At 38.0% G+C, this 71157-nt stretch overlaps 6 protein-coding genes and 1 long non-coding RNA gene across 11 annotated transcripts; 3 read left to right on the top strand and 4 right to left on the bottom strand.

The window, feature by feature from the left end:
* The first annotated feature begins 13 nt into the window (after positions 1–13).
* Positions 14–1389, top strand: LOC108681767 (pre-mRNA-splicing factor ATP-dependent RNA helicase DHX16-like). Of its 4 annotated transcripts, none has more exons than XM_018170840.2 (2): positions 14–43; positions 882–1389. In XM_018170840.2, exon 2 carries the CDS (start codon positions 928–930, stop codon positions 1315–1317), a length of 390 nt encoding a protein of 129 aa, XP_018026329.1. In that variant the 5' UTR covers positions 14–43; positions 882–927; the 3' UTR covers positions 1318–1389. The 4 variants fall into 4 exon arrangements, with proteins under 4 accessions (XP_018026329.1, XP_047740602.1, XP_018026328.1 ...); XM_047884646.1 differs by lacking the exon at positions 14–43 and adding an exon at positions 74–99; XM_018170839.2 differs by lacking the exon at positions 14–43 and adding an exon at positions 110–211.
* Positions 1390–8340: 6951 nt separating this feature from the next.
* On the bottom strand, positions 8341–18253 carry LOC108681760 (DNA replication ATP-dependent helicase/nuclease JHS1). The gene is made up of 11 exons (XM_018170832.2): positions 18028–18253; positions 13702–14936; positions 13260–13436; positions 12580–12667; positions 11828–11989; positions 11431–11635; positions 11063–11229; positions 10380–10513; positions 9300–9405; positions 8833–9000; positions 8341–8361 (listed from the first exon to the last, which is right to left on the bottom strand). The coding sequence occupies exons 1-11, from the start codon at positions 18070–18072 to the stop codon at positions 8341–8343; spliced, it is 2508 nt and encodes an 835-aa protein (XP_018026321.1). The 5' UTR covers positions 18073–18253.
* A 1579-nt stretch (positions 18254–19832) lies between these two features.
* LOC108681759 lies at positions 19833–24143 on the top strand. The gene is made up of 4 exons (XM_018170831.2): positions 19833–20131; positions 20461–20538; positions 20999–21217; positions 21974–24143. Exons 1-4 carry the CDS (start codon positions 19995–19997, stop codon positions 23745–23747), a joined length of 2208 nt encoding a protein of 735 aa, XP_018026320.1. The 5' UTR covers positions 19833–19994; the 3' UTR covers positions 23748–24143.
* A 2819-nt stretch (positions 24144–26962) lies between these two features.
* LOC108681775 (sporulation-specific protein 15) lies at positions 26963–42823 on the top strand. Of its 2 annotated transcripts, XM_018170852.2 has the most exons (11): positions 26963–26978; positions 33666–34001; positions 34210–34287; positions 34606–34725; positions 35418–35521; positions 36012–36487; positions 36948–39049; positions 39253–39552; positions 39935–40078; positions 40437–40946; positions 41377–42823. In XM_018170852.2, exons 2-11 carry the CDS (start codon positions 33837–33839, stop codon positions 41818–41820), a joined length of 4443 nt encoding a protein of 1480 aa, XP_018026341.1. In that variant the 5' UTR covers positions 26963–26978; positions 33666–33836; the 3' UTR covers positions 41821–42823. The 2 variants fall into 2 exon arrangements, with proteins under 2 accessions (XP_018026341.1, XP_018026340.1); XM_018170851.2 differs by lacking the exon at positions 26963–26978 and having other exon boundaries at positions 34210–34725.
* A 1235-nt stretch (positions 42824–44058) lies between these two features.
* On the bottom strand, positions 44059–53271 carry LOC125179218. Its single transcript, XM_047884643.1, has 3 exons — positions 53188–53271; positions 52955–52985; positions 44059–45119 (listed from the first exon to the last, which is right to left on the bottom strand). Exons 1-3 carry the CDS (start codon positions 53247–53249, stop codon positions 44811–44813), a joined length of 402 nt encoding a protein of 133 aa, XP_047740599.1. The 5' UTR covers positions 53250–53271; the 3' UTR covers positions 44059–44810.
* A 219-nt stretch (positions 53272–53490) lies between these two features.
* Positions 53491–54204, bottom strand: LOC125179219. The gene is made up of 3 exons (XR_007157186.1): positions 54144–54204; positions 53874–53952; positions 53491–53514 (listed from the first exon to the last, which is right to left on the bottom strand). It is a non-coding gene; the product is annotated as an uncharacterized LOC125179219 (long non-coding RNA).
* An 11768-nt stretch (positions 54205–65972) lies between these two features.
* LOC108681769 (G-protein coupled receptor Mth2-like) lies at positions 65973–70930 on the bottom strand. The gene is made up of 7 exons (XM_018170843.2): positions 69727–70930; positions 68873–69154; positions 68622–68700; positions 68254–68450; positions 67897–68077; positions 67550–67639; positions 65973–67340 (listed from the first exon to the last, which is right to left on the bottom strand). Exons 1-7 carry the CDS (start codon positions 70244–70246, stop codon positions 66953–66955), a joined length of 1737 nt encoding a protein of 578 aa, XP_018026332.1. The 5' UTR covers positions 70247–70930; the 3' UTR covers positions 65973–66952.
* Positions 70931–71157: the final 227 nt, after the last annotated feature.

Consider the following 71157-nt stretch of genomic DNA (forward strand, 5'->3'; position numbering starts at 1 on the left):
GTGGGTACAGTCAGTGGTGCTACGAGGTCTTCATACAGTACAGGTGCTGTGGTACAGTGGGTACAGTCAGTGGTGCTACGAGGTCTTCATCCAGTACAGGTGCTGTGGTACTGTGGGTACAGTCAGTGGTGCTACGAGGTCTTCATCCAGTACAGGTGCTGTGGCTCAGTGGGTACAGTCAGTGGTGCTACGAGGTCTTCATCCAGTACAGGTGTTGTTTCACAGTGGGTACAGTCAGTGGTGCTACGAGATCTTCATCCAGTACAGGTGCAGTGGTACAGTGGGTACAGTCAGTGGTGCTACGAAGTCTTCATCCATTACAGGTGCTGTGGTACAGTGGGTACAGTCTGTGGGTGGACACAGCAGGGGTACAGTCAGTGGGTGGACACTGCAAGTACAGTAAGTGGGCACAGTCAGTGGATGGACATAGCAGGTACAGTCAGTACAGTCATAACCATTTTAATACATATAATTATAACATTTCGCTGGCCTCCAAACTTAATATTAGTTAACTCAACCTGTAACGGGCTTTTGAAATGGTGTGAATTTGCCTCTAAAAGTAAATATAGAATTTTTTTTACAGTGGTCTTTCTAGTGAAGTTGAATATAATTCTGGTATATGTATTGTTTACTTATATGTACCGTTACTTAGTTTATGTACTGTTTACATATTTACTGTTTATTACTGTATACACATATATATATACTATTTACATATATGTGCTGTTTACATTAGTACTGATGGCTTCACATTCACATGAGATCTGAGGCGTAAGTAATGAAATGTAACATTTATATTCTATATATTGCATTCCATATGTAAAGTGTACCATATGAATTCCTTATGGTACATGTGAATAACCAATTTTATGTCCCCGTAGGTCCCTGAAACGAGCACGGGACATTCGGGACCAGCTGGTGGGTCTCATGGAGCGGGTCGAGATCCCCTTGACCAGCAACGTTGGGGACTCAGAAGCGATACGCAAGTGCATCACCGCCGGCTACTTCTACCACATCGCCAAGTTCAGTAAAGGCGGAATGTACAAAACTGCTAAGAAGTCCCAGACCGTCCTTATGCACCCACAGTCTTGCTTGGTTGAGGATCTACCACGCTGGGTTGTGTACCATGAACTGGTTATGACTACCAAAGAGTATATGAGGACGGTTACTACCGTGGAGGGGAAGTGGTTGATGGAGGTTGCTCCGCACTATTATAAGGATAGTGAGGTCAATGATTCAAATACCAAGAAGATGCCCAAGAATAAGGGTAAAGCTATGGCCGAACTTACTAAAGATTATGGCGAGCCCAGCAGATAAATCAGGCACTTTGAAGTCAGGGGCCATACTATCAAAAAATCGCTAAATGAACGTGAGTACTCACGCTCTATTTTCTTGTCCATGATTGGTGGATTTTGCTTGAAAGGCCGTCAATTATTGGTTCATAAACATACGATCTCTTAACTTTTTTTAAAGTATAGGCCCAGGCAAGGAATAATGGCTTAGTTACCCGCATGGCTGAGCTCAATATATATTCTTGAGGAATGGTTGAGTACAAATATAACCAGAACTAAACTATCGCGGCATTGATTTCTTTTTCCTGCCTTTCGTGAGGTAATAAACCGGTTTTTTGCATTACAATTAATATGAATATGATTATTTGTATATATAATAAATAAATATATATTATAAACTAAGGAAATTATATCTGCCTTGGCGTTACCTTTGCTTTTATATTTTTGATAAACTTTCTATTTAAGAATGGTAATTATTTCTGAGATTTAATTGTTCAGACGGAAGTTGTTTCTTGCCAAGACGCGTTAATGATTTATATTGTAATTGATCTAGACGTCGTTTTCATTAATTTTCTTTACTCCACGTACGTCTTGGAGGTCACGGTTAAAAAAAAAAATTTTCTGTGTGGGCTATTTTAAAGAGTAGGGTCTGCAGAACACCTCATGATTCTTTATAATAATATATAATACAGCGATGTCGGCGTTTATTAGGCCGGAGGAAGTCGCCGATTCTTAACATTGCAGAACATCCACAGCTTGTTGCGGGCTTGAACTCGCAACTCACTGCTTCAATTTTGCTTTGCTTAATCGTCCGGCCTCCTTGCCGATTCTGACCAGAAACTGACGCACAGAGCTGGGATCGAACCCGTGCCTCTCTGCGCCAATCCTGGTACTCTGAACTTTAACCACTGGGCCACCCTGCCTTTTGGATAGTTTGAAGTCTAAATTGACACGAGAATGGGACTTGATCCCTCAAGAAATGCTGCGTGTCTCCTGTGAAGCTTTCCCTCGTATATTGGAGGACATCATTAAAAATAAGGGTGGTCATATTGAATAGATATGTCTGAGAATTTTTTAGGTAATTCTTGGCTACTAGCTCATCCAATAAAAAATAATGCACCTGATTGTTTCATTGAAAAATAACAAGAAAATAATAATCCAGGTGCAACAAGTGCCCTGTTGAGAGGAACTCCTGTCACCTCAAAACGGATAACAAAAAACATGTGTTGCCAAAAATATGGCGGACCCTGTATAACAACTCGACTACTTGAAATAACTTAAATTTTCAAAATTGTCTTGAAAAGTTTTTATGTTTTTTTTTAAATCTGTTGAGTCCGGTACAAATCGCGGAATGGCACTCCACTTGCATGTAAACAAACAACGTAGAAAAGTCTAACGCCGGCTTGTGTAATGTTTATTGTTTAGTACATAGTACAGCAGTAGGCATCAGCTAACTCAGGAACTGCTAGCGCATGTAATTGCTATTCACTGTGTTGGTCGTGGCCCGTAGGCATAGGGTGTGTACTGTGTACTAGTTGGCACTTATCAATATGGTAAAAGTAAATTGCTAATCATTTTCTACTTTAAAAATTCTCCTCAGTCCTCACTTTATTTTAGTTTTGAAGTGTCTCGAAATGTTTCGATTTGCTATTTTGCTCCACACTTGACAGTTTATTACTCCACATCTCATTTCTAATCTACATTCTACCTACAACACTTCTACATTCTACAGTACAGAAACTTGACTCTAATTGAGAAGTTTTCAATACAGAGTCATCAATATTTACCGTTACATTTTTTTTCAAAATCAATTGTTGATAATTGTCCTCAATATGACAATATTGGGTAAACGTGGTATATTCCAACATTGTGGATAATTCCGACACTTCTCGAGTTTTNAGTGACGGAATATAGGGATTTGGTAGGTTTCCATTCTAAAGGCTTTTTAATAAATATGGCAACATTTTGTGACGTTTCATTGTTGCTGACACGTAGTCCGGTGTTTTGTGAGTCACGTGAAGCCAACAGAAGTTACTTAACGCATACAGTTTTTTTTATAGTTTCTCATTTCTCAATGCATCCTTAATGTGTTGGAATATACCGCGTTTACCCTATATGGATTTGGTAGGTTTGCATTCTAAAGGCTTTTAAATAAATATGGAAACATTTTGTGACATTTCATTGTTGCTGGCGTGTAGTGCGGTGTTTTGAGAGTGACGTAAAGCAAACAGAACTCGAGTTGCGCGTACTGTGATTTTTTTTATAGCCATTCATTTTTTGCTACATCCTTAAAGTGTTGGAATATACCGCGTTTACCCATTGTCATTTGTTTACACCTTCTCATTAATCTTTATCACTATTTATCATTTATCATCTTTATGGTGTCAAAAAACACCAACTGTCTGCTCAAGTTGTTGACAAACACCTCCAAAGATCCAAGATTCTTCTTTCCCTCATTCATGATAGCACGCTGCCAAACCTCGTTTTTAGTGATGAGAAGATATTCAATCTTGAACACCACTTCAACTCCCAAAATGATCAAATTTGGTCAAAGAATGGGAACAAAGGATCCCGTGTGGTGACTAAGAAGCAATGCCCGACCTCAGTGATGGTCTGGGCAACCGTAACAGAGCCCTCAAGTAGTCCCATCTTTTTTGTTGACAAATGGATGAAATTGAATCGGAAGAACTATCGAGATGCCATCCTTGTTGGTGCATTGTTGCCCGGGGCACAAAAGCACTTCAAAAAACGTCCCTGGTCGTTACAGCAGGACTCTTCACCATCCCTTGGGGCTAATTGATTCAGGAGTGGCTGTCCAAGAAAGCTCCCCACTTCATTACCTAAGATGAATGGCCCCCATCATCACCATTCACCCGATCTGAATCCTCTGGATTTTGGGATCTGGTCATACCTTGAGAGCAAGGTCTCGACCGTTCGCCATCACAGTTTGGACGCCCTAAAGGTCAAACTGCTGAAGGAGTGGGCCAAAATCACGCAGAGTGTCATTCGTGACTTGTGTAAGGCTTTCTCTAAGCGTCTACAACTCGTTATTGATGCAGATGGTGGACATGTTAAATGAAATTGTGGGAATTGTATCTCTGAACCTATGCCTACATAAATACATTTTCAAACATTCACAATTGTGTTTCATTTCATAGTTCTAACCACTTAAAGTTGTAATGCTAAATATTTATGACCCTGTACATTTGAAATATCTTGGTTTGATCATACACTATCAATCTAGCTGAAAACTTGCAAGTTAGTTGCAGCTTCAAAAATGGCAGGAATGCACTAGTTATGGCTGAAAATGTATGTAGATGTATCATGTATACCATGCCAGCTCAGTAAAAATGCCATACTCCTGCCACCTGGAGCTTTAGGATACCACTGTATCATGTATGACGCAATAATAATAATGACAGTATGACCTGTGGTATTCCTAAGTATTTCCCATAGCTGTGATAGCCCTAAGCCCTTGCATAATTTCTACATGATAGGTACCGTAAAATGGGGTAACTTAGACCACTTTTTTTTATAAATGATGCCATTTTTTTACTAGCTAAATTAAACTTGAATTGAAACATGCAAAATACAGGTCTATACTCTAGCTTCACTCACCATAAATTGCTGGCTCCTACCTCTCATAGTCTTTATGTAATTTCAAAAAAAGTGATGGTCTTTGTTACCCCAGCTCTTGGGGTAACTTAGACCNATTCATTAGATTCAGCTTAAACACTTCATTCAAAAATTGACCCAATCTGATAGAAAAACCAGTAAGAGATGCACGAATAATATTGTCCAGTCGTTTCTCACTAGAAGCCAGCTCCTCCTTGATGATCCCTCTCAAGTCTGCAAAGGTGTCCACATTCCCCCGCTTCTCTGCAGCAACAACCGTGGAACTAACTTGACCCTGTTGCCTCACAAGAGGCTGAGACTGCTTGGTAGATACTACACCTGAGCAGCTGCCTTGTGATTGATGAACCTCCACTGGGATTGTCACAGTGGTAAGAGCTACCGGTGAGGAACTAGGAGGGCTTGAGTCTGCCACAATAGAAGCATAGGAAGTATGCGAGCCTGGCGCAACCAGACCAGGAGCTTGTCTTTCTACTGACAACTCAACTTCCCTAACAGCCTGGGCATATGAACGACCATTTGCCCGAAGTTTCTCTACTGCAGTGGCTTTTGCAATAAATGGGCACTCCAAAGAATTTGCAGGATGAGGTCCCTTGCAGTTGGCACAACGTTTTTCAGCCGATGTACACACAGTGTGTTCGTGGGGACCAGCACATAGAAGACACCTTCTGGGTCCATCACATCCCTCAGCAAGGTGCCCCACCTGTTGACACCTGTAGCATCGCATTGCAGGAGCCACAAATGGTCTCACAGGGTATGACACATATCCAATTCTTACCCTGCTAGGCAAAGTTCTTCCCTGAAAGACAACCTTAAGCGTAGCGGATTGCTCTCGTCCTCCATTGCGGAATCTAGTTAAACGGATGATATCCTCAATAACAAAGTCGCCAGCACTAGCTATTTCCTTCACTTCTTCTACATCAACACCTGTCTCTTATACACATCTAGATGTGTATAAGAGACAGGTACATGGAGTATTTTGGTCAAAATTTTTATCTTTTGCTCAAACTTCATTATAACTTGTTAGCTTTTTTAATTAGAGAAATTTAGTGCACTATTTTAAATTGCATCAAAGGGATATAGAAAATAGGGATGTCTCTTCCCATTAGTGAGCTGCAGAACGAGTATGTGCAAGATTGGCTGGGGGAAAAATCACTGTGTGAAACATGAAAAATAATTATGATCACAACTCTGTGAGAGGGCAGGAGTTAAGTTTGAAGAAGTGCACCACAAATGCAGTTAGCAAGAAAACACATGATGTCTGATAGGTACTCAAGTTATTATCCATTGGTTTTATTACCAATTTGATCAATTTTTCAGACAATGACACTAATGGAATATCATGAAGCATTTAGCGGTGCTCTACAATGAACCAAAGCCAACCCACTATTACTATGCTTAACAAAGTTTTCTCGTGACAAAAACTTCAATGTGACTGATATTAGAGTTGACTTCCTGCAACACAAAACAGTAACAAGTGGTTGTTTAATCAAATAATGCATGTTTAGATGGATAATATTGAATATCAGATTTGTACTTTTATTAAAAACCTTGTAACATAAGAATTAGCAGTTGGTCCTGTCTTACCCCATGCCTGGTCCCATCTTACCCCAGTGGGGTAAGATGGGACCAGCTCACCATTTTTAATCTGTATAGAAAACTATGTTAGATGCAAAACATCTGAGTTGTAGCTTAGAAGCCCATTGCATAACTACACCTTGTGATAGGTTTATGGTTTTTAGTTATTCTTGGTATAGATGCTACAGGCTTGTTAGTGATTTCGGTCCTGTCTTACCCCATCTGACTATACATCAGTTTACTATTACTTAATAGACATGAGATTTACCATTGAACGGGATAATAAGGGAGGGTTTTGAGCATTTTTTGTTTATAACTTCTTACCATGAAACATTTCATAAACAAGTTTAGGCTCATTTTAGCCTAAACTCTTAGTGAGGGCTATCATATGGCATCTCAAAAAAAAATCCATATACTATTCATGAGGTGCCAGACGCAAAATAAAAGCATCCCAAATTACCCCTGGAAATGGGTTAATCCGGGACACTTGAAATAAAACAAAATTTTAAAACGTTTTGTAGCATGCAAAGTGTATTCATCCATTACTAACAGTACTCTGAAGCTTCCCCTCCTTTTGTAGATAATGTAGATGTAGAATAAATGATATTTTCTCTGATTTTTACTTGTTTTTCTTTTATTGATGATATTACCGTATGCATGGGGCATGGACATGCCATTGTGCATTTACAACAACCATGTCCAATGCAAGCTTCATATCAGCAGCCATGTACCAGTACTGATGTAGCATTTTTTCAGCATCTGTAAGCTAACAGGATGGCTTGTAATTCCACACCATTTTAATTAGGTCAAGTGAATTCATTTTAACAAAACAAGATCATATATACATACCTGAAACAAAAAGGAATATTTTAGTGACAACCATCATATTTTTTTGGAGAAATAAATCATAATTTAGGGTAATTACTTTTCATTCTATGTTGCCCAGTGCACAATTCCATCTATGACATTCTATGTACAATTTCCTGATGACCAGTAATGCATTAATTTTTTGTTAAGTAAAATTTTTTCCATTAAGCGAGGTAAATGCAATTAAATTTTTTTGTTGATAATTGATTTTTTGGTTAACTGGAGCCTTTGCTAACTGAAGTCCTATACTCTAAATGCATTTTTAGGGGTGTCCCTTAATGGCCGCTAATTTTTCTTGAAATGACGAATGAGATAGGCAAATTCCGTGAATCGCATATTTAAGCCAACACTTGTAACTGTAGGCAACTTTTATGCAAGTAAAATTTTTAATATGGCAAATTTTTTTTCTACAGACCTTAGCAGAGGTACTTTTCCAAAATCACACTTTTCACACATTTTTCAGGAATTTTTTAGAGGTAGTAAATGTATGATTTCCTAACTTGCTTTATGCTACAGAGATAGTAAAAATGTTGAACTTTTAGCAACTATTTTTAGTTTTGCAATATTTTGATTAGTTTAGCTGCTACAACATTTCTNAACAGGATTTTAGTTAAAAGGAGGAAAATTCTAGTTTTGAACCACATTAGTGTTATAGAATTAGCTATCCACTGGCACTGTGAGTGTGTACTGTGTAGGTGTGTAGTGTGTACCTAGTCCTAGCATGGCTAGCAATAATAAGTATCAAGTAGCATGTAGCAATGTAGCATAGGGATAGGGTCAGAGCTGAGGCTAGTAAATTCTCATTGATGCAAGCATTATCATACAAAAGATATCAGCCTAAATTTTAAGTAGAAAAGGAAATTAAAAAAGAAACAATTATAAAAAAAGCTGTGGTTGGACAGACACTAAGCTCAGTTTGCTGTACAGTCACTACAGTGTGTAGGTAGCCGGTAGTCCAAACTCCAAAGGCTCAAATGATCCAATCTAATTGCTGAAAAAAGTCCATGCAGATGCAGTCACAGTCAGTTGGTCTTTAGGTTTAGAGCAACAGGATTTTAGTTAAAAGGAGGAAAATTCTAGTTTTGAACCACATTAGTGTTATAGAATTAGCTATCCACTGGCACTGTGAGTGTGTACTGTGTAGGTGTGTAGTGTGTACCTAGTCCTAGCATGGCTAGCAATAATAAGTATCAAGTAGCATGTAGCAATGTAGCATAGGGATAGGGTCAGAGCTGAGGCTAGTAAATTCTCATTGATGCAAGCATTATCATACAAAAGATATCAGCCTAAATTTTAAGTAGAAGAGGAAATTAAAAAAGAAACAATTATAAAAAAAGCTGTGGTTGGACAGACACTAAGCTCAGTTTGCTGTACAGTCACTACAGTGTGTAGGTAGCCGGTAGAAAATATGAAATGAAAATGAATAAAAATGGAAAAAACTGTAAATCATAAAAGAACTGACAGGTTGTAGATGTGCGAGGGTAGCGGGCACGAGGGAAGCCATGGCATGAGGTGGTGAGGGAGGAGCTGTGTTGAGGGCAGTGCATACCAGCAGGTGAGGGCAGCCCTGACATGCCCTCTCACGGTCGATGGGTGAGGGCAACGAGGGTAAGGCCAGTTTCCCATCCTTCTGCAGGGATTGATTCTTGTTATTCTATTTTATCTTAGTTTATATGATGGTTGCAATGTATTCTTATTTTATTTTATCTTCCAGATCGTTCTTATCTTATCAAATTCTGAACGCAACTAGATTGAAACTAGAACGCAATTTGAGGAATAATTGTATTAAAGCCAATATTAACAAAATCAATGTTTAAAGCCAAATCAGCAAGAAAATTTGAAAAATATTGGGCAGCAGTACACACACATTTGCCAATTGAGATGTTAATTGAATTTTATCGAAGTGGAATACCGAGATTTCGAAATTACCTGCACAGCAGGTGGCCTGGCAAAGTATGATGCCATCTCGTTACGCAGCTGCAGGAGTTCACGCTTCTCCAGGTGACCAGTGGTGACTTCTTCCATGTCGCCAGACCTGTGCAGTGGAAAATTTTTCATTCTGATAAGTAATTTTACTAGTTTTTGAGGAGATAAAAATGGAGTTAAGAAATAAATATGAGACTCGGTGCTTTGTGTTCAATTTTTTAATCAGCATAGTGCAACATATCACAATGCACAGATTATCAATGGGATTTTCGTGTCAGTTAATTCATTATGGAAAACAATGTTGTAACTTTACGCACCGAGTGCGACTTCCAGTGGAGAGATGAATGCAATATCTACTCTATATTCAGAAGCACAAAAAATTTTAAAGTATCGAGGGAAACCTCACTGCCGTCAGTGCACAAGTGGGTCGGAGTCGGTAAAAACTAAAAATCATATGATTCCATTCTTATTGCACCTAGTGTCAGGTGAACTAAATGATAAGTAAGTATAGGTACTAAATGTGACGTTGAGTACAATTTTAATTTGTTAATTTAAATGTTAGCCTTTCATGTTAGCGAATGTCAAATCAGAAATACCAATCTTTTTATTGAAGGGTTTCACGTGATAAACTCAAAATGCAGTCCATGTGCTTACACACAGCAACTAGAATAACCTAGCAACCCAGGAAGCTTGTTCAGCATGTTTATTACTGTCACTTGATCGTACACTGCAACGCATACCACGGAACATGAGGCGGTAAAGAGAGACCTGAGATACAATTGGATACATGATCGAACACTGCAATGCATGCCACGGAACATGACGCGGTATAGACAGGCCTGAGATCCATTAGGCTATACATGATCTAACACTGCAACCTCCAGAACATGAGGTGGTTAAGAGAGACATAATCCAACACTGCAACCTATCCTACAGAACATGAGGCGGCAAAGAGAGACCTTAGATACAATAGGATATACCTACATGATCTAACACTGCAACCTCCAGAACATGAGGTGGTAAAGAGAGACATAATCCAACACTGCAACCTATCCTACAGAACATGAGGAAGCAAAGACAGACCTGAGGTACAATAGGAGACCGGAGCCGGAGGGCAGTGGCCGACGATCGGTCATCATGAGCGTATACAGCATGAGCTGGCCTCTGTGCTCCGACGAGAACGTCGCACGCCCGGTTTTGAGCTCCAGGGGCAGCACCTGTTTACAGACATTTTTTTGAGCTGATATCTTGTACTTTTTCAGCTTAACTCTCCTCTTATAGAGTTAACATCATACTCTGAACACACAATTAGCAATGCTATAAATAGGTACAAACATATGGTGCTTTACTACTTAAAGCGCAACATGAAGTTACAATACACATATGCATAATATATTCTCCTCTTTTTGTAACATCTTAAAAAACTGAGAAATTTCTCACGGACTTTTTAAATAAGACATTTTCAGTAGGCGATCTTTTGGTACCGTTAGTTCCATCTAATAATATAGACAAAAACTTGAGAAATAAACAACTGAAGAGATGAAATTCAAGTTCTTGAAATTTCAGCATGCAATTGCAAACCAATTTTTCTGAGACATGAAAACACTACCGTCGGAGTTGGGAGACGAGTTTAAGGGGCAACACAGTAAACAAGCCTCATCAATACACAAAGATTTTCGAGAATAAATACACTTAAACTGAGCAACGAGCATCAATGAAGTACAAGAAACAAATTACCAAATAAGTAACAGAACATAATGTCTTACTCGGTCTCCTAAATGATCTTGCACAGCAAGGGTGAGATCAACTTTTCCTTTGAGGCCAAATCTCGGAGACCAGAAATTCTCTTCACAGTCAAGCACTTGTTTGATCGTTCCAGACCACCCACGGGTTAAACCAACAGACTGTCTAGGCTTTATAGCGGGGCAACCATCTGCAAAAAAAAAAAATTGCCCAGTCCATTTAGATAAACAAGCAAACACTTGCAGGCCTTAGGAATGCATCATAAAAAATCGAGCAGTATTTCAACATAAAAGCACATGACAGTTGAATAAGCCATAAAAGATTAATGAATCTTGTTATACAAATTCTAAAAGTAATAAAAGTTACTAATATTCAGCAAACAAATGCTCACTTTTAAGTGACAGAGAGGCAGCAGACGGCATATAATTCCGGAGAAATTGTTCAATGTGAGGAAGAAACTTGCTCATCTCAGCATGTAGAATTTGTGGTGTTAGACCGAGGCCATACATATCACGCACAACCCATGACTGCTGCAGCAAGGCTTGTAGTAATGACTGCAGCTCACTGCTTGACACAGCCTGCTTCTTCTCCACAACCTGGAAATATTTTTGAGGCTGATTAGATGGAGTAAATTTTATAATTGGGTTAGGCAAAGCTGCTTACATGTGTTTTCATCATAACCATGAATATCAAACACACATACAAAAATTATTGTGGTCCAAAGGCATGTCATTGCTCATGTTATGAATGCAAAATAATTAAAATTGCCAGTTGGTAGAATGTCTCACATCCTGAAAAAGTTGATGGACCAGTGATCCCACAAGCATGACTTGGTTGCATCCATCGATGCCTTTGAAGGTCTCGGCAAGTGTTGCTTTGCGCCTACAAAAGCAACCTGCCACTATGCTTGTCCCTGACAACAGCACGTCAGGGTTGATGATTACAATACCCTGTCAAAATAATGGTTTATTTATTACTATCCTATGTTATTGAAGTTAAAAATTTTCACACTGAATTATACAGAAGTCAGAGTAACACAACTACACATCAGGTTTGGAAATGCTGTAATGTAATAATAGCAAAACAACAATGCCTTGTTTGATATAAAGATCATGAATTAAATAATTGGATATCTTGATAAAAATGGACTAGTAATGAGTAAATAAAATATAATAACTGAAACCTAATTTATTATATTCAGAATGGTTACATTTATTTGAATTTTCAATCACTGCATCTTTCTTAGAAAAAATTCACATATTTAATATATGAGAAAAAATTTTCTTTGTGCTCCCAAATTTTAGAATATGAAAGCATTTCTGAAAACCAACATGCCAAATGAACATTTATTTTGCTAAGAATCAAATTTTGTTACAATTATGTTGTAAATTCAGCAAAAAGAAAAATTCCTCAAAATCAAGACTCACATGATGTAAAAATTTATGAATCCAAGAATCAGTCTTCAAAAGAATTTATATTTGATAGAAGAAATTAAAATTGTCTTTAATTTATACAAGTGGATATGATTAGTTATACAAACCTCTTGATCTGTAACTGAGTAATGACCATTCACTTCTGAACAGAAGAGGATGTGCACAATGTCGTCCTCCTGTAGCACGGATTCACTCCTGTAGAATAAATGTTGAACAAATCCATACAAATTTGGAGGAAACAGTCACAACAACCTATAGATTGTTAAGTACTGGAAAATTTAGGAATAGAAATTCTTATTTCCATTCCTTGAACTCATTTGCATATAATCACAATCCAGAATATTTAGAATTTCTTCAAAACCATCACAAATTGATATGAAAATTATTAAAATGAATCATTTTTGATCAATTACTTTTTTAAATACCTTCGTCTTTATGTATGGTTCTACACAAATTGTCAATGTTCATATCGTGAGTTAGATAAAACCCAGAATTATGGACCTTAATTTAAACAAATGGATTGCTGTACAAGGTTTCCATTAAGTATTGAAATTAAACTGATATTTCATCACTGAAACAGTAAGTTACTGGAATTCAAATAGGGTGTGCAATAGTTACTTCTAATAATGAAGAACATGTGCATGAATACAACCACAATTCATTTTTTAAGCAATATCAGCATTTTTATCATCAAAATGGTAAACAAATGGACCAGGCAATATTAAACTATGTAGTAAAATATAAAGTAAAATTGTAGATTGTACTCTATTAAAGCTCCAAATCTCACCATGAGCCATGTAAACTGCATGTTTTGGGGCAGTTTGAAGACAGCTGGAGAAGAGACAAACGCAGGATTGGTTCATACAAATCACGCTTGACGCTTGTAACAACATGACGGCCAAAATTGCCAGCTGAGCAGTAGGAATCAGCACCAATTCCTTCACTTAGTAACTCACCCACAAATCTAGAAGAATGAAATGTTAGAATTATAAGGCATAAAATAGAATACAGTCTCCCAGTAAAGTCTAATTTTAAACTTCAAATACTTCATAGAAAATAAGCTTATTGCTATTGATCAGACCCAAATGAATATCCTGTGATTATTTTGTATGCATTAAGGACATTTTTGCATGAATCAACTTCAACAAATCACAAAAAAAAAACATTCACAACTTAAGATGAAAAACTATGGTATTCTTTGAATGCATGAAAGTCATTCTTGCACTCACTTGCTTTGAGGAATTTCTTCACATGACTTAGCACTGAATTTGAATGGTGACATGAATTCCATTTCACAGGCCAGCTTTTCATACTCTAATTCTGAGTCATCCATGAAGTCTGCAATAGGATCCTGGTTTGTACTTTTTTCTTGAACTGTATCATCATTTTCTTCAGGAATTTCGCTTATATCATTGCCAGCATCATCAGTAGCTTGAGCAGGGCTTGAATTATTAGGAATTTTATTGTGACTGTTAATTTCAGATACTCTACTTTGGTTAATTTTTGGAAGGGTTTTCTTGCTTGAAGAATTATCCTCAGAATGAGGAGATTCCTGTGATGTTGCTTTAAGATTTTTATTTGAACCATAACCATATTCATTCAGAATATCAACTAAAGTTTCATCCACATCCATTAAGATGCTTGAACTTTTGTTCTTGATGGCTGGAGCAATATTAATGCTATAAGGACTCAACTGACCTTTATGAGAAACTTGTGGTGGTGGGACACTTTTCTGCATTTCAGATACATCATTCAATCTTGACAATAAACTTGACTGACATGATTTAATATTTACTTCTCTTGATAAAATTTGATCACATTTTTTAGAATTGGGAGAAAGGCCAGTTGGTTGATCAGCTAGGCGCTTGTTTGGCAGAGTCTTTTCTCTTGAGTCAAAAGGAGGAATACAACTTTGGTCAGCATTCATTAAAGAATCTTGCTTTGCAGATATTGCTGATTTTAACTTTGATTTGTTGCTTGCAGATAATTTACTTGGCCCATTATTGGAACGTCTACATTTCTGGTTTACATTTTCAGCATGTACAATTTTAGACTTCATTTTTAACTTGTTAAATATTGATGCCTTCTCAGGAGTTTCACCTATAATTTCATCACTAGACTCAGAATTCCAGTCACAATCTTCACTAGGCTTAGGGATAGAGCTACATGGTCTCAGTAAGGAAGGAGAAATTCTCTGGGAGCCTTTCAATGATTGATCAGCATGGGAAATAGTGGCTGATGATGATTGTGATGCAGGTGGTTCATTTTTTCTTGACGAAACATTGAGAGAAAGAGATTTGTCAGGATGATCTTTACCAAAATTTTGTTTTTGAGGTGAATTTTCAATCGTAATTATATCAAATTCTTTCACGCCATTGGAGTTAATATCTTGAGTTTTTATTACTTGGCTCCTCTTTGATGAGAAAAATGAAGATATCTTTGATTGCCCAGCCATTAGGGTGCTCTGAGAATAAGAAAATATATGTTTAAAAGAAAATTTGGTAACAATTTAAGACATACCATACCCTAGTAGAAAACTCCATGTAAATAAAAGTAAAACATGATGACCTTGTCAAAGACTATTGTTGAAAGTTCAAAATGATGTTAAATAGGAAGTCTGTTTTGGTAATTTGCAATTTCTAGCCTGACACAATGATTTATAAAAAAATATCAAATGAAAAAGCAACTCTTCTACACCATAATTCTTGTAGTATATATATATATATATACACATCAAATTTGTACAGTATGTACAAATCAACTAGTGTTTTCAATTTCAATGATAGGTCATAAAAACAAGCTATCGAATGTTTTAAAGACTAGAATCCTTTTGAAATTGAAAAATAATTCAGGGCCATAAATGGGCACATAAACTTGCTGTAATTGTCAATTATGAGCACGCATATAGCAGCCACACCACATCCCATCGAAGAAAGGTTTCATTCTCAGGTTATCCCTAGTAGCACACGAGTTGCAACTGTCCCAAGTTAGGTACATTTTGTTGATAGAAATACCTCCAAAGGCAGAGTGCAACCTCTCAGTTTCAGGAATTTTTTTCTCTACAAATATATGTATACAATGTTGCAATCTTTTGCATTCATCTTAGAAAATTATATAGCATAGACCACTCAAGGGATGGAAGGAACAAACAAATATATCAATATCAATGGAATACTATAAAAATATCATGAAATTGCACCCTATTATATTTCATTGGTATACAATAAAAGAAAACTCACACACTTACTGGCATCACAATAAATCATGGCTGAGGAAAAAAATAAATAAATTTTCTGGCTAGTACCCTTTGGGATAAAATAATAAATATAATAATAGCAGTTTCAATGTTTATTATAGGCCTGTTGACGATTCTTATGTAGGACTGTTGCCGATTCTTAACATTGCAGAACATTCACAGCATTCGGCAGCCTCAAACTGGCAACCAACCACTACAATTTTGCTTTGCTTAACCACCCAGCCTCCTTGCCAATTTTTACCAGAAACTGGTGCACTGAGTGGGAATTGAACCCGCGCCTCTCTGCCCCAATCCTGGTACTCTGAAACTTTCATTAGTTCATGGTAGGATTTTTTCACTAGTTTCTAACCAGTGAATTAGTGGCCTAGATTCGACTCAGTTAAGCTAGGTGACAAGACAAAAAGTGCTGCCTACTGTGCATCTAAAATGACATCAGTAGGTCTATTCTTTGCATAGTCAAACTCTAATCCCTCTTGTTACAATTCTGGCACAAAACTCTGAAGATGGGTTATCTTTTTAGCTGCATTTAGCAGCTATGGAATGTGCTAGATGAACACAAATGCAACATGATATTGTATGTAAACATTATGGTGGATTGCAGACATAAAAAAATAACTAATTCTATCTTAAATTCTTAATAGCAGAAAAGTATTTACCAGATTTCTATCAGAATCTTGTATGGAAATTTGAAAAATAGTCAGAAATTTTATCCAAAGGTTACAGGGAAATCAAGTGTAATTAGTTTTACAAATATTGTATCCAATCTCTGAATTTCAAAAAATAAAGTTCATTCTTGTAATTATAAATAAAATGCCATTAAATGCACTAGCAATCTTGCAAAAAATTTAACTTTACATTTTATATTGATGACTGATTCTAAGATTCTAAGTTTGTTTTGGCTCATTTTTATTTGAATTTTTCAAGTCATTCTTTAAAGTTTAATGTCAAAGATTTGTCAAAACTTCATCATACAGATATATATGAACATTTTTCTAAGATAATAATAATATTTCTATTTGAAAGAAACTTAGCACAAAAATTATACAATATTTTAGCTGCAATATCAATAAGAATGTTTCAGTGAAGTCAGATTTTCCAATCTTGAATTAAAATAATTAAGAATAGTACATCAGTTTACTATTACTTAATAGACATGAGATTTACCATTGAACCGTATTTGAACAGGATAATAAGGGACGGTTTTGAGCATTTTTTGTTTATAACTTCTTACCATGAAACATTTCATAAACAAGTTTAGGCTCGTTTTAGCCTACACTCTTTGTGAGGGCTATCATATGGCATCTCCAAAAAAAATCCATATACTATTCGTTAGGTGCCAGACGCAAAATAAAAGCGTCCCGAATTACCCCTGGAAATGGGTTAATCCAGGACATTTAAAATAAAACAAACTTTTAAAATATTTTGTAGCATGCAGATTGCAGAGTGTACTCATCCATTACTAACAGTACTCTGAAGCTATCCCTTCCTTTGAAGATGATGTAGATGTAGAATAAATGACATTTTCTGTGATTTTTACTTGCTTTTCTTTTATTGATATGATATTACCGTATCCATGGGGCATGGACATGCCATTGTGCATTTACAACAACCTTGTCCAATGCAAGCTTCATATCAGCAGCCATGTACCAGTACTGATGTAGCATTTTTTCAGCATCTGTAAGCTAACAGGATGGCTTTTAATTTCTCACCAGTTTAATTAGTTCAAGTGAATTCATTTTAACAAAACAAGATCATATATACATACCGTACCTGAAACAAAAAGGAATATTTTAGTGACAACCATCATATTTTTTGGAGAAATAAATCATAATTTAGGGTAATTACTTTTCATTCTATGTTGCCCAGTGCACAATTCCATCTATGACATTCTATGCACAATTTCCTGATGACTGGTAATGCATTAATTTTTTGTTAAGTAAAATTTTTTCCATTAAGCGAGGTAAATGCAATCAAATTTTTTTGTTAATTGATTTTTTGGTTAACTGGAGCCTTTGCTAACTGAAGTCCTACTGTAAATGCATTTTTAGGGGTGTCCCTTAATGGCCGCTCATTTTTCTTGGAATGAGATAGGCAAATTCCGTGAATCGCATATTTAAGCCAACACTTGTAACTGTAGGCAACTTTTATGCAAGTAAAATTTTTAATATCGCAAATTTTTTTTTCTACAGACCTTAGCAGAGGTACTTTTCCAAAATCGCACTTTTCACACATTTTTACAAGCAAAATGAATGTAACAGATATTAGAATGCTTATGCCAATCTACATTCATTCAACTCACTTTTTGTGGGGCGCTCGAGGCGATTTTATTACAATTTTTCTTCATCTTGAGAATTTGAGAAATGTAGGTGATTCACTGCAAGAAATGTTTTAGTTCGATGAAAAAATATAAAAGTTAAATAAAAGTAACAAATATAAGTCTGTTTGATTATCTGATCATTCTGAAATTACGGCGCGCGTCATCTCTACTGTAGCTAGCTGGGATCAGACTTTAAACATGGCGCGCTACATCCTGTGGAGAAAACGCGGTATGCACTATGTATACTTGCGTAAACCACCACTAATGCTGGATGACGGGAGGCAGTTTACCGCAAGCTGTAGAGAAGGTGGTGCCGTGTTATCTGTTGTCCTCTGTTCAAAGAAATTTTTCACGTACACGTGAAATAATCTATCTTCGAATGTAGCAAATACCATATTTGCTTTTTTTTATTAACTTGATCCTTAGCCTTAGGTGCCTCTTGAGAAGTTGAGAATGCTAGGCAGTAGCGAGTAGGCACAAGGAATTGGTTGAATTTCCAAAGGATTTTGAACGTGGCACGATGAACACTTTCAAAAATAGGGTTATACCGCGTGAAACTTATTTGTGATTATTAAATAATATTTTCTGATATACGTATGTTAGCTTAATTTGTTTAATACTGTTTTCTATGGATGCAAATAACGCTGATAATCCCTATGACCTAATTAGTGGAACCGGTTATGGGTCCGTTGTCTGTGTAGTCAAGTAGTTTCGAGATTGACCTGCATTTACTGGAAAGTGCTATAAATTGGTCTTGGATATCTTTTTTCATAGAGACATTCCTAAAGTACTTTAAAGACTGTATTTGTACTTGTAAAGACTATATTTAGATCAATTTTTTACCTTTGCTTCAGTGTTCAGTCCTAAAAATTTTACCTATACATAAGCTCTTTTTTTCTTTGCTCTATCTGCTCTTTCGCGCTGTCAGCGAAATCATGTTTCAGTCCATGCGTGCGCGATATTTTCTAACTCACCCAATCCCGATTATTTACAGTGATGGAACTTAAACTTTTAACACCAGTTAATTTCAATTACTGCTGGAAGACACGCCGAATTGCAATTCATATATAATGTAAACACTAAAACAGGAAGTTAAATAGTACATGCGTGAAGCCGAAGGTCAGTTTTGTGAATGAAGTTGTACAAGAATTCGCTTGAACCCTCCGTGTTGGACCCTGCGTATCCGAGTTCGTTATGACTCTTGATCATTTGATGAGCAAAATTATGTACGTTCATGCATCCATGAACCTATCTCGCATCCATTCTAATTTTTTTTATATTGAATTGTTACTAAAACATGTGCTAATTTGGATGTCCGTCGCAAGCTGGAGAAATTTTTATCTATACATAAATCGTAATTAAAGGCAGGGATCAAATATTAAATATTTTTTATGAACTTTCACAAATTACTAAGTAAGCTATTTTGTAAACATATCACAACTATAGCGTTCAATAAAAACTTAACTGATTATTAATCCAGTTTTAGACTTGGCGCGCCTCAAAAAGATTATTAAAATTGCATCCTATACTTATAGTTACCACTAACATTCCGCAGCTGTAGTCGAGCTTATATGTATGAATAAATCTATACAGTATTGAAAAAATTAATAAGTTTCGTTTTATTCCTACGACAAAAGTATAGATATTTTACATTTTTTATACCTGGTATGATTGAATTAGTACACACTGAACACGTACGTCTATTTGGAATTCAGAGATTAGGTCGCTCATTTGAGGAGGAAGTGTAAATCAGATAAAGAGCGAGGATCCTCTTGCTTTTTGACAGAATTAAAACGACTAATGTTAACGTGCATTTGTCATTTATTATGTGTCTCAATTCTTGAATTTCAAGTTTCATAATAATTGCTACGTTTAATTGCTAATTTAATGTCGGTCAAACTATTTTTATACAGAATTTTGAATAATTTTTTATGCTTGACTGAAAAGGAATGGAGCTTGATCCAGGCTTGGTTTGCTATAGCCATTGTTCAAAGGGACTGCTCATTGCGGCCCAGTTGCCAAACGTATGTCTACACTGCAACTCCCCGTTGCACACAGCCGCTTCCCTCCAAGACACGCCCTACAGGTGCAACTAATCAAATAACTTTTTTGTAGATTACTTATTTTAATGTTGTTCTCTATTGTTAAATGTTAACATAGCAACGCATCTTTGAGAGAATTCATTGCGTCCATAAAAAATTGTTCAAATAATTAATTTTGAGACCTTGATGCGTGATGTCTGATTTTATACTTCATTTTTTGCGGGCTTTGCGGCACGCCGTGTTACGAGATCAACCAATGTTTCAGAGCTTGGAGACGTGTATAATTTATCATAGTTTTGATCCTCTTGTATACCTTATTAAGTATTTTTTATCAGCCAGTAATTATCATTTGATATTTAATTATCATTTTCAGGCTGCCGTTCCCCTTCAGGCGCGCCTCGCAGAGTCCGTGTACACTCGTCATCAAACCTACAAGAGGAGATTTCCTGCAGTAAGTTCCTTGCTCTAACGGATCTTTAAAATTTTAATATTATATAGATAGTTTTATAAATGAATCTACCAACCGATGCAGAGGGTTTTCATGAACAATTTGAGCCTATTAACGTTTTAGTGCTGTTCAGAAAGCGCATTTTCTCATTTATGGAAAAAAAGGCGCTATTGTGCTCGTCATGTCCGTCCGTGACTCCACGTCACGGACGAACGAGAAAATGCGCTCTCTGTCACTCACTGCAGTGAGTATAGTAATATTTTTTATAATAGGGTTATAGAAGACTTGTTTTGACGTGACGGAGGTCACATGAGGAGCTTTACACTTTGTTAGAAGCCATCCTTACATCGTTGGAATAACTTTCAATTCATGAAAAAATATTAGTTCCAAAATAACTGTTGACGTTTTCGTGTACTACAAAGAACTGGTTGGCATACAACACTGATATATTGAAATTGAGCAGCGACTACGAGAGCGGCGACGATCTGCACATCGGCATAACGGACAGCGAGGGCTGCGTGCACGCATTCGGTGGTGACGGCCTGCAGAGTGAGACTAGCAACTCTTTTGACGGGTGCCTTGTGGTAAACATCCTTGAGGATCCCGATGATCCCGTGTGGCAGGAGTACTGGAACACTGCGCTCTCCAGCACCATTTCTTCTCACGACTGGTCCGAGCAGAGGTTAGTATTCAGTATAGCTAACTTTAATTCCAAAGACTGATCCGCTCAAAGGTCAGGCTACAGCACCATATATTCTCACGACTGGTCCGAACAGAGGTTAGTCTTCAATATGGCTAACTTTAATTCCGAAGACTGATCCGCTCAGAGGTCAGGCTACAGCAGTATTACTTCTCTTGATTGAAAAGCCGTTATTCCGTCAAAAGGCATAGGTTAGTCTTCAAGAGCCGTATACAATCAAAACTTGCCTAAGTACACGTAACGGCCGATTACTCGTCTATGATTGATGGGTGTAACTTTACAGACGAGGTTTAAGTTTAGAGGCCGCCAATGATTGGCCGACGGACCAACTATTTTTGATAGTATGGCCAAAGCGCCATAGTTTTCCACGACTGGTCCGAACAGAGATCAGTCTACATCGCATGGATGGTCATGATAAACAGGTTTTAACTGCTGTGCAAATTTTTCAAGTGAAGCAAAGCTCCCAGCCTTCTTCATGGGACTGCAAAAACAATCCTTGTTTCATTTTTATTCAATTAATTGTAATAGTTATGAAACTGGTAAAACTATTAAAATTTTGAACAAATACTAAACATATCAGAGTTTGTCGCCTTGATCGTTGTATACTGAAAAAACATAGTACTGAGAAATGTGTAGAAAACAAAATTGTACGTACCATTTTTTAGCAAATCTTCTAGTGTATTCCGTCTCTCTGATTTTAATCTGATGTTTTTCAAGCATTTGATATCTGTTTTTCAGTTACGACGAGTCAACGTACAACTGTTATTCGTTTGTTATCGAGTTCCTGCGGACTCTTGAGCCCCCAGCACTGAGTGGCTTCCCGCTGAGCAAAGTTTCGTTTTGTTCTTCATTTGTTGTGCCGCAGGCTTACGCAGCTGCCCGATATATCGCCCTCTACAGAGCTGTCCAGAAAGAAGGCTGCATTCCAGTGAAGACTCCAGCTAAGGAAAAAGTAAATGAAGAAATTATAGGACAAAATAAAGAGTCGTTACAATGTATGAAGCCAGTTCCAGAACAGGTCAAGGACGCAGAGAGGCGTCTTCAAGCGCTAAGTTTTAATCATGATGTTGAAAAAGTTCAATCGGAAAATCTCGGTATGCTCAGCTGTCAGGAAAATAATTTTTTAAATCGTCGATATGATGTTGGATGCAGTGCCTTGAATCAGGTCGGAATTAGTAATTGTCTTGATGATTCCGGTGGTGAATCTGAAATTGAGAGTAGAGTGAGCCAAGTGATAGAAGACTTGCTGGAAAATCGTCGTGTCATGCAATCGCGACGATATCTAACCCACTACGCCGACGATATTAAACAAGATCTGCGGTCTGTGGTTCCTCCGAAGAGAAGGAGTCCAAAATCCTTCGTTCCTCAGTCCCATCTTAAAGAGATTCCATCCTCGACTGTTCTATCTAACACTTCGTCTCATCTCTCCCCCAATATCACTAGCGAAAATTTCAGAAACAATTCTCAACCCAACAGCAACATTCCTTCTTTGCCGAGCAAAATTTCTCATTTTTCTAACAATACCAAATGTAATTACGAGAAGAATACGAAGAAACTCGTACTGAAAAAAAAATTATCTAAGACCCTTTACCCTGAAGTAAGTATTGTTCCCAAGGCTGACGCCGATCCTCGGCATTGTAATGCTGCAGCCGAGTTTATGCCTGAACCGGTAATAAAAATTGAAACTGATCGTAATTATAACTCTCATGTTATATCCAAGCCTCTTCCAAATTTGCCATCGACTTCATCTATTCCACCAATGTTGAAAAAAGAAACTATTTCGCTCCAAGTAAAAGGTGCCATCACCGAACTGAGAAGTGACGCAAATTCTAACGGCAATCAGATTAACAGAAACGGTATTTCTGTTCAACACGAAGACTTGTCAGGAGAAAACGTCACGTCTGTGGAAGTCGAAAGTGGAAGTTTCAGTGTCAGTACTCCTGCGAGTAAAGTTGTTGCCTATAACGACTGGCTCGCAGAGGCACCAGCTTCAGAGCTATCAGCTGGAGAGTTCGTATCCAGCATTGTGCCAGCAGTGCTGGCCACCAGCAAATGGTCCAGCACTGTTCTCGCTCGACGATCGTCTCCTGAGAATGAAATTTCATCCGACAGTGACAAAGCAGGCGTACATGACATGGCGTATCATGTTGAGCCAAATGACGGAAAACAGCCTGATGGCAGATGCAGTAAATTCGAGGCCAAAACAATTGGCGCTGCAGCGCAGCACGATCGCGCCTGCCGAGGTATAGTCGAACTTTGCTCCAGATTCGAAAAAAATACTTTTGAGACATTCGGCAAACCTAATCACCTTCCGAAATCGAGAAAGCCACTGAGAAGGGAGAAAACTTGGAGGTACGGAGAGGAACCTTGTCCTGAGAACTATGAGGGGAAACTGATGGGGAAAATCGATGTGACTAAAGGCTTCGACTGGGAGGTCTTGGGTCGGCCGAGTACGCTGTCTATGCCGGGTTACATTTACGAGGACGGGGTGCTGCCCGAAACGCGTTGCTAAATTTAATGTTATTTCGTTGCAAGTTGTTTTCAAGACAACCGCAAAACATTTTGATTTCAAGATTCTGTTTTTAAATCATCTAGGCAAATTTCTCTGTTCCATATCTGAAAATTCTGATATTATTTCAAATAGTAATAAATTCTGTCATGTGTATTCCTGTCTTATGACTTACAAAACAATTAATATTATAAATAATATAGCAGTTTGTTCATAAATCACGTTAAAGATTCCCAATGACTGTACGTGATTAATCAATTACTGTACTTTATTTTGCCTGTATTCTATAATACCTAATTAATTACCGTATTTTACTTGTTGATGAACGATCATGGTATCCCCAACGATCTTTGTTCGAATATTTGACCAGGCAATAAGTCCAGCAGCTATCTCAATCAATCGTCAGCTATGGAAAGATCGGGTTCCAAAAGCCGGATCCCTTGTGAATCAAGTCACAAAAAGTTCAAGAATCGGCAACAGCTCAGGCCATGGGCCTATTTCTTCAACGCCGACACTTCTATTCTATTTGATGGAGTGGCCTTCGCTACGAAAAACCTGAAGTGAGTGTTTCACGCGTTTGAGGCGGTAACTTCTGCCGACCCCACATTGGATGAAAATAGATGTTATGGCTCGTAATACATAATAGTTTGCGAAGCTTTGTAGCTAATCCTCGTGTTATAATTTTTACTTGAGAACAGGTTAAAAAAGATAATGGCTCAATTTATTTGTTAGGTTATCAAATGGTAATTCTGTCTTCTTGTTACTGTTCAATTACGGTACATATTTGCCCGTTAACTCTTTTCATGACATGTGGTTGACCCGATGTGACAGCATCTCTTGTAGCAAGATTTATTGCGACTTCCAATAAATGATATCGGCATTTGCGATTGTTTTCATTTCACCAAAAATTATGTTATTTTATATATGAAAAAAGCTCGTTTCTTTTAGAATAACATTTCACTTCACAGATTAAGGATTTGTTGTATTCCGTTATAGCGTGTAGGTAGAATATACGGCAAAGTTTTAGACTTTAGAGCCTGAAATTACCAAGTTAGTGCGAATAATATTTATGGAGAGACTGGATATTCCATATTGTCGGTGTCATGAAAATCACGCGTTCTAATATTTTGAATCAAACGCATTGCTCCACAATTGCATTTACAAAGATGAGTCTTGTATGCGAAAGTAGATGTTCATTTTCACGAACACCTCTAGATCTTCATTACTCATCTTTCTACTATAAATGAATAACATTGAGTGCTTTCAAGGTACAGTACTGTGCAAATTAGTTCGGACAATGGTTGAAATAACACAATTATTTGCCACATTGAAGTTTTGTTTGAAAAAACATACCAATGGTGCAAAATATTATATAATTAATAGCAGTCATGACCTACTCCTGCTTTCACAAGCATTTGAACACAATTTGGCATGTATTCGACCAAAGTTGAACACATTTTAGTCACTTGCTCATCATGATCCCAGGACCTAATTACAGCACAAATTAGCTTTGCCATTGTCGAACAGTCTTCTCTCAGGAGTCTTTGTTTGATTAGAGCCCATGAGTTTTCAATGGTCTGGAGAATTTCCAGGCCAGTATAAAATCTCCAGTCCACTTTCTTCAAAGAATGTGCGCATATTACGTGAAGTATGGCATGGTGCGTGATCCTGCTGAAAAAATGCCATCTCCATCAGGAAAGTCCCTTGTCATACTAGGAAGCAAATGACTCTCCAAAATAGCACTGTCCGAACTAATTTGCACAGTACTGTATAACAGGCAAACTGTGGTTCCGTGTATCTGACTGTAAACGTTTGTTCACATCCCACGGTGTTGATATTAATGAGAGGAGTCCGAATAAGTTTTTTCTTCTTTTCATGGTAAAAAATATTCCGCTAACAGAAATAATATATGATAATAAGGAATAAGCTTCTGAAAGGTTTAATTTGCATAATGGGGGAGGCAAATGAACTTCAATGCAGTTCGAAAAAAGACTCTTCGTTGCTGCATTTCTATATGTAAACCATTTATTTGTCTATGACTACTAAGGTTATTATTAATTTACGGTTATTTAGACGGGAAAACTGCGCAGTTTTGAAGCCGGCGGGATGACTGCACAGTTGCAGCGATATCTGTGTTACAAAGCATAGATTTCGATAATACTTGAACTAGTATATAATTAACCATGGATTTCGATGACCTGCGCAGATAAGTCGGAACGTGTAGACGGGTAGCACTGTTTCCCGTTTCAATTTGGGCACAGTTTCAATGATTCTGGCGACGATGGCTGACCTTCGGTAATGTTCTCGAGAATTTATTGCTCGCTGCGAAAATTTTTCTTGCATTTGGCAAGTAAAATTCAAGGACTATAGTAACAGGGACAAAAAAAAATGGAGACATGTGAGAGCTAGTAGAAAAATTCAAAGAAATCGATAGAAGCGCAAACAAAGAAACGATTGTAAAAAATACTAATTTTAGTAGTATTTACCGTAAATAATTGGGAAAAATTAATAAACATCTACAAGCCATCTCTCTGGTATTATGATTCCTTGCATTTCCTAAATGATCCCATCTTTTTAACAAGGCACAATGTCAAAATTGATCAAAATACTGCCTCCTCCATGGCGAGATCGCGCAAAACTGAGCAAACTACACAGATAAGTCGGCACGACCGGCACCATGGTTGTACAAATACAATATATTGGTTCAACCATGAGTCGACTCATGGTTCAACCATGAGTCGGCACCGTGTGGACGCTCTAAAAATTGCAACGATTTCATTCCGACTCAAAACTGCGCAGAATGTCGTTGTGTAAAACTGAGCGTGAGGACCGGCCTTTACCTAATTTTTACCTGACATTCAATAAATCGTATTACCTAACAAAATTTTACGAGTATCCTTTCACGCCTAGTCACCGACGGCGGTTGATGCATCCAATACCCAAGGGTTCACTATTAAACGGAAAGTTACAGCAAGACGAGTTCCAATGATAATTATTTCATCAATTTACGTTAGAGTCGAGTAATACACAGCGCACTTAAAACAGCACATCAGCCGATCAGCGAGACGTGAACTCCTTGAAATCAAGTGACGTATGACGTCACATATGACGTCCTAATTAAGCCAGCGGCAGCGTTGATAGCTAGTTGATACGAAAAGTTGCACTTGCAACTGCAAGACGTCGAACATTCGAACTGTCGAACATTGAGTGGTGGTGAAATCATGGTGCAGCCGTGTAAGTTCGATAACGGCACATTCTTGTCCTTATCCATTCTGTACAAAATACTATTAGGTATGCAGAAAAAACTTAATCAGATATAAAATCAATCATAGTTATTTAATGGAATCAAATTATTAAGCTACCTACTCCTGCTAGTGGCTGCTACGGTACAATTAGAACGTGATTGGTGTTCGGAGATGTCTTTGCTTAGACAGATCTGGAAGCCGGCTGAAAGTCCGAAACGAAACTAGGCTACATAACATGATGTGTTTAGTAGCTACGTAATAATTAGTGCCAATAACTTGAAATGTGTCATACCGTCATTTAATTTAAATTTGTAAAAGTCATAGCTTCTTCTGACGCAAATAGCTGAAAGTGTCTCAAAAACGTGGAAAATCAGCCCTAGCTACTACTACTAGGCCATAGCATGATAGTAAAAAAATCATAGCATAGCGGCTAAGCGGCATAAAGCCCGGCATTATGCCGATTGCCGACATAGCCTGATAACTGAAATAATCAAAATGCCATTACCTATGAATATGATTAAATCAATAAAATTTGGCATGTAAATTGCTATTGAATTAATTGAAACAATCAATTTTAAGAACTGGATTATTCTAAAACATTTTAGTTACTAGGTACTTAGGAGTCTAGGAATACTTGTTGGAACTTGTAACATTGATAATAGGCTAAATTGCTATAATCTGTTTGAATTTGAATTGAGTTATTTGAGTAGGTATTATATTTATGATCAGTATTGACAGTCTTTTTATTGACGTTATTTGACGGCATTAGGTTTAGATGGACACTGGCAAGTGGCTTGGAAAATATCTAGTATCATTTGTCATTTCCATGACTGGAGCTCTCCCTGCATTTTTGGGAGCTGCTACAGGTCTGCTAGTGCTAGTGCTATTATGATATTTGATTGGTAGACAAATTATATCATTGTTGAAAAACTGCACTGTCTGCACTTAGCACAACTGAGTTGCAAGATTCTAGGCTAAGTGGATGGAAAAATAGATCACGCAATGTTTTGGGCCACAAGATTACACAAGCATCCTAAAGTTTGGGAATTCCAACCTGGAGTCTGCACTCAGACCGGCAGTGGCAGGGTAGAATTCTGGGAATGTGGGTTCCTGTATTCAAGATTGATCCAGTGTAGTAGCATGATCATTTCCAAAATATTAGCCAAATATAAGGTAAAATTCAATTAAACATTTTTGATCCAATTCCAATCTAATATGATATGTGCAATAAATTGTGCATTATGTGCACAGTGCACAAGCTTATGCTAATATATTGCCCCTTCCAGTTCCAGTCCCAAATTCCTCTCTGGTCAGTCTGGTGGACTGTAGACTGCAATACCTCATTGATCATATTAGAACAAATTTCCATTCAGGTTTTCCATTTATAAGCTTCTCAGAATTTGTTTATTACAACACTTCTCTTTAACTTCACTTCTTGTTTGTTTGTCTGTCTGTCTGACTGCTACAAATCTTATAATCAAAATTTAACACACTTCTACTTATCCTATTGATCTGAAATTTTGCACACTTGCATAAAGTCGGAGACAATCCAAGAATAAAATGTCAAAATAAATGATGTAAAAAAAATTTTTTTCTAATATTAAAAAATTGAAAAAATAATTTTGTCAGCTACAAATCTTATAGCCTAACTGATATAGGCCTATGACACACTTTTACCTGTCCAATTGATCTGAAATTTTGCACACTTGTGTGAAGTTGGTGGCAATGCATGAATCAATTGACAGAATAAATAATTTAAAAAAAATTATAAATAAACAAATTAAAAATTAACTTTTTTTAATATCCGAAAATAAAATGAGAAATTCATTGTACATCTTTAACATTGGAGACACTGGATTCTTTAGAAGTGTTGTCTTTAAAAAGTAATTTTTAAATGTATATTATTTGACAACACTTCTCTTTAACTTCACTTCTTGTCTGTTTGTTTGTCTGCCTGCTAGACTGCTGCAAATCTTATAATTGATATTTAACACACTTCTATCTCTCCAATTGATCTGAAACTTTGCACACTTGCGTAAAGTTGGAGACAATGCATGAATAAATTGACAGAATAATAATTTTGAAAAAAAAAAAAATTTACATTAAGAAAATTAAAAAAATAATTTTGTCTGCTACTTAACTTATAATCAATATTTAACACACTTCTACCTGTCCAATCCATCTGAAATTTTGCACACTTGCGTAAAGTCATAGACAATGCATAACTGATAGTACCGTATATGTATTTATTGACAGAATAAATAATTTTGAAAATTTTAACTATTCTAATTACAAAAAAAAAAAATAAAATATAATTTTTTAATATATGAAAATAAAATTAGAAATTCATTGTACATGTGTAACATCTGAGACACTGGATTCTTTAAAAGTGTTGTCTCTAAAAAGTATTTTTTAAACGCATATTATTTACAACACTTCTCATTAACTTCACTTCTTATTTGTTTGTTTCAAATTGTTTGTCTGTCTGCTACAAATATTATAATCAATAATTAACACACTTCTGCCTCTCCAATTGATCTGAAAATTTGCACACTGGTGTCAAGTTGGAGACAATGCATTAATCAATAGACAGAATAAATAATTTTGAAAGTTTGAAAAATTTTATTTTTGATATTTAAAAATATATATTTGACTGTTACATAACTTATAATCAATATTTAACACATTTCTACCTCTCCAATTGATCAGAAATTTTGCACACTTGCATAAAGTTGGAGACAATGCATGTATTAATTGACAGAATGAATAATTTTGAAAAATTAACATTTTTTAATTTTGAAAATTAAATTGAAAATTAATTTTTTTATATTTCATAATGAAAATAGAAATTCATTGCCTATGTTTTACACCAGAGACACTGGATTCTTCAGAAGTGTTGTCTTTAAAAAGTAATTTCTAAACGCATTTTTTTTACAATTGGTAGGCTAAATGCCAATGATTAGCACCTGCCATGGGTGCCTCATTTCCATGCAGAAGTTTATCAATTTGAAACTAATATTGACCTAATTACCAGTAAAGCTACAAAGCTATTTATTTATTATAGACTTCTGTAAATATTTATTATGTCCACTTGGTTTCCACAGCTGCCAGACAAAGAATGTAGAAAAAGTCAACCTGTGTATCTGTATATTTCAGTATTGGCCAAATTTGTCAAAACTGACCATAATTTATTTTACCCATTCAACCATGATTTCCCAAAGATTTTCTTAGCCAATTCATATGAGCAACATGTTTTAGTTGTAAAATTTATTTTTATATAAATTTGCAAAAAATTACCTGTGAAAAGCATGTGCACCAGCAATTTATGTTGACATCTTCTCAAGCAGAGGAAAAATGTAGCAATAAGACTTTCTATTTACTATTAATAAATGAGTCAACTTCAGTCAAGTGTAGTAGGAAAGATTTGGACGCATATTTTTATCCAATTTTTAGTTGTGAGCAGACTCACATTGTTGACAGTTATGGTTTATAAAAGTAAAACAATCAATAAAAATAAATGGCACCAGTTTATCCAAAATATTTCTAAACTTGAAGAACTAGATGGTTGCTACTTGACCATTGATTATGATAACTAAACAATGCAATCTATTTCGAGTGGCTATTTTCTGATTTTATAACCTACCATCAAAATGGGTAAAAGGGGACAGGCAGGGTAAATTGGAACAGTCATCCCACTTTTTGTAGAAATGTTGTAGCAGCTAAACTAATTTAAATATATTGCAAAACTAAAAATAGTGGCATAAACTTCAACATTTTTACTATCTCCGAAAAGCTGCTAAAAGTGGGAAAAGTGAGATTTTGGAAAAGTACCTCTGCTAAGGTCTGTAGCAAAAAAATATTCACCGTATTAAAAAGTTTTACTTACATAAAAGTTGCACACAGGTTTTGGACATTTCTGCAAGACTAGGTAATGATTGACACCCAACTGGGGTAATATTGGGACCCCCGAGGCCCGAGGTAATATGGGCCACCCATAAAAACGCATTTACAGCAGAAGGCTCAGGTTAAGTGAAGGCTCAGGTTAACTAAAAAATTGCACTTGATGAAATATTGATGCATAACTATGATTTATTTCTTTAAAAAAATTGATTTTTATCATTAAAATATTCCTTTTTCAAGTGTGATTTTTTATTATCATTATTTTTGTTACAATGATTTAAATTAACCCAATTAAGATGGTTAGAAATTATAAGCCTCATCACGTAAGCTTGTGGAGGAAAACTTACATGCTTAGTGATATGAATTTAGCTGTGGAAAAGGTGTGTCAATGGCATGACCATTAGAGATGCAGCGCAGCTGCCTAAGGTGCCTCGGAATACGCTGCATAGATACTTTAGCAAACGCAGGACTGCTGGAAATCCATGTAATGACTTCCTTCATGTCGGGCACCAAATTGCACTTCTTGCACATGAGGAAAAGCCATTTCCCATTACTTTGCTGTTCTGACGAACTGGGGTTGTCCTCTGACCCACCTTGAGATCCAAATGACTGTAAAAAACTTCTTGAATAAGAGTGGCAGGAAGGTTACCTGCTTCAAAAACAATCTGCCAGGCATCGACTGGGTTAATAATTTTAATACCCGGTACAGGCACTTGCTCTCTAGGAGAGCGTGTCAGAATTTCAACAAGAAGAGGGCAGAGATCTCAGTTGAAGTTGTGAGCAAGTTGTCAGCAAGTCCACTTGGCAGGGAGCGCTTACTCAGGAAACTTTGCACAGGGACCATGCAAGAGTATATTGAAAATATGAGGGAGTTGGTCTCTGATTCCCTGCTGAATAAACTCCAACAAATCTGCTCACCACCCACTGAAGTGGATAATGCACCCAAACAAAGGAAAGCCATCAAGCTTACTCCTGTGAAGTTGAACACAGGGCCAAGGGCCAGCACTTCAGGCTCAGCAACAACACCAGTGCCAAAGAAGCAGACAGCAAATGTGAGGAAATCATTAGTTAATAAAAAATGCAAATGATGAGAAGGAGGTTAAATCAAATGATGAAACTGTCCTTGCTATTGCTCAAGAGATGGCCCATTTTCAAGATGAGATGCAGGAACCTGAGGACATCTCTAACATCAGCTTGAAGGAAGATGGTTTTATCCCTGTAAGGTTAAACTTAGAGGAAAGGGTACAACAGGAGAAATTTTATGTTGCTTGCATCAGAGAACAACCACAAGATGACTACAATGTCATCATGGTTCAATTCTTGAGGAAGAGCACCGACACAAAATGGCCTGACATGGCTGTTGTTGGATGAGAGAACATCAGGCTTAATCTAACCTTCCTCAGCACAAAGCGTGGGAAGCACGTTTTCAGTAACGTCGTGCTTAGCAAGTTGGCCAATAGTAGATTTGGTTAGATGTAATCTATACAACCAAGAAGTAACCACAACAGTTTAGTTTTAAGTTAAAATACTGTATATATATTAAGTGCAAGCATTACTGTATGAAAAGGAAATTTGTTTAATAGTGTTAGATATAGAACAGAAAAAATAGTTTTTGTTAATAGAAATGTAAGCAGTAATATTACATAAATAAAGGAAAATCTAGTAAAAATCATATAAAATGTCCTCTATAATACATCTAAATCATCTACAAGGGGAGAGGAGGACTTTAGAGTACTGCTGGTAATAGGTGAGTACACTCTGCACATTTGAAATAAATTGAAATTAAGTTTTATTTAAAGTGTCCTGGATTACCCCAATCCCAAGGATAATTCAGGACTTTTTTGCATCTGGCACCTTACGAATAGCATATGGAATATTTTTGGAGATGCTCAACCATAGCCCTTGCAAAGATGTTTAAAATAACCCAAACTTGTTAGTGAAATGTTTTCATGGTAAGTTATTAACACAAAATGCTCTAAACCATCCCATGTTACCCAGTTTGATGGTAGTTATTCAGCTATGCCATAGTTGGCTAGGTGAATGTTTTATGGATTTGTCTAATGTAAAATTGGGTCTAAGGAGCCAACATCTCATGCAGTTTTCTCAAAACAAAATCAATTATTTCATTTTGCTAAACAGTTGTACAGGATAATCTGATTAATTATATGCAATTGTTTAACAACATGTATCAACCTTGCTCACTTGTCTGAAGACTGGGATTCATCAACTGAGACCAGCCTATAACAACAGCAATTAATGTAATGGCAACACTCAACATGTTAATAAAGCAATGCCACATAGGGATGTAGACATTGTCTTTTGCCTGTTGTCAGCCATTTGAATGTAGTTCAAGTTATTTTTGAGCAATACCAGAATTTTATATGGTGTGTATATCCAGTTCTTAACTTCTTAATCTAAAAAGTCAATAATTACATGGATTGATTAAATGACTTGTGAAAAAAATGTAGTGTGTGACAATCCATGTAGATTAAATTAATTTTGTAGTGTCATGCAAATTAACCAATAAAAGAAATTCCTGTGCATTTGCAACATTTTTTCTCTTGTAGCTACAAGTTTGCTAACTCATTCCCGATCTACTGAATTATGTTTATTCTCCAAGCCTTCTATGCTAGATTTTCAGAGTATTGTGGGATTTTTTTTAGCATTTATTTGATTCTGATATTTGTGCCAATTAATGCTGTCTATACGTTTTTCAAGCTGTCTAACAACAAAAGTTGGATTATTGATGGTTTCATTTGTTTGGTTCCAATTTCAGTTTTAAATTGACATCAGCTATTCTATCAACATTATTGGACGATAGATAGCAAAGCAATCTTTTTTAGAGCAAGTTAATCATAATAGTTTCAAGTTTTACCTTGTGGTGACTCAAATATTTTAGTTTCTTGGTATTCTGAAATATTTTAGTTATTATTGCTTCACTTCAAGTATGTCTAACACTAAAGAAGAAATATCTTCAACTTTGAGCAATGAAGAATTTATACAGCAGCAAGTCAGCCCCAGCAATCAATTCCCTGATAAGTCACTGCAAACATTAAATGGCATGGCTGATCATGGAGCAAGTCTCACTCAAGCTGAAGAAAACCTGATGATGGTAAGCAATGTGCATAATTAGCTACTTTGTCATAGCATATAATTCGAATTAAAATGAAAAGATCTTATGTGTTTTGTTTTTAATTAAGATGGAAAAGTGATTCATATCATCATGAATTTTAATAGATATATTGTTGATAATTATATTGTTCAATAATGTGTCACATTTGTTTGTCCTCATACCTTTACATATTAATTTCATCTTGCAGAGTGACTCTGAAGAATCGCTTATGTCTACAATTCCTGCCATGGACTCAATGGACATTGATTTGAAAGAAGAAAAGCTGGTGAGAAATGGTTTAACTGAGATAACCACCATGTTGGATAGCACTAATTTTCATCATCATGCTGATGGAGATTCTGGTGAACTTACTCCAAGTTCACCTAATACATCTCTGCTGTCAACTGAGAATACGGCATGCTTTCCACCTTTTGAATTATTTAGTTCTCCATTGGCTGCATCCTCTCCTGATCAAAATTCACCATTTTTCATTTTTTCTGATGAAGCAAAAAAAACCCTGCCCACCAGAAGAAAAATGTTAGAATTGACCGCCTGTTTGCGTGCCAACTCTCATGTGTGTAACCAAGCATATGCAATCATGCAGGATTGGGAGACAACACTTCAGGATAAAGAGAACCAGTTCTTGCAGGCTAATGCTTTGGCTAAAAAGTATGCAAGTCTTCTCAAGAGTTCTGAAGAACATGCCCATGAGTTGGAAATAAAGGTTGGTACTATAGATTTGAAATGTGAGACTGTTATATTTACTTGCAAGAGTTTTTAATAATATATGAAATCAGATAACTTAGGTCCTGTCAGTCACAAAAGGATTAACTGGAGAATTAATGATCTTTTCATTGATACAGGATAGGTTCAATTGCTTCTAGTCTCATTTTCCATTCACAACCCACTCGAGAAATTAAAACTCAAGTTTCTGTGGATCATGATTAAGAACTTTAAAATAGTCTAAGCACATGAGGTGCTAATGGGTTTTACCAAATTGTTATATCATCCTTTAACCTTGCTGCACCTATCTTGTCGACTACAGTTTTATCCAAATATTCTGAACACTACCTACCGAAGACATAGATGTTCATTAAGTGACCATTAGAATTTGATTGCTCATGCAATGATTTCATATCTGCTCTTTTATATTTTTTGTCTAATTCGTGATATTCAGATTGCACTTTTCAAAAATGCTAAGCTATTAATATTAAAGTATAAAGTATATAAAGTAATATTTACACATTATATAAATGAATGTGTTGCTGTTACCTGACATATGTGTTGTTGTTACCAGGCATATATAATTGTTTTCATATGCTTCTCTCCAATATATTCTGCATATGGGTGAATTTACCACTACTGTAACTAGAATAGGCGGGGGTTGGCTGAAATATAATGCAATTATTTTGGCAGCTCAAGGAATTGGAAATATCCTATATGAATTTGGAAAAAGACCGTCACCGGGATCGCTCCAAACATTCTCATGAGATACTTGAAATGAAGAATAGACTCGAAAGGTAAGTGATGAATGTTCGGCATGTTGATGATGATCGGCAAGGAGGCCGGGCGGTTAAGCACAGCAGAATTGTAGCAGTGAGTTGCGAGTTCAGTTCAAGACCGCGAAATGCTGTGAATGTTCTGCAATGTTAAGAATCGGCGACAGGCCTACGGCCTAATAAACGCTGAAACCGCTATGTGCGTATGATAAATAAAATTGCTTTTACAAAGCTCCATTTGAATGTATTTTGGTGATGCATTGTTGTTGAAACTGTGTTTCACGTGCATCTCAAGATAACGTGTTTTGCTGTTTGCAACATGTTAGCCATAATTCTCAGAAGGCAATATTTAAAATGATTTTTGTATATATGTATTTGAATGCTAATTGTGAATGAGAGTTTTAGGCTTTTATTAAAAATGTCCGACAAGCCTCATTTTCATCTATGGCCAAAGTTTATCATTTACAATTCCACTTTTTAGTTGTGATCTTACAAGCAATTTCTGTCTCAGCTCTGACAAAGAGCAGCAACAACTTGCATGCAAGCTTGAGAAGAAAGAAAAGTTGACCCAGTCCCTGCAGAAGAAACAGACGGAGATGTTCCATTTGAACTTCGAACTCTGTGAATCGAACGAAAAGTTGAATGCACGCATCAAGTTGCTGGAGAGGAACAAGAAAGAACTGGAGCAACAGAAGCTAAACCTCGTTTCTGCGTGCGAAGAACTCTACACTGCCAATGCTGAGCTCATTGACCGCTTAGACTCACTGGCTGGTCAAGAAGAACAGCGTAATCGCACCAGCGAGTGTTTATGTTCGGACAACTCCTCAACACTAGCAATGACCAGCCAGTTGGAGCTGATGGAAGCACGACTCAAGGAGGCTCTTCAGGAAAGGGACGCTCTTGTCATCCGAAATGCAGAATTACTAGCCGGTCTTCCTTCGGATTCCCCCAGCCTGAACAGGGGTCAATGTTTGGACTTCGATTGTGGTATGTAAACTGCGTCACTCGTAAAATTTATTTTTATTTAGTAAAATTCTCAGTATACATACAAAGAACCCAGATAAAAGGTCTCAGTTAAGCTGTATTATGCTTGAATTTTACCAAAACTATACATTAATTTTTTGAAAAAATTGATCTTAATTTCCGATTATTATGATCGAAATTGTAGGGGTTAAATTGGTCTTAGATTCACTATTAACCTACTGTTGTATGCTCACGTTTTTAACGAGTGCGTGAATCAGCACCTGAATAATCACTAATTGTCAGTCTCGACTTAAGAAATGACTACGATTAAATTTTTCTTCAGATTTTATCTCAGATTTTCGTTATGCTGTTACGAATTATCGTTCCTAAATCGACTATTTCTTGCATTACACTCCCATCATTTCATATTTTTAATCTTTGTGAAAAAATTTTATGCCGTCCTTATCAGAAGTCATGTTTTCAGATAACGGATTACCAACTCCGCCCCCCGACCAATTAGCCAGCTTACCTTCTACGGGCAGCTCTGTGGAGCTGTCCCTAACCGAAAGCGACCTTGTGCACGACATTCCTGTGAATGAAGAGATCTTCGTCACAGGTGACCCTGGTACCCCAGCAAAAGTGACTGTTGAATCTGTGCCTGAAGATGGACCTTACGACTTCCCGAAAGAAAGAGATTCTATTAGTTTACGAGAATCTGGAACTGAACAAGATTCTCATGAAGACGAGATGAGTGGCTTACCTGAAAGCGACACCAATTTATCTCTTGAGAGAATCGTAGACTGTCATGAACATTGTAATCAAAATGCTTTAGCACATTCTGCAACGATGCTCTCAACGGTTGATGCAATTCAAAGTGTGGCCATCGAAAGCGCTTATGTTGTGCAGTCCATGAAAGAAGACGTGAAGCTTACATTAAAATCATATAATGAGTATCGCTCGATCGCCCAAACTCTTGCTCAAAACTTGCGTGAAACTTCCATTAAATGCGAGGCCGCTAATTCCGAGGTGAAAGATCTTACCCGTGAACTAAATCTGTCATTGCACAGAGAGAAGCTTTTGCTAGAGAAGCAGTCAGAGCTTTCTAATGAAGTCTTACAGGTTCAGGAAGACATGAAGAATTTAACGGAATTTTTCGCTGAGGTAAAGAACTCAATCTCAAGGTCAAAGTCTCTGTTTAGTTCTCAGGAAACTCGCAACGAACAAATGTATCGCTCAAAAGTACTTGTTGAAAATTCAAATGAATTGTTGCTTACGAAATTGAATACTTTGGAAGAGCTTCTCGCCGAGTTTAAGAACGAAAAGACGTCAGTGATGGCCATTCTTGAGCAAATCACCGACTCATCTGCTGGAACGGAGTGTGTGCTTTCTCTGGCCCAACATGCTTTTACGCGTCACCGTAAGGCTCTTGAAGATCTTGAAGCTTGCCAAGCAGAAAAGAATGCATTTGCAGAGGAAAAAAATTGCATTCAGCAACGTTTTGACGAAGCTATGGAAATTGGTGATCTGGAACGACAAGCGTTAATGCAGAATATTGCTCGCTTGGAAAAAGAGAAAAATACTGAGAAAGAATTGATGAAGAACAGTGAACTGAGGTTAAAGGAGGAACTAGAAGACTCAAAAACCAAATTATCAGAAGCTGCACAGGAACAGAAGGAACTGCAAGAAAATTGTCGATTGGTTCAGGAAAATCTGGTTAAAGAATTGGATCACGCAAGATCGGGATTGGAGCAAGCAAAAGTTGAAATTGAAATGAAAGTGCTGGCATTACAAGGTGACATCAATCGTCTTAATACAGAAAAAAATGAGGCATTGCTTCGTAGTGACGAGATGAATAAAAAAATGGAAGTACTTCTGGACGTGGAGCGCAAGGAGAAGAAAAAAGCACTGGAAATTAATGCGTTCTTCAGAGATGAAATACGGAACCTACTGAAAGAGGTGAAATCTATCCAGGCGAACGTCCAAGCAGATCGAAATTATGTCACCATTCTGCCCAAGGATGAGGACTTGAAACGCACAAATATTGAAAATATTCCCTCCATCCATGGAAAAGAGGGCAATGATTCTCTCCAGGACTTGTCACAAAAGCGTGATGGTATAAATTCGCCTCGCAGTGAAATCCGTGAGTGTGAAATTCTGGATGATCATAAAAAAAGCGTCAAAAATACTGACAGCCCTAATACCTTGAAAAGTGATGAAGAAAATCATGAAAAAGTCGACTTGAAATGTGACTCTACCGATATTAAGAGCTCAACAATTTCTCACAACCTGGACATGAAACAAGATGAAGAAAAAATTTCACACAATTCTGAGGAAACAAACTCCATTGAATACGAGCGACTCCAATGCATTTCAACAAATGAAAGTGAATCAGATCTTTCGGTTGTCAAGGAATTGCAAGTATGGGTACAGAAGTTCGTCGCATTATTTAAAGAGAAAGAAGAGGACATGAAAGGGTTGAGCGAGAAACTGCAACGTGCGATCGCAGCTGGTGAAGACTTCAGTGGAAGATTAAGACAGTCTGAAATGGATCTTTTTGCCATGGGCGAATCTGTGAAATCGCTTCAGGTGAGTTGAAATTCTTTGAGCTTCACGTTTTCACCCTTCTTCACAAAAACCACAAGCGATTCATTTTAAATCACTTGGTATCGTTGAACAACAAAAACAAGGTTTACTAAATCATCACAATTGTAACCTATATAATTGATGTACGACAAATTGCCTGATCGAGTAGTTTTCTTATGTAAGTTAACTGATGTTTAATTTTGCAGGATAAAGTTCAACTCTTGGAGGACGAAAAAAATGCCCAAGTAACTGAACGCTCGTCATTTGAAGCCAGCCTCCAGCTGAAGAATCTCGAATGCATTCATCTGACTCGGGATCTCGAGGAAAAAGCTTCGCTCGTTGAAGAGCTCCAAGGTCTGCTCCAAGAAGTGAAGAGCAACGAACAGCGCAGCGCGCAGCTGCTCGATATGAAGACAGAGGCTATGGAGTCGCTGGCAAAAACCTTACAGGACGTTGAACAGATGCGAGATTTGCTGGTGGATGACGTAGCACGGAAGGATAAGAAGGTTAGTTTCTTTAAATTTCTTGCTTGGTGACATTGCTGCACCTTTGTTCCATTGTTCTGGAGCCCGAGGTCCAGAAAAAATTTTTCATACGTATAACAATGTCAAGCTCTCACTTCATGTCATGCAACAAGAATGGCGCTAAAAACATCGCCTCTGACCTTGTAATAAAAATGATGATAAAGTATAATATCAAGATTGCAACCAAAATGATTCTGAACTAACTGTTATTCCTGTAGTAAAAAAAACAAAAGTATCAATTTTGGTCCTGCATGAAGAATCATGCGAAATTATCGCCCCTTACCTAGCAGTTAGAACGACGCTAAAACATCACCTTTTGTCCTGCAATTAGAGAGATGCTAAAGTATTTGCTATGTTCCTGCAGTTGGCAAAGGTGTCCAAGCTGCTGAGGCAATACAGAGAAAACCTACGGCTTCTCAAGGTGCGATTCATGGTGATGGCTAAGAAAGTGTCGAACCTGGAAAGGCTCAACAAAACGAAAGAATGCGACACAGCGGCGCATTTGCAGGCAAGCTTAAATTTACAATTTACTTTAGTTTTTACGTTTATTCTATTCTTTACTCGAACTCGGGTCGTTTTGAAAATATTGTATTACTTTAAAAACGTTCGAAAAGTGTACTTTCTTATGTACATTTTTTTTTAATTTCCCATGTCTTTGATTATTATTTCCGTAAGAAAAAATGCCGCACTCGATTAACTCTTTGATTATGTTTGGCACTGATTTTCGCTTCGTATCAGAGATCTGTCAATACCGTCATTGTTGTTTCCTCGCATGTATCAGATCTAAACTCAACCTTGTTTTTTATAAAGAAAATCTCTCTATTGGTCACCTGTCTACGAGGATTGAACGACATCTCCCTTTTCAGATGAGAAAGCGAGATTCTCCGCTAACGGACAATTTCGCTGCGCCTAATAATAAAAACGTGACGAATATCCCAAGCCAAAGTGACAGTGCTGAAGTTCATACCGCAGGCTTGTTGCTTGATCGTACCTCGTCGACCAAGAAAAGTTACGGAACGAATGTGCCCCAAAATACAGCCGTAGCTTCAGTGAACGAGCCGCTTGCTGCCTTTCATCTCGTAGTCAAAGACACGAAGATGGCCGAAGTCGCAACGAATGTTTTGCAGCGTGACTTGTCGAACGTGTCAGTGAAACTTAACCATCCGACCTCATTAAAGAATGATCACGATAATTCGTCTGATGATAGTTCTGTTATACCAGATTCTCAGTTCACCGAACCTCCTAAAATTGAATCTCTTCGCAACATATCGAACCTAATGCATGTGAAGAGACCAACACCTGCCACCAGCGATTCGTTGCACAAACGATACAAGAGAAGTAACTCAAAAGAAGAAGCCTCTCGCCAACTGCCAGCAGTAAGCATGAGCATGTATTTATTTTATTGATTTTATGGTATACGTAATTCAATATCAATATATGATGGGCTTAACTGAATTGGAAATTTTTTTTACAAGCTTGTTAATGTTTTGAAAAATATTGTTGTTCTATCTTTTGTCGCTGATTGTGCATGCATATCTGTAGATGAAAAGGAAGTTGGGATGACCGTGCTCCATAACCAGATCGCCAAACCGTTCCTTGCGCGTCTAAATCATGGCTAGGTAATGTATAACGCTCTGAATAATTAGGAATTTCAATATAAACATCCAGAATTCGGCTTCGAATTTTTTCATATTTTATGATCGAACACTGTTGTAAGGTGAGAGGTCTGTCATCAGTCCATTGCTTGTTTAGTATTCCCCTTGAATGCGATTATTCCATTATTAAATAAAATATCACTCTCCACAGAAACCATTAACTTTGCAGCACGACAACTCAGCCGCTCCGCACGAAGTCAGCTGGCGCCGCTCTAGACCCTCTGTGGAAGCCCACCACGCCACCCCAGTGATTTCAAACTCACGCCATTTGCCTTCTCGTCGACCGCAGCCTAGCGGAACGACAGACCGTAGCTCTGATACGAGATCTCCATTTCGGTTATCGGCTTTTCGTAATTCAAGCCGAGGACGAGCGACTGATTACGCCGAGAATCTCGACTCCGAGGGTGCAAATCGTCCAAATCACAATTCTCGTGCAAAAACTAACCGTCTATCCAAACAGTATTTTGAGAACAATCCCCTTGAAGAAACTTATGTCCCGGTAGTTGATTCAATTGGATCCGACGCGTCGGCTCAGGACAGAAATGCTTGCCTTGTAGGAGATGGTAGCGTGGGTACGGTGACCCATAGGCGTTAGAGCGAGCGTCAGATACTATCGTTAGTGGACTATGGCCACGGCCTTAAAATTGGAAGCTCTGCATCTGGTTGCGCTGCTTGTAGACTTAGTCGTTGTTACTTTATCAGATCTTCTGATTCACTAGTGGAAGAAACGTCGTTTCCAGTTGAAACCAAATCTCGTTACGTTGCTCTCCAGTCGAAAAAGCCGATTTGCTTGAAGTCGCTCTTACCATCAGTCACGAGTACATTGGGGTCATTAGCGGTGGTCTCGTGTGCTTTAATGTTGAAATTTATTTTAGCGTAGCTTTAAGTCGTTTCGGATTTATTCGTTATTGCCATTTTTTTGTGCTGGACAACGCTATTTTTGTATGTGTAAGCAGTTTTCAAGCTTTAGGAGATTTAAGTATTAAGGCTTTTTTCGAGCTAAGAAACTCAAATGCCTCGGTTGGCATATGTTGTTACTTTCTCCCTCAATGTTGGTCATTTCTCTTGTTACAACAACTAATATGGAATCTCTAAGTAGTTCAGTTAATTCATGAGTCATTTTATTTCTGTCATCCAGCTGAAGACATATTTTAGGCTTTTAATCCTCGCTTTGTTTTGCTTTCGAGGCGATTAATCAATAACCTCTCGTTTACTTATAAACTGAGTGAATGTGAGACTTGAGGCTTCGGCATTTTTTTCAACTGTTTAACTATGGACTTTTTATACTTAAACCAAACTATCTTTTGATAAAAATTCAAATCTTCTATCTTGCTTAGAACTTGAAAGAACTTATCTTCAAGATGACAGTTTATTGTTATTTTTCTCGACCTAATCTTAGTGACGCATTGAAAACTCAAGGTTTTATTTCCATTTAAGTTTTTACTTTTAACTTCAAACAACCGCCAATGTTAAATGATCGTCAAACTTTATCGACCAACCTCATTCCTATATTTATTATCTATTACATGTATCGAAATACTGATAGTTTTCTTACACTGTTTCTATTTCTTAAGCGTTCTTAGTAAATTATATTATACCATTGTGTGATGATCCTTGTTTAAAGAATGAATTTTTTGTTTAAAGTAATCGAGGTGAAACTTGAAAGTTGCATCTCTTTAGAGACGTGATCCTCATCAACGGATAAGAAGATGAAATTCCACGCACTTCGCTCGATTTCACGATCGCAATTTGCTCCTTGCAGTCGTTTGTTTAGTCATATGACTTGTGCTATTTTATCAATAGAGGATTCTCGGCGCTGCAAAATCAATTACAAGTTGACTATTATTTATAACATTCCCTCGTGCAAGTTATTGAAGTTGATATGGCGCTCTCTAGTTTAAATAAAATCTAGATATTTTTCGTGATGAAGTTCTTCTTTGTGATCCTGACCGCGCTCTGCGTGCTGAATGCCTGCTTCGTAGGCAAGACTGCACTAACTGTCCACTGGGAGGTATTAAAATCTGCTGCTTCCAGCGTAATGGCTTTACTGTGTTCAATAACAAGCATCTCGATGTGCAAGTTCATGTAAATTTCTTTAATATTATCTTCTGATGATATCATCATGCATGGAAATGGAATTCTCAACACAGACGGAATCAATATTTGCACTTGAACTTAAAATTGATCAAAGTTCATGCATCTTGTTCTGAGTGAATGAAGAAAGAAATTTTTCGAAATCAGTGGATGAGGATAAAAATGTGTTCGTTTGATAAAAATTTATCTATTTAAATAATCCTTGCTGAACAAAAATTATTACTTCTCCAGCTTTTGACAGCGTCTCCAGATCTTCGTCATTGCGGTTTCAGCGTTCATTAGGCCGTAGGCCTGTCGCCGATTCTAAACATCGCAGAATATTCACAGCATTTTGCGGTCTCGAACTCGCAACGCACTGCTACAATTCTGCTGTGCTTAACCGCCCGGCCTCCTCGCCGGTTCTGACCAGAAGCTGACGCATAGAGCTGGGATCGAATCCGCACCTCTCTGCTCCAATCTTGATACTCTGAACTTTAACCACTGGGCACATTTCACCAGGTCAACTGAGGTTCTCTCACGGAAAATTTCTCCTCATGACTCTGATAAGTCAAACTTGATTCTAGAGTCAAAATAATTTCCAATATTGCCTTTGTCCACTGCCCTCAATGTTAGCAATGTCGTCTAATTGAAAGTACAATGTGGTTCGTCTAATTGAAAGTACAATATACTGGTGTAAATTTTGCTGTAACATATTCTTCCATCAAATTATATTCAGTGGATTTAGAATGCATGCCATGGGCTGGTCCTTTCTTACCCCATGAAGGCTGTGATCCTGTCTTGCCACATTTAACTATATGTTGAAGGTTGACTCCCTTACTCAGCAACACAATTAAAACTGAAGAACTTCCGAAATTGTGATACTTGGTTGAGAGTGTATCAGCTTTCATTGCTACTTCTAGTGGATGAAAAGCGTTTCGCTTTCATAGTTGAAAGAACTTTTCTTTATGCAATGCTTCAATGACATAATACCGCATTAAAGTTAAGCAAATGGGAAAAGTAACTTGACAGGCTAGTAAAATTAGTACCCGACGTACCTTATCGCACCGTCCATTTTATTTTCCGCATTTTTCCACGCAGTGAAAAAATACTCATATTTTTCTGCAAAGTGAAAAAAATGGTACCAGCTCGTAAAACATCAGAAAGCAGTGTGATCATTCTCTCCACTCACATTTTGCAATGACGGCATTAAGGCGCATTTCTGACTTGAACAACAAACATAGTTTAGAGTAATACTGTCTGTTTTAAGAAAATGCATACTAAAAATGTACTAAATTTACATTTTTCAATACTGGAAATTTGAACGCAACGTTTATCGAATACTTTATTGTAGTTTCAAATACTTTACGGTTACGAATACGTTATAGTACTTCCAAATATTAAACTTACGAGGCTTGCTTTAATCAAATAAGCGACAGTTGACAATTATCAACAACTAGTCAGGTTGTCAGTTGACGGGAGGGTGCAGTGCATTTTGCTGCGTAGGTGAATGGTTCATTTTAAGCCGTACTGCGCTTGGGGCGACCGCGAATCTTCCGCAAGACTATTGCTTTGGGCCAGACTCTTCACAATGGTACTTGAGACGGTCTCTTCCTGATGAGAAAGTTTCCGTATTTTGTCGATGGTTTCTTTATCACTACCTTGTTTGCTGAGATGTGTTTCGAGGCTTGTCATGGATGTGTCGTCTTGGCTCGGAAGTTTCTGAGCTGCGGAATGGGCAATACCGGCAAATTTGCGCACCTGCGTTAAAATTAAATCACGTTTTCGCTTGGCCCTCATGAAGATGATGAGAAGGATGACTCCCTGTAAGGTGTAAAACTACATTTAATGTATCTAATCTTACCGAACATAACGCCAGATATCGAAGCACATGATGGTGAGCCACATGTATGTTGCGATGAAGCCAGAATGCATGACGATTCCTGGTAAACAGAATGTTATTGTAATATATCTTTTCTTATTCTTATACCAGATGGCTGTAATATCATACTCAAAGCATCAGCTTTTAAATTGAAATATCACGTCGGGAAGAAGGGAAGAATAGAAGGAAGTCGGAAATTTCCGAATTGCTTAAATTCGTACAGCATCCTACCAAAGAATACGCATAAGTTGACGGAGATGGATTGCCACAGAGTGACGGTGACCAATGCAAGATCAGCGAAGAAGAGGCTCGTGACGTGCGACAAGAGACACATGCCAGAGAGGTCCCTGAGCTGAGGCAAGGATACGTGACAGACGATGATGACCGACAACGCGACGCACGACATCGTCAGGAAGATCGAGTGGCTGTAGAAGCGGAAGATGGAGCGAGGAGTTTCCTCGTACTCGTCGTAGCACGTGATGGACCACATGCCGAAGTGCTCGTCGTCACGACCTGTTAAAAGTTATATATTTAGAGTCTGATGCCCAGCTGACACTCTTTCAAGCTCTCTATGCAATTGCGGATTCAGTGTTGACTTGGCCGTTGGTCCTGTCGCCGATTCTTAACATCCCAGAACATTTACAGCTTGTTGCGGTCTAAAACAAGCAACTCAATGCTCCAATTTTGCTATGTTCAACCGCCCGGCCTCATCGCGGATTCTGATCAGGAATTTTGCAGAGAGCTGGGATCGAACCCCCACCACTTAGCTCCGATCCTGATACTCCGTAGTATAACCACAGAGCCACCCAGCACCCCAAATGTTATAATAAACCTATACTAAGTCTAGTTTCACAAAACAAGCAACGGGTGATTCTAGTACTTGGTAGAAATTCAAGTATAAAATGGATGAGTCACATTAGTTTCCACACAAGAGGTTAAGCAGCAATGATTATAGGTGCAAAATTGTTAGCACGTAATTTTTTCCTCGCAGTTATTAATGGAATAGCACTTTGTACTTTCAAGTATTAATATAACCCTGTTTAAAACCCAAAGCACTCACGGATGACGTCGAGACAATACTCGCTGTGGTTGCGGTAGATCTTATCGTACGCGGTGTACAGCTGTCCGTCACTGAGGAGTTCGGCCCTCCTGTGTTCAGGAAGAACGCCTTGAGTGCATCCTGGCTTCATGCCTTTCATTCCCGTGAGCAACTTAAGAGGCTTGTCTGGGTATGTTGGACGTCCATCTTTGAATCTAAACTGTACTTCAAATTTAGGAACTTCATCACTACTATTAATGCATCCGAAAGCGTCACCATGAAGAGAAAAGAATTGACCCTCAGGACAACATTTCCGGACGCAAGTTGAGTTCTCGCACTCTTCCAGTTCTTTCGTGTTGTTCCACTGCTCTTCGATAGCATTGTCGTCTGAAGAGTAATATTCGTCGTCACCGCCATAATCCGTTGTATTGTTGGAGAACGATATCGTTTCGTTTCCATATGTGCCGCTTTGTGACGCTATATGTGGTATGTAAGCTAGGAGATAGGAGGAAATGCTTAGTATAAATGCGAATTTCTTCATATTCAGATTTGAATCCCGCAAATATATATAATTAAACGAAACTAACGGAGTTGTTTTATTCACAACTGTTTCAATTAATTATAGCAGTAAAAAAATTTTCAACCCCCACATTCATCGTTAGAAAGTAGAAACTAATGATAACTCCCCGAAATACGAATCAGATTATGATGTATTGTTGAAGGAAGTTCAGTCAAAGTCTGAAGAAAATTTTTTGTTGAAAAAATCCTTACTGATGCGGAGAAGCTTACATAAAATTCATTTAATTATCAAATGAATCTGATTCTAAATAATCTGAAATAGAAAAAAAATTGCTATGAATCATTTATCCAATATACAATATCAAAGTTAACGCATGTATAGTTGGATCCAGTGGAATCTTCTGAAGTGACTTCATCTCAAGTATTGCTCTCTCTCCCTAAAGTTCCAATTTCCCAAAACTTTCAAAAACATTTCGAGATTTAATCAAATTTGAGTTTACAGTTACTCGAGACTTCAATAGTTATTAAGTCTTCAATAAACCAGGGGGCAATCAGTGGCTAAGTAGCATCAGCCAACACAGTTGCTTTGCCATCACAAGAAGAAAATGCAACTCTTTTTCTTTTCTTGAGTAAATTAAACCTGATCAGCCCGTGTTTCTAGGAATGACTGCAGCCGGGCACGAGTTCCACAAAAATGGATGACTACGATTTTGTATGGTCACTCAGCAAATATATCGCATTACAGAAATCGAGCTGTAACTTAATACTCGATGTGAAACGGTGATAACTAATTTATCGAAGTCTCGTTTGTCAATATACTATGTAAATGTTGTCATTGACGAATTTCCGGTATACCCACTTCATTTCCGGTCAGTGATAAAATAACAGTTTTCCCAAGTTTGGTTTTGCGAGTTGCAGCGTTATTTTAAAACACGCAATTTATTACCTAGGAATAGGATGAAACAAGCAAGCAATTAAAATAGAGAGCATCCTATGTTCTTGTCCGCAGATTTGGTTAATACTTCAAAAATAATACTTGAAAGTTAGACCGAGTTTGCACCTGGGAGTCACTTCTTTATTACATTTTTTGTGTCTTTCAAACGCCTCTCATAACAAATAGTGATGCGTAGAGGTTAACGTTACTCGTCATGGCAACGTTACCTCAGACTCAGAGTCTCAGAGACATCGATGTCTCGAAGAGAAGCCCGTCGACGTTCGACGATTGTAACACCGGTTTTACTCAAGACCGAGGGAACGGCTCATGGATACCCCAAGAAGGGTAGACGAGACGCATCTCCAACGACATCGTATTAAAAGCCCCGTCCACACGCTCAAATTTATCGTCAGTCTTGCATGTCATGCCAAAGTTTGACCGACAAGACGGAAGACTGACGAGCGTCCACACGTTCAAACTTTTCTTGTCTTGTGCGCTCGTGGCAATGGAGGGGAGGCAGTGAGTCTCGCTGCAGTGATCGCAGTTTGTGCCACCATAATTAGCGATGCAAACGTACTCGGTGGTCCCGAAAATGGTTTAAAAAAAGCACAGTGAGGGTTGGTAGACAGCATCCCTAACAGCACCAGACAACATTGATGACTTCATTTCGGCACATTCTTTTCGATAAAGAGTTTATGTTCTTCGTTACAAAATCTTGTTTGCTGTAGGATCAACTTCTTTGAACTTAGCAATCAATGCCGCATAGGCCAGTGCTCTCTTGTTCTTGTGACTGTAGATTTTTGATTAAATTTACGATAAACTACTATATAATTATAAGGGAAACTACTATATAATTCGATAAACTCACCAAAAGAAATCGTGAAATCAGTGTCGGATATCCTGGGATATGGAAAACTAAACATAGCGAAGAACAATGGCACAGCTCTCAACATCAATATAGACTGTGATAGAGTAAAAGTTTGACCAATTAGTCGGTTGCCCGTCCACACGCTCAAACTTATCGTCAGTCTTGCATGAACCCAAAGGTCTCGCCCGTCCGTCTTTTCCAGGTTTGTCAAACCTCAAACTCCGCCCACCGGTCATGCAAGACGCCAAACTTTGAGCGTCCACACGCGCTCCGTCATGTCGTCAAACCTGGCATGACATGCAAGACTGACGATAAGTTTGAGCGTGTGGACGGGGCTTTAGTTTCATTCACACTCATCGAACCAAGAGTGCAGACGGAATTCAGATGGGTGATCAGAGCCTGTCGACGAGAGAACTGAAAACGATAGCTAAAATGTAAACTCGCTGAAAAAGCAGATCGCAAATTTTTAACATTTTATGAGTTTATTAATATATTTTGTAGAATCGAATGATGCTTCAAACATTGAATTACGTAACTATTAAGGACTAGATAACTGTGGGGGATAAGAGATATGCCAGCCCACCAGTGATAATGAGATTACTAATATTCAAACCCTTTACAATCTTTGACACGAGAGCTGAAAAAAAGTAGCTTAATCGATGGACCTTCACATTAGAGGTAACCTGTGCTGTAGCTGTAGTGGATTAGACATATTAGTGAAACCTAACCAGCGAAAAATCCATGGACCGAATCAAACAGTACATTTCAACACAGTTTTCTCAATGTCTTACGCATTCACGAAATACGACTCGGTTATCGTGTCATCGACGATGACTGAATCATGCCACATCAAATATTTCTTTTGTTGGGATACAATGCATCTCGTCTGTGTCGCCGATGCTGCTAAAACCTGAACTCTTCAATGGTCATCAAGTAAACATGACATGATGACTCAACATATGATGTCTGTGAAATTCTGAGGCGTTACAGTTGTTTTATAATTCTACGTTGAATTATTGTGGCACCACGGCCAAAAACGTGTAGGACACAAGCAAGGAGAAACTCTGAAATCAGTTACAAGATAGTTGAGCCAGCTGTGAAAATGCACCACCCATTCTCGTCGCAGTTCAACCGGTAACTAACTGGCAGTCGCCAAGTGCCAACGTACTGCGGTGCGACATTCCTCATGGGCATCTGTTGCAGTGATCACTTCGCAGGCGGTGCATGGCTTGCATCTATCACTGACACTGAGTGATGTAATTTCGTTGTCTGTAGTTAAGTTACTTGGACAATAAAAACGAATAATTACGAAATTAAACACAAAATGTACAAGCAGTACAGTACTTCATAAGTAAACAATAATTCTATTCGCATCCACGCAATCTCTACTTCAATACTGAACAGTTTCAAAGTTTTATTTGTTTAAAAAATATTATAAATTTTCAAAAAAATGATCTAATCAATAAATCACAAAGTTATAGTTATATAGTCAATTAGTTATAAATATTTTTCTGACAAACGTTGGCTACGTGCGAAAATGCGGCCTCTGTGTCCTCTTCAGTTAATGTGGAAATATCTGTATTCATCGCTTATTTCTTCATTGTCATTTGGAAGAGTTTCCTGCTGGAATTATTATAGCTGGCTCTCACTCTTTATATAAAGAGGCTAAATATTGCGCACGACGCATTGGGAAAGCGTTCGACGTCCATCATGTAGCGAACGTTTCTCTAACTGCAGTAACTGTCATTGAGGTCGGCAACTCGATCCACGTTTGAACGATGATTTGATTAAAAGATTGCGCAAAAAAAAAACGAACGAATAAGGGACGCATGTCGGAGAGCACCACTGCCCTGCTTCGAATGGGCTATCATGATCCCTTCCCTGAAGAACCTAGCCTATAACACTTCTTGACTGTAACATTATCAGCCGCACGCCACCTGACAGATCACATCCATTGAATTAGAATATAGATAATCAAGAGTTAACAAAATTGGTAATACTGTTTGAGCCAGAGGTCTTCACTCAGGTAAGGTCCTAAGGCAATAGTCCTCTAGAACGAGCTACAGAGCGTCTACTTCTACTATGTCTCCGGACACGAGACAAACGACAAGCGCATAAACGTTAACGAATTAATTAGACAATAAATTTTAACAAAATAGGGAATATATGCACGTGCTCATAACTTATGAGTTACACTTATACTTGGTGATTTGATCTCACAGAATCATAGTTCAACATCAAATTTACACGCCCACGATCTTGCTACATCGCTCCGCCCGTAAAGAGGACTAGCTTGAAGCTGGTGGCAGTGACTACTGACTATCATGTCAGTCTAATTTTGCTAACTAATTGAGTCGTGCTGACAATAACTAGTGTTCGCTACTGTAGTTTCGCCTATGTTAATTAATGAATCCCTGAATTTCTTGCTTTGATGCTATGCAATAGGNTACCGCAGCGCATCGATAATAACTACTTATATTCCAAAATTCAAGCAAATCTGTTCAGTATTGTAGGAGTTATGAGTGTTTCGGTTGAGCGTGTAGTTAGGTTTTGCGTTTGAGTCCGCAGGCGAGTTCGCAGGCAGGTCCGGAGAAGTGTCGATTGGGTAAGCGCCAAGCACAACTTGCTGCCGCATGCTCACCTACTGCCTCATTGAAAGAGTACGGAATTCCAATAAGATTTCTGCGAAATTTTTACATTCCTTTTTTTACATCCTTGGACAAATTATCATGCGCGATTCAAAGCGTCTTTTGATTCGTAAATCCAATTAACATTTCTTACTGACTACGAACTGCGAATAATTTAATTAAAGGAAAATTGGTTATTTTCTTCTCGAGATGAATGGACGATGTAAAAGTTTTATTTCAAAACATAACAAACTCGAAGTAATCTAAACTTAATGAACTGCAATCTTTTGTATAATACGCCAAAATAGAGTTCTCTACACAGTTCCCATTTCTCGATCGCTGAAGGTAAATTTCTTCAACTCTCATTATTAATTAACCCTCTTTAAAAATTAGCGTACGGCTTAGAAGATACGAATGATAATATAACCCTTGATTTTGGCACTTCTATTTAGAGATTGTCAACAGGTAAAAAACTATAAAACGTTCATACCTTAATACTATATTACAATTTAACTTAAGAATCAGGCTTAACCAGCGTGAGGAACGCACGTTCAGCAACTTTGCAGTTTTCCTCTCAGTAATTAAAAAAAAAGTTATTGACAGCGAGGATAGGTAGTGGAAGTAGTTAGCCTACATTTTTACTAATTTCGTCATAAAATTACTTGTACATCATAGTTCCCAACGCTCTTAAGTAACGTATCCTTTTTCACTATACTTGAGCCATTCACACCATCTTATAACTATTGTAGAAAGATTTTAAAGGGGACTTATTATTACATCGAATGTATTTGCAATTATGTTGCAAGTTGTCTCCTTTACTCAACGGCACAATTAAAACTGAAGAATTTCCGAAATTGTGATACTTGGTTGAGAGGGTATCAGCTTCATTGCTACTTGTAGTGGATGAAAAGCGTCTTGCTTTCATAGAAAGAACTTTTCTCTGTGCAATGTTTCAAAGATATAATACGGCATTAAAGTTAGGCTAATGGAATAAGTAACTTGAGAGGCTAGTAAAATTAGCATCCGAGGGTGGGGTAATTAGCATCATTTTTCCGCAGGGTGGAAAAATTGGTATCAACTCGCAAAATATCATAAAGCAGTTTGGACATTGTCTCCACTCACTTTTTGCTATGACGGCATTAGGGCGCATTCTGACTCGAACAACAAACATAATTCAGAGTAATACGTACTGTCTGTTTTACACTACAGTATTACAGAGTAATACATACTGAAAATTTATTAAAATTACATTTTCCAAAGCTCGAAATTTGAACGCAACATCCATCGAATACTTTATGGTAGTTTCAAATACTTTACGGTTACGATTACGTTATAGTACTTCCAAATATTAAACTTAAGAGGCTTGCTTTAATTAAATAAGCGACAGTTGACAATTCTCAACTTGTCATGTTGTCAGTTGGCGGGAGGGTGCAGGGCATTTTGTTGCGTAGGTGAATGGTTCATTTATAAGCCGTCCTGCACTTGGGGCGACCGCGAATCTTCAGCAAGAATCTTGCTTTGCGCCAGACTCTTCACCTCTTCACGATGGTGCTCGAGACGGTCTCTTCCTGACAAGAAAGTTTCCGTATTCTGTCGATAGTTTCTTTAGCATTTCCTAGTTTGCTGAGATGTGTTTCAAGGCTTGTCATGGATGTTTCGTCATGGCTCGAAAGTTTCTGAGCTGCGGAATGGGCAAAACCGGCAAATTTGCGGCATACCGGCAATACCTGCGTTGAAATTAAATCACGTTTTCGCTTGGCCCTCAAGAAGATGATGAGAAGGATGACTCCCTGTAAGGTGTTGAGGAGATCCGTTGCATCCCTGTCAAGTGACAAAGGTATAAAAAATGTTACATTTGCATATGGCGACAGGTTGCAATCTATCAAAAGCATTCAATCACAAACAGAATTTTTACAGAAAGTGAAATATTAATTTAAACATGACAGGCACTTGAAACTACTTTCGTGCGAGACTATTCAGTATTATAGAAAAAAATTTGGGAATTTCCATGTCATTTACTCACCAGAGTTCTTTGGGAGGAATTTTCCACGAAAGAACTTCTGTCGACCAGATGCAGATAGTCATTACGAAGATCTGGAACCGTTGCCAGAACCTAGAAAAAAAAGTTTTATCAAGTTCATTGGAATTCCAAAGAATGCATAAAAGTACATTTTCACTGCGTCTATTGCTTTTTGTTTTATTAAATCAGGGCCCAATATCATTACGGTTTACGAAATAGAGTTTATACGATTTAGTTTCTTTTAATCCATTTACCCTAGAACGGAGAGCCTTTCATCGAGTCGTTACATGCCAATTCAATTTACTGCTAGGGATGCCTTTCACGCTAAGCCTGGAATGAAACGGTCGGAAATGTGGAATAAACCGCACATCAATGTTGGAAATAAGAACATTGATATGAACCATTTTCAAATTTCAACATGATGTCGAAACAAGAGTTGCTATTTTCGAATGTTTCAGATTTTTCATGCCTGCAAAATTTAAGCATATAGTGACAATAATATCCACGATAGTACGGTAATAAGCAAACTGGTATATAATATATAGTTTTTAAATCCTGAATTTTACATGGAAATGGGGACCAGTTTTCGGAGCTAAAAGATTTATCTATTACACATGTTGCAAAGAAATAGAAATAAATAGAAAAATTTAAATTACCTTAAAAAATACATTTAATGTATCTAATCATACCGAACATAACGCCACACATCGAAGCACATGATGGTGAGCCACATGTATGTTGCGATGAAGCCAGAATGAATGACGACTCCTGATGAACAGAATGTTATTGTTATGTAATATGTATGGTATATCTTTTCTTATTTCTAGACCAGTCGGCTGTAATGTTATACTTAAATCATCGACTTTCAAGTTGATATATAAATCGGGAAGAAGCAAATCATAATAGTATAGGGAGAATCGAAAATTTCCGAACTGCTTAAAATTCGTACAGCATCCTACCAAAGAATACGCATAAGTTGACGGAGATGGATTGCCATAGAGTGACGATGACCAATGCAAGATCAGCGAAGTTGCGGTCTCATACACGCAACTCAATGCTCCAATTTTGCTGTGATTAACCGCCCTGCCTCATCGCCGCGGATTCTGACCAGAAACTATTGCAGAGAGCTGGGATCGAACCTGCACCTCTCTGCTCCAATCCTGATACTCTGGAGTATAACCACAGATCCACCCTGCACCCAAAATGTTATAGTAAACCTTTACTAAGACTAGTTTCACACAACAGGTAACGGGTGATTCAGGTACATGATAGAAATTCAAGTTTATAATGGATGAGTTTCCACACAAGAGGATACATCAGCAATGATTATAGGGGCATAATTTTTAGCATGTAGTTTGTTTCTCGCAATTATTAATGGAATACCACTTTGAACTTTCAAGTACTAATATAACCCTGCTTCAAACCCATGGCACTCACGGATGACGTCGAGACAATACTCGCTGTGGTTGCGGTAGATCTTATCGTACGCGGTGTACAGCTGTCCGTCACTGATGAGTTCGGCCCTCCGGTGTTCAGGAAGAGCGCCTTGAGAGCATCCTGGCTTCATGCCTTTCATTCCCGTGAGCAACTTAAGGGGCTTGTCTGGGTATGTTGGGCGTCCATCTTTGAATCTAAACTGCACTTCAAACTTAGGAACTTCATCACTACTATTAATGCATCCGAAAGCGTCACCAAGAGAAAAGAATTGATCCTCAGGACAACATTTCCGGACGCAAGTTGAGTTCTCGCACTGTTCCAGTTCTTTCGTGTTGTTCCACTGCTCTTCGATAGCACTGTCGTCTGAATAGTAAAATTCGTCGTCATAATCCATTGTATTATCGGAGAAAGATATCATTTCGTTTCCATACGTGCCGGTTTGTGACGCGATATATGGTATGTAAGCTAGAAGGTAGGACGAAATGCTTAGTATATATGCGAAATTCTTCATAATTGTAGACTTGATTCCGGCAAAGATATATAATTAAAAGAAACTTACAGGTGTGTTTTATTCATAACTGCTTCAATTAATTATAGCAGTGAGAAATTTTTGAAGCTCCGCATTCATCGTTTAAAATTAAAGATAAGTTCTCGAAACAAGATTCAAATTATCTTACAATCTTGTAGGAAGTTCAGTTCAACTTCGAGCGCTGAACAAAAATTTGCTTGAGAAAATTCTTATACTCAGGCGGTGGAACTTTCATAAAAGTCATTTAATTTCTTAAGGAATCTTATTCTCAATAATCTGAAATAGAAAAAAATATGTTATAGCAGTTCAATAATAAACAACAATAGTGAGGTTAACGCAGTGATTCCCAAAGTGGGCGATATCGCCCCCCTAGGGCGGTGGAAAGATTTTGGGGGCGGTAAGGAAGAAGAGGGCGGTAGGGGGGCGGTAGTCCGAAGTCGATGTCAGAATTCTAACGTTTGTTTGACGATATGTACACAACACGTGCAGCATACGACTCCCAGCGATGGTTTTTTCACCCAGATCTGTTGTTTTTTAACCTCTCCTGGGTTTACGTCACGGACAAATTAACGGCCGGACTCGCGGCCGGTCTCACGGCCAATTTCCAAATTCTATGATCAAGGAATATCTCTCAAACTAATGAACTTAACTCGATGAATCTTGGTACACGTATTCACTAGGACTTAACGATAATGTTTTGCTCGTAAATTTTTTTTTAATTTTGCCATCGTTTGTTTTTGCCATTGTTATATGGCAATACGGGCCGAAATTCACAGTGATCAAGTAATTTCTTCCAAACTACTGAACAGATTCGAACGAAATTCTGAATTTACAGTCCTAACTACCGAACGGTAATGTTTAGCTCGTGACAATTTTTTCGATCGTGCCTTCGTTCGCGAATTTTTTTATTTCACCTTCATTCGTGATATAAACAGCAATACGTGCTTAAATTCGCAGTAATCAAGAAATTTTGTCTAAACTTCTGAACAGATTTGAACGAAACTTAGTATTTAAATACCTAATCTCAGCAATGGTGATGTTTGCAATTTTTTTCTTTTTGCCTTCGTTTGCGAGTTATACGTCTATACGTACGTATAAGGCTCTTGGTTAAACCGGCCGGTAGAAAATCCGGTCTTTCCTCCTATATCTGTATAGCTAGCGAACGAAAGCAAAATAGAAAAATTGTCACGAGCTAAACATCTTCGTTGAGAGGTTACGTATTTATGTAAAAAGTATCCTTGAAATCTGTTCTGTAGTTTAGAAGAAATTTCTTGATCGCCGCGAATTGAAGTTTCAAATTACCCGGCGATACGGGCCGAATATAAGGAAATGTGTGATCAAGAATGACGGTGAAATGAAAAAAAAAAACTCGCAAACGAAGGTAAAATCGAAAAAAAACTTTATAAGCTAAAAATCACCGTTTGGTAGTTAGGAATGTATATTCAAAATTTTGTTCAAATCTGTTCAATAGTTTGGAATAAATTCTTTGATCACTGCGAATTTCGGCATGTTTCGCAATGTACGCGTAACTCATGAATGAAGGTGAAATTTAAAAAAAAATACGAGCTAAACATCACAGTTAGGTTCTGATGAATACGTGTTCTAAGTTTTATAGAGCTGCGTCCATTAGTTTGAAAGATATTTTTTGATAATTGAAATTGGAGATTTTTCGTGAGACCGGCCACGAGTCCGGCCGTAAATTCGATCGAGACGTCCTAGGTTTCTAGTGCTGAAATAGTTAAGACAGCTGAAAAACATATCGATTCACTAAATGGGGTTCTTTTTGTGAAATACACACTTGTGTTTAACCTTTATCTTTTAAAATCGCAGCGCACTAAATTTCAAGAAAGAGGCGTATGTCTGTGGGGGGCGCTAGAAATTCACTAGGGAGCCAAAGGGGGCGCCAGCCTGAAAAAGTTTGGGAACCACTGGGTTAACGCATGTATAGGTTGACCCCGAAATGTTCCGAAGAGATTTGTCGAGTAACGTTCTCCTTAAAGTTCAATTTCCCCAAACTTTTACACACATTTCAAGATAATTAATCTATTTTGCGTTTACAGTTACACGAGTATCTTCACGTCTTCAATTAACCAGGGGGCAATCAGTGGCTAAGCAGCATCAGCCATCAGTTGCTTTGTCATCACAAGAAGAAAATGCAGCTTGTTTTCTTGAGACAGAGCCCAGCGCAAAACGTTTTTCGGCCGAACCAGGGATGTCAGGAAGATCAAGGAGGTTAGGAGAGCTTGGTCCAGAAAACAATTGGTACCGCGAACGTCAATTCATGCCGTTGTAACGCATTGTTTCTGGAAGTTCACATAGATGCAATTTATATCCTTAATATTTTAACAACTTCATTCTGGGAATCGAAAGATATTATCGACATATAAATGGGAGCGTTGCATGATTCCTACTGTACATAACAACGCAGCAGATACAAGTTACGTGTCAGCGCATAGGGTAAAAGCGCAAAATAAATTTATGCACTGCATTCACAAAGCCGGTGAGCATGTAGTTATAGTACGCTGTCACTGGTCAAATAAATCGCCTAACAAAAATCGAGCAGTACCTTAATGCTTGAATTAAAAAGCAAAATTATAACAATGATTACAGCATACGCTATTTTCTGAATTACTTCACCGAGAACAATTTGAACGGAATTGGTTTTCCGGTATATTTGTGTTTTCATAGCATTTGAGATGTCGAGTGGAACGTTTGGTTGACAATTTCCAGCATTTACTTATCATTTATATTACATTGTACGATGGCTGAATTGTAACTATAGTTCCCTTATCTCTTCTAAATTTTTTTGTTATCGTCAGCTACTTAAAAGTTGGAAAATCATTATTATGCATTGTCAAACACACGATTCCGCAGTGCTAATGAGCCAACTGTGATGATGTGAAACGGTGATGAACTAATTTATCGTAGTCTCATTTGTCAATATTGTACTTACATGTAAATGACGACTTTCCGGTATACCCACGTCACTTCCGGTCAGTGATTAAATGCCAGTTTTCACATGTTTGATTTTGCGAGTCGCTAAGTTATTTTCAAAACGCAATTCATTTTTAACGAGGAATAGGATGAAACAAGCACGTAATTAAAATATGGAGCCTCCTATGTTCCTGAGCGCAGAATTGGTTAATACTTGGAAGTTAGGCCGAGTATGCGCAAGGGAGTCACTTTTTTGTAAGCTTCCTTCAAAAGTTAAAGTTATCCGTCATGACTGATAACTTTAACCAACAACTGATATCTAGAAGCGATTTTTAATCTACCGTCCGTTGAAAAGATCTTATCAAAAGGCCAGTCTAGTCAAGAAAAGTACAAGAATCGGCGGCAGGCCTATTCTTTAATGCCGAAGATACTATACTATACTATGACAACGTTACACCAGACCCAGAGACATCGATGTCTCAAAGAGAAGCCCGTCGACGTTCGACGATTGTAACACCGGTTCTACTCAAGGCCGAGGAAACGGCTCATGGATACCCAAATTAGGTAGACGAGGCGCATCTCCAACGACATCGTATTAGTTTCATTCACACCCATCGAACCAATAGTGTACAGTACACAGCATTCATATGAGTGAACCGGGAAATCATAGAAGCGATTAATTCCTTGAAAAACAAAAATGCATCAGGCAAGGATAGTCTGAATACTGAACTGATCAAGTGATCAGGGACTGTCTATGAGAGAACTGACAACGATAGGCGATAGCTAACGCAAACCCGCTGAATAGTGAATCAGCGTATCGCAAATTTTTAACTTTTCCGAGTTCACAAAGATGTTTCGCAAACTCCACTGGTTATCCAAACATTGATTTCCGTAACTATTATGTACTAGATAACTGTGGAGGGAAAGTGACATGGCAGCTCACTAGTGACACGACCAACCTCAAAGCCCCTCACATGAGAGCGAATATAAGTAGCTTAATAAAAGGACCTTCATACTGGAGGTAACATGTTGGCTGTAAGTGGAAAAGACATATTAGTGGAACCTAACCAGCGAAAAATCTACAGACCGAATCAAACATTACATTTCAACATAGAGTTTTCTCAATGCCTTATACATTCACGATATACGACTCAGTTATCGTGCCATCGACTATGATTGAATCATGCCACATCAAATATTTCTGTTGTTTGGATACAATATATCTCGTCTGTGTCGCCGATGCTGCTAACACTTGAACTCTTCCATGGCCATCAAGTTATAATGGCGTAACTATGATGTCGATGAAATTCTGAAGCGAACCAGTTGTTATATGATTCCACGTGGAATTCTCGTGGCACCACAGCCAAAAAAAAGTGTAGGACACAACCAAGCAGAAACTCCGAAATCAGAGACAGGATAGCTGCGCCATTTCCGAACCCGTAGCTCAGCCAGTTCTGAACCACCCTTGCACGTCGCAGGTCAACCATTGACTAAATAGTGTCTAGTGCTTGTAATCGCCGCACTCGCCACCCGTCGCTCAGCCGCTGGCCCGCTAGTCGCTCAAATCTTGACTCGCCTCACAAACGTACTGCGGTGCAAAATTCCCCATGAGCATCCGTTGCTCTGGTCGCTGTGCTGGCGGTGCATTGCTTTCACCTATTGCTGAGTGATGTAATTATGCTGTCTGTTTATAGTGAAGTTACTTAGAGAATAAAAACGAAAAATTACAAAATTAAACACAAACTGTCCGAGTATAGTATTTCGTATGTAAAAAATAATTCTACTCACACGTGATCTTTAATTCAACACTGAACAGTTTCAAAGCATTATTTGTTTGCAAACTACTATTAATTTTCAAAAATTATCTTCCAATTATAAATAGAGCACAAATAATTACATAGTTATAAGTATTTTTTGGCAAACATTTGCGAGAGAGTATGCGGCACTGTATTTCTTCAGTTAATATGAGAAGAATTGTATGCATTGCATATTTCTTCATAGTCATTGTGGACGAGTTTCCTGCTAAAATTATTAAAGCTTGATCTCACTTTTATCTAAAGAGGCAAAAAATAGTGTACAACGCATCGGCCCAGTGGTTAAAGTTCAAAGTGGATTCAGTTTCAGAGTGCCAAGATGGGAGCAGAAAGATGCGGGTTCGAACCCAGCTCTGTGCGCCAGTTTAGGTCAGAATCGGCGAGGAGGCGGTTTAAGCAAAGTAGAATTGTAGCAGTGAGTTGCGAATTCAAGACCGCAACAAGCTGTGAACTTTCCGCGATGTTAAGAATCGGCGACAGGCCTACGGCCTAATAAACGCTGAAACCGCTATTATTATTATTATTATTATTAGCTGGTATGGTGCTGCGCTGGTATGGTGCTGTGCTGGTATGGTGCTACTTACGCACATGCCACAGCGCATCAGCCGACTTTACAGCGATATTCAATTGTATAAGCAGAAACATTTAAAATATGATTTAAAAATTAGTAGCTAGTATATATATACGTTTGGTCGTACATTCATTTAATCAAACTAATCTATGGTTTTCCCAGATGTCACTCTACTTCATACATGCGTTCTTTGTGCAAGCGTTTCGCAACCAAGATCAGGAACTCTCAACACTCGCATGAATGTGATGAAGAACTTCATTTAGTCTTCATTTGAATGCAATTGACCATGACTGTTTGTTCGATCACAGTTTGGCTCAAAGTTTCCGGGGTTTGAAATTCCTAGATAGAGTCAATTTAAAAATTAGTTTCGATGGTATTTTCAGATACGTTTATTCATGCAAGAAGATCGTACATGCACAGTTAGGTTGACACTATGAGGCTCTTTCACTGCTCAAATAATTTGACTGCGCTACCTTCAAACTTGTGCACAACTAACAGCCTCAAAAGGTAAAAATTTCTAACAAAAAATGAAATTTAAGTAGCTCACAACAAATTATAATGAGATAAACAAAATATCCTGAAATATAGTAAAAAATATGCATTTTATGCAACATAATATTACGATTAAAATTATTAATATTCAAAAGTATATAGAAACGTGTCCACGGCACGGAAAACATTTGGAGCTCGTGATTAGCAAATCCAACTACGTAACCTTACCAATTGCATCCGAATAATTTTGTATACAATTGTCAATCGAATGTAATAAACCGGGGCACCGAAACAAGGTAAGTACTAATAAACAGAGCACTCCTACTGAACGACTCTATTTTCATTTTTAGATTGCAACATCAAAAAGTAGCATCCTTCATAATCATGGCAATCATATTGACATGCATCTATATTAACTATTAGACTGAGAGATACCGGCACTTCTTGAACCCCGTCAACTGCTGGAAGCTCCATGGGCGGAGCATAAATATTACGAGGCTTGTTTCCATGGCTGAAATGATTTACGCCTAAAAAAAAAATTAGTTTAAAATTTTTTAATTTACGCTTGAGATAATTTCTCTCAAACATTCCTCTTAAAATGCACACCGATCTACATCGTACACCCATGTCCATAGTCTAACATGAGATAAATCGAGATTCATTGGTGGTTCCTTATCATTGTTCGCGAGCTAGACTCTTTTTCAAGTCAAAAAGACTGGATGAACCTCCGATTTTTTTTTTTGTGATTCACAACTCAACCAATCAGCGTTAGGCACACGCAGGCTTCTGCGCGCTCTGAAAAGGGAGCGAAAATCAACTGACGAGCGATACGTTACGTATGCAACATCCGGTCAGACGTCATACTAGGAGGGAAAATTTTATGTTTGAACCATATAAGGTTGGCTCCCGAGGATATCCGTCTTTCAGTTCAGCTATCTTGTTACGTCATTGGGATGAAGAAACGTAAACAATTGCCGGTGGAAGTCTAGTAGCTATTTCAAACTATCGTCAGTCATGAAAAGATCCGGTCAAATGACACGATTTTAGATCTTCTGTGAACAAGGCGCGAAAAGGAAAAGAATCGTCAACAGGCCGCTTCAGGCCTACACTTCAGCGCCGAGATCACTATGTTATGTTATCATTCCCAACTTGATCATTCCCATGACGTATTGACCGATTCGACACTTTTACAAACTCGCCTGCGCAATCGATCGCAAAACCTAACTTAACGCTCAGCTCGCACAGTCATTACTCCTTCAATACTGAACGTATCGCCTTGTTTATAGGAATATAAGTACTTGCTGTAAGCATTTACAACAGGAATATAAGTACTTGCAGTAAGCATTTACAGTAAGTACTTATATTCAGAGGTGTGCAGCGCTACTTTGAAATGTAGCGGCCGCTACCGCTACATGCTCTAAAGTCTAAATGTAGCGGGCGCTACCGCTACCGCTACAATTGCTTAATAGTAGCGCCGCTACCGTTACCGCTACATGTAGCGCGCTACTGCCCACCTCTTGTAACAACTAACATGTTGACACTAGTAACAGGCTGAGGTTGACAACATTACACCGAAATATCTCGTACAGTTTTATTCTGCTATTTATATTATGTATGTATCATGCTGGTTTTTAAATAATATTTAATATTATTAAGTAAAATCTAAAGCCTTTATCTATGAATGTAGCGATAGCGCTGTAGCGGCAAAACCTCGTATCGCTACTTAAATATGTAGCGGACGCTACCGCTACCGCTACTGAAAATGTAGCGGCCGCTAGTAGCGGTCGCTACATGTAGCGCGCTACTGCCTACCTCTGCTTATATTCCGATAAACATGGCGATTCATTCAGTATTGAAAGAATTATGAATGGGTGAGTTGCTCCGACATTTCGTTTTTCCGTATTAATCAAAACCAATTAATGTAAAAATATGTAATAATTCCTATCACAGCACATTGGTAATACTAATACTTAAGTTTCAAATGTCAAGCAAATTCGTTCGATATTGAAAAAATAAGCCTGAGCGAGCAGCCTCAACATTGTGTTTTTTCATATTGATAAAGAAAAAATGGATGTAAAATCTGTAATGATTCCTATCAGAGCGCACTGGTGATACCTACTTATATTCGAAATTTCAATTGTATTCATTTGTTATTAAAAAAATTATGCCTGGACGAGCTGCCCCAACATTGAGTTTTTCCATATTGATAAAAAACAAATTTATGCAAAAATCTGTAATAATTCCTGTCACAGCGCATTGGTGATACCTACTTATATTTCAAATTTGAATGAAATCGGTTTAGTATTGAAGGAGTTATGGATGGGCGAGCTGAGCGGTTAGGTTTTGCGTTCGAGTGCGCAGGCGAATGAATGGTTAATGCCTGTGACGTCACTGAGATCAATGACATCACAGGCGAACAACAAACCACATTGGCAAAAATGGGCTTCTCATGGGTCAACCTTATACTAGTTCAACCATAGAAAATTTAAAATGAGCCTGTATAGGTGAAAAGAAATTTATTCCGTTTACTTAAGGAGCGAGATATTCGTGAATAAATGAGTGATCGGAGACCATGAGATAATTTTAACATTTTGTTAGGCATTTTGGTTTCTTATTTAATGTAGAATTCAAGAGAAATAGTGAATCTACCTTTCTTATTATTAAGGCCGGTCCACACGCTCAGTTTTACACAACGATTTGTCTGCGCAGTTCTAATCGTTGCAGTTAAAACGTTGCGTGTGGACGGGAAAACTGCGCAGTTTTGGAGCCGCCGGGAAACCTGCGCAGTTGCATCAAAATTTAACTACAGAGTATAGATTTCGATGAACTGCGCAGACAAGTCGGAACGTGTGGACGGTAGAACAGTTTTCCGATTCAAGTTGTACTCAGTTTCAATGATTCTAGCGAAAATGGCGGACCTTCCGTAATGTTCTCGGGAATTTATTGCTCTTCTATGCGAAAGTTTTTCTTGCATTTGGCGAGTAAAATTCGTGGACTATAGTAACAGGGACAAAAAAGGTGGAGACATACGAGGGCTTAAGAAAAATTCAAAGAAATCGATGAAAGCGCAAACAGAGTAACAGCTGCAAAATAAGTTGAGGAGCATTTACCGTAAATAATTGGGAATAAATTCCCTAAATGATCCATCTCTTTTTAAACTAGGCGCATATTCCATGCTCACCGAATTTGGGGAGACCGGCCGCAAGTCCGGCCGTAAATTTGTCCGAGACGTCTCCATGGCGAGATCGCGCAAAACTGAGCAAACTACTCGGATAAGTCGGCACCATGTGGACGCTCTAAAAATTGCAACGATTTCATTCGTACCTAAAACGCGCAGGCAAATCGTTGTGAAAACTGAACGTGTGGACCGGCCTTTATATGTATGAAGAAAATTTGGACGGCTCGTAACTTCTGAGTAACATGACATTCTGATGGTATGACACTCCCTCCGCGGAAATAGTTAATATATGCACGTGCTCGTAACTTATGAGTTACAGTTAATACCTGGTGATAGGATCTGACAGAATCATAGTTCAACATAATTTACACGCCCACGATCTTGCTACATCGCACGTAAGGAACCGTCAACATTAGCACTCCATAACGTTCCAAAATTGACTTGCCTCAAACTATTCGCGTGTAGGATTGTTAAATGTGTTATCTGCTAAACTATTATTATTGCTCACAAAAATTTTCGAGACCGCATGCGTCTAGTAATCGTGTCATACACACGACAGATGATCCTTTATTCGCTGCTGGTCGTGATGTAGCAAGCAGTCACTCACGAGCAGTCGCTGAATTACGTGCTTTAATGCTATGCAATACAGACAGTTGAGCGTCTCGTTTAATAAAATGATTTTAGTCGGAACTTGAGCTTAATAAACTATTTTAATTTTGCGGAATTACAATGTTAACAAAAAGTGATACCAAATAAACTATTTGATCCTTTTTGTGTAATTAAGATATTAACCAAAAGTGAGTTTAGAAAACCATTTTAAGGGTCCGTTCTTTATGATTTTAATCCATTGCCATTGAACAGGCATGCTACTGACAGATGACAGGGAGTTTTGGAATGCATTGAAGGTTAAATAACAGCACAGTTGCCTGGAATAATTTATATATTGTCTTGCCTTTGAGCTGGGAGCGCCCGCCCCTGAACTCAGCCTCAGCGACAGTGGTAAATTATATTCCCTATAATGTTCAGTTAACTTGCAGCAGCTATGGTCGGTGACAGATGCAATTGAGCTAAATGACACACATATGACATACCCTACATGGCCTGCAACAACCAACGCAATCACGTACGCAAGTTAGTGCGCACGTTGGCAAACTTTTTCTCTAAAGGCCCTAAGATACTCAGAATTAGATTCCATATTGTGCATTAACAATTGCAACTCGAGAAGATAGGAATTAAAGATGCAGGCGATAGTATTTGGTAAACACAATTTACCATATTTTAAATAACCATCTGGCACAATATATTCTTTGAATAAAATGAAAACTTTGAATGAAGAATATTGCTGTTAACAAATAATTATTGTAAGGTGTGCTTGCTAACGGGCCAACACACTATAGCGCAAGCACACCATGCTGCCGCGTTCTTCTACCACGAGTGCTAAATTCCAATAAAATTTCTTCGAAAATTTTAAGTTATTTTTTTTCATGTGTGTTTTGTCAACTTATCATGCGCGATGTAATGGTTCTTGTGATTCGTAAATCCAAATAACATTTCCTACTAACTGCGAACTGTGAATAATCTACTCAAAGGAAAATCGGTTATTTTCTTCTCGTGATGAATAGACGATGTAAAAGTTATGTTTCAAAATATGACAAGCGCGAAGTTGTCCAAACATAATGAACTTCGCACTTTCGTATAATACACCAAAATAGAGTTTCCTAAACAGTTCCCATTTCTCGATCGCTGAAGGTAAATTTCTTTAACTCTCATTATTAATTAAGCCTTTTTAATAATAAGAGTACGGTTTAGAAGGTACGAATGATAATATAACCCTTGATTTTGGCACTTCTATTCAGAGAATATCAACGGGTAAAAAACTATAAAACGCACATACTTAATAAATATGTAACAATTTAACTTAAGAACCATGTTTAACCAGCGTGTGAAACGGACGTTCAGCAACTTTGCAGTTTTCCACTCAGTAATTTTAAGAAAAAAAAAAAACTATTTATTGACAGCCATTATACGTGGTAGAAGTTAGCCTACATTTTTACTGTTTTCGTCGTAAAATTACTTGTACATCATAGTTCCCTACGCTCCTAAGTAACGTTTCTTTCTTTTTCAATACTTGAGCCATTCACACCATCATATAATTATTGTAGAAACATTTTAAAGATTACTTATTACTACGTACTTCGAATGCGTGTTGAAGGTTGTCTCCCTTACTCAGCAACACATTTAAAACTGAAGAACTTCCGAAATTATGATACTTGGTTGAGAGTGTATCAGCTTTCATTGCTACTTTTAGTGGATGAAAAGCGTTTTGCTTTCACAGTTGAAAGAATTTTTCTCTATGCTATGTTTCAATGACATAATACCGCATTAGGCAAATAGAAAAAGTAATTTGACAGGCTAGTAAAATTAGCACGAGTAAAATTATTGCACAGTCTATTTTATTTTCTACATTTTTCAACAGTCAAAAAAAATTCAAAATTTTTCCGCATAGTGAAAAAAATGATACCAGCTCGTGAAATATCAGAAAGCACTGTGATTATTAAGGCGCATTTCTGACTCAAACAACAAACATAGTTCAGAGTAATACTGTCTGCTTTAAGCAAATACATACTAAAAATATACTAAAATTACATTTTCCAAGACTCTAAATTTGAACGCAACATCCATGGAATACTTTATGACAGTTTCACATATTTTACGGTTACTAATACGTTATAGTACTTCCAAATATTAAACTTACGAGGGTTGCTTTCATCAAATAAGCTACAGTTGACAATTATCAATAACTAGTCAGGTTGTCAGTTGACGGGAGGGTGCAGTGCATTTTGCTGCGTAGGTGAATGGTTCATTTTTAAGCAGTCCTGCACTTGGGGCGACCGCGCATCTTCGGCAAGAATCTTGCTTTGGGCCAGACTCTTCACGATGGTGCTTGAGACGGTCTCTTCCTGACGAGAAAGTTTCCGTATTTTGTCGATGGTTTCTTTATCGCTACCTTGTTTGCTGAGATGTGTTTCGAGGCTTGTCATGGATGTGTCGTCGTCTCTCGAAAGTTTCTGAGCTGCGGAATGGGCAATACCGGCAAATTTGCGCACCTGCGTTAAAATTAAATCACGTTTTCGCTTGGCCCTCATGAAGATGATGAGAAGGATGACTCCCTGTAAGGTGTTGAGGAGATCCGTTGCATCCCTGTCAAGTGACAAGGGTATAAAAAATAGGTTACATTTGCATATGGCAACGAGTTGCAGTCTATCCTAAGCATTCAATCAAAAACGGAATTGTTACAGAAATTCCAATGACAATTTAAACGTGATAGGCACATAAAACTACTTTCGTACGAGACAAGACTATTTAGAATTATGGAATTTTTTCTTAGAATTTCGATTTCATTTACTCACCAGAGTTCTTTGGGAGGAATTTTCCATGAGAGAACTTCAGTCGACCAGATGCAGATAGTCATTACGAAGATCTGGAACCGTTGCCAGAACCTAGGAAAAGGTTTATCAAGTTCGTTGGAATTCCAAAGTAAGTAAATTTTCAATGCGGCGATTGGCTTTTGGTTTCATCTAATCATCGCCCAATATCATTACGAAATTGAGTTTATACGATTTAGTATCTTCGAATCTATTTTCCCTCGTTAGAAGAGCCCTTCATCGCATAGTTACATACCAATTCAATTTACTGCTTATAGATTACTGATTCACTTAAACGATCAAATAAGAATCATCTAAGTAATTATACTCACAAATCGAGCTGCTTATTATTAAATACAACAGAGTCTGCACACGCCAAGGAACGCTGGAAACAACAGATTCTGGCTCCGCCTTGGTACAGGTAGTTCACCGTCATCCCCACGAAGCAGATGTTCAGGATGCAAAGTACGGCCAGGATGAGGAAGAAGTAGACCAACAAATTGTGATCCTCCTCTGTAATTGAGTACATCAATGGTACCAGCATGAATATCAGCATAAAATATCGAATTTAATCGTGTTGTGCTGAACGCTAACAGATATTACGGAGTAAAAATAACATGTCGCCCATATTACAGAAAATGCTTTTTCATTGTCTATCTCATTTTCCAATAGTATTGTAATAATTATACCTATGATGAAACATCTATTGACGCCGAACTGTGGTCTGATTATGTAATCCGGGAGAGCATTTTTCGGCAAGAACTGAAGTGTGCAAGTGACGATGGTGATAAGCAGAACTGAGCCCCACACTGCCAGGCTGTAGAACCCAAACAGCCTCTTCTCTTCCTGCTGCAGCAGGTTACTCGGGATGCCTTTCACGCTAAGCCTGGAATGAAACGGTCGGAAATGTGGAATACACCGCACATCAATGTTAGAAATGTAAACATTGATATGAACGTTTTTAATATTTCATTATGATTTCGAAACAGGAGATGTTATTTTGGAAGATATAAATTTAAATTGCCTAACAAACTACATTTAATGTATCTAATCATACCGAACATAACGCCAGATATCGAAGCACATGATGGTGAGCCACATGTATGTTGCGATGAAGCCAGAATGAATGACGACTCCTGGTGAACAGAATGTTATTGTAATAAATCTTTTCTTATTCCTAGACCAGATGGCTGTAATATTATGTCTAAATCATCAACTTTTAAATTGATATATCAAATCGGGAAGAAGGATAGAATAAGACAGAGAATAAAAAATTTCCGAATTGCTTAAATTCGTCCAGCACCCTACCAAAGAATACGCATAAGTTGACGGAGATGGATCGCCACAGAGTGACGGTGACCAATGCAAGATCAGCGACGAAGAGGCTCGTGACGTGCGACAAGAGACACATGCCAGAGAGGTCCCTGAGCTGAGGCAGGGATACGTGACAGACGATGATGACCGACAACGCGACGCACGACAGCGTCAGGAAGATCGAGTGGCTGTAGAAGCGGAAGATGGAGCGAGGAGTTTCCTCGTACTCGTCGTAGCACGTGATATACCACATGCCGAAGTGCTCGTCGTCGCGACCTGTCAGAATTCATATATTTAGAGCCCGAGGCCAAGCTAATATATATCTATATATATACACTCTTTCAAGCTCTCTATGCAATAGCGGTTACAGTGTTTACTAGGCCGTTGGACCTGTCGCCGATCTTCCACATCACAGAACATTTACAGCGTGTTGCGGTCTCATACACGCAACTAAGTACTTCAATTTTGCTGTGTTCAACCGCCCGGCCTCATCGCCGATTCTGACCAGAAACTTTGCAGAGAGCTGGGGCCTGGGATCGAACCCGCACCTATTTGCTCCAATCCTGAAACTCTGAAGTATAACCACAGAGCCACCTGCACCCAAAATATTATAGTAAAGCTATACTAAGTCTAGTTTCACAAAGCAGGTAACGGGTGATTCAAGTACATGGTAGAAATTCAAGTTTATAATGGATGAGCCACATTAGTTTCCACTTAAGAGGTTACATCAGCAATGATAATAGGTGCATAATTTTTATCATGTAGTTTGTTTCTCGCAATTATTATTGGAATACCACTTTGGACTTTCAATTACCAATATAAACCTGCTTCAAACCCATGGCACTCACGGATGACGTCGAGACAATACTCGCTGTGGTTGCGGAAGATCTGGTCGTACGCGGTGTACAGCTGTCCGTCACTGAGGAGTTCGGCCCTCCTGTGTTCAGGAAGAACGCCTTGAGTGCATCCTGGCTTCATGCCTTTCATTCCCGTGAGCAACTCAAGAGGCTTGTCTGGGTATGTTGGACGTCCATCTTTGAATCTAAACTGTACTTCAAACTTAGGAACTTCATCACTGCTATTAATGCATCCGAAAGCGTCACCATGAAGAGAAAAGAATTGACCCTCAGGACAACATTTTCGGACGCAAGTTGAGTTCTCGCACTGTGCCAGTTCTTTCGTGTTGTTCCACTGCCCTTCGATAGCACTATCGTCTGATGAGTAGTATTCGTCGCCACCGCCATAATCTGTTGTATTGTTGGAGAACGATATCGTTTCGTTTCCTAATGTGCCGCTTTGTGACGCTATATGTGGTATGTAAGCTAGAAGATAGGATGATATGCTTAGTATAAATGCGAATTTCTTCATAATTCTAGATTTGATTTCCGCAAATATAATCAAACGAAACTAACGGAGGTTTTTTATTCACAACAGCTTCAATAAATTATAGCAGTGAGAAAATTTTCAACCTCCACATTCATCGTTAGATACTAAAGATAACTTCTCGAAACAAGAATCAGATAATGATGTATTGTTGTAGTAAGTTCAGTCCAAGTCTGAACAAAAATTTATTTTGAAAAAATTCTTACTGATGCGGAGAAATTTACATAAATGTTTTTTAATTATTTAAGGGATCTGATCCTAAATAATCTGAAACAGAAAAAATTTGTTGTGAATCATTTCACCAATAAACAACAATACCGAAGTTAACGCATGTATAGTTGGATCCAGTGTAATCTTCCGAAGTGACTTCATCTCGAGTATTGTTCTCTCTCCTTTAAAGTTCCAATTTCCCCAAACTTTCAAAAACATTTCACTATTTAATCAAATTTGCGTTTACAGTTATTCGAGTCTTCAATAGTTACTACGTTTTCAATGAACCAGCGGTCAATCAGTGGCTAAGTAGCATCAGCCAACACAGTTGCTTTGTCATCACAAGAAGAAAATGCAACTTGTTTTCTTGAGAGGCAGAGCCCGGCGCAGAACGTTCCTCGGCCGAACCAGCGATGCCAGTAAGGTCATGGAGGTTAGGAAAGACTGGTCCAGAGAAGGTTTGGTACCGCAAACGTTCGGTTGAACGTCCTCACTCACCAATCTCAAAGAAACCTTAAATATTCCTGACTACTAGAATATTCCTTCCATAACATTAGCATCATCGGTTGTGGTTGAATGCATTAAATCAAATTCATTCCGTTGTAAGACATTTTTCTGGAAGTACTCATAGATCCAATTGATATCATTCATATTTTAACAACTCTATATTGTGAATCGAAAGATAT

The sequence above is a fragment of the Hyalella azteca genome, unplaced genomic scaffold, assembly GCF_000764305.2.
Source record: "Hyalella azteca isolate HAZT.00-mixed unplaced genomic scaffold, Hazt_2.0.2 contig15776, whole genome shotgun sequence".
NCBI classification, from domain to species: Eukaryota; Metazoa; Arthropoda; class Malacostraca; order Amphipoda; family Hyalellidae; genus Hyalella; species Hyalella azteca.

Bases quoted from the DNA above. Each gene is read 5' to 3' on its own strand.
- LOC108681767 (XM_018170840.2), top strand. From the start codon at position 928: ATGGAGCGGGTCGAGATCCCCTTGACCAGCAACGTTGGGGACTCAGAA.
- LOC108681759 (XM_018170831.2), top strand. From the start codon at position 19,995: ATGGAGCTTGATCCAGGCTTGGTTTGCTATAGCCATTGTTCAAAGGGA. The intron at 20,132-20,460 runs GTGCAACTAATC...TATCATTTTCAG, and splicing joins CTCCAAGACACGCCCTACAG to GCTGCCGTTCCCCTTCAGGC. The intron at 21,218-21,973 runs GTTAGTATTCAG...TCTGTTTTTCAG, and splicing joins CACGACTGGTCCGAGCAGAG to TTACGACGAGTCAACGTACA.
- LOC108681769 (XM_018170843.2), bottom strand. From the start codon at position 70,246: ATGAAGAAATTCGCATTTATACTAAGCATATCATCCTATCTTCTAGCT. The intron at 68,078-68,253 runs GTATAATTATTA...ACTCAATTACAG, and splicing joins CAATAGATGTTTCATCATAG to AGGAGGATCACAATTTGTTG. The intron at 67,341-67,549 runs GTGAGTAAATGA...GTCACTTGACAG, and splicing joins ATTCCTCCCAAAGAACTCTG to GGATGCAACGGATCTCCTCA.
- LOC108681760 (XM_018170832.2), bottom strand. From the start codon at position 18,072: ATGAAGAAAAATTGTAATAAAATCGCCTCGAGCGCCCCACAAAAA. The intron at 14,937-18,027 runs GTGAGTTGAATG...TCTTATTCTCAG, and splicing joins CCTCGAGCGCCCCACAAAAA to AGCACCCTAATGGCTGGGCA. The intron at 13,437-13,701 runs GTGAGTGCAAGA...TCATTCTTCTAG, and splicing joins GAAGAAATTCCTCAAAGCAA to ATTTGTGGGTGAGTTACTAA.
- LOC125179218 (XM_047884643.1), bottom strand. From the start codon at position 53,249: ATGACTATCTGCATCTGGTCGACAGAAGTTCTTTCGTGGAAAATTCCT. The intron at 52,986-53,187 runs GTGAGTAAATGA...GTCACTTGACAG, and splicing joins ATTCCTCCCAAAGAACTCTG to GGATGCAACGGATCTCCTCA. The intron at 45,120-52,954 runs GGAGTCATCCTT...TACACCTTACAG, and splicing joins ATCTCCTCAACACCTTACAG to GGAGTCATCCTTCTCATCAT.
- LOC108681775 (XM_018170851.2), top strand. From the start codon at position 33,837: ATGTCTAACACTAAAGAAGAAATATCTTCAACTTTGAGCAATGAAGAA. The intron at 34,726-35,417 runs GTTGGTACTATA...TTATTTTGGCAG, and splicing joins CCCATGAGTTGGAAATAAAG to CTCAAGGAATTGGAAATATC. The intron at 40,079-40,436 runs GCAAGCTTAAAT...CTCCCTTTTCAG, and splicing joins ACACAGCGGCGCATTTGCAG to ATGAGAAAGCGAGATTCTCC.